This window comes from Macaca thibetana, chromosome 13 (assembly GCF_024542745.1).
Source record: "Macaca thibetana thibetana isolate TM-01 chromosome 13, ASM2454274v1, whole genome shotgun sequence".
NCBI classification, from domain to species: Eukaryota; Metazoa; Chordata; class Mammalia; order Primates; family Cercopithecidae; genus Macaca; species Macaca thibetana.
The window spans coordinates 106,429,656-106,500,944 of NC_065590.1; the positions used below are offsets into that span (position 1 = coordinate 106,429,656).

At 46.3% G+C, this 71,289-nt stretch overlaps 2 protein-coding genes and 1 long non-coding RNA gene across 7 annotated transcripts; 2 read left to right on the forward strand and 1 right to left on the reverse strand.

Moving 5' to 3' along the window:
* Positions 1–4,918: 4,918 nt before the first annotated feature.
* On the reverse strand, positions 4,919–33,791 carry LOC126933461 (uncharacterized). 4 transcript variants are annotated; one of them, XR_007718594.1, is made up of 8 exons: positions 33,509–33,600; positions 28,522–28,676; positions 26,033–27,920; positions 21,829–21,997; positions 18,244–18,366; positions 8,771–8,917; positions 7,158–8,414; positions 4,919–6,603 (listed from the first exon to the last, which is right to left on the reverse strand). XR_007718594.1 is itself a non-coding variant. In XM_050753222.1 (2 exons), the coding sequence occupies exon 2, from the start codon at positions 30,600–30,602 to the stop codon at positions 29,700–29,702; it is 903 nt and encodes a 300-aa protein (XP_050609179.1). In that variant the 5' UTR covers positions 30,603–30,883; positions 33,509–33,791; the 3' UTR covers positions 28,695–29,699. The 4 variants fall into 4 exon arrangements, 1 of the variants encoding a protein (XP_050609179.1); XR_007718593.1 differs by having other exon boundaries at positions 7,158–8,917; XR_007718595.1 differs by lacking the exon at positions 26,033–27,920 and having other exon boundaries at positions 7,158–8,917.
* TMEM18 (transmembrane protein 18) lies at positions 33,582–41,132 on the forward strand. 2 transcript variants are annotated; one of them, XM_050753223.1, is made up of 5 exons: positions 33,582–33,693; positions 35,297–35,417; positions 38,043–38,097; positions 40,501–40,594; positions 40,677–41,132. In XM_050753223.1, exons 1-5 carry the CDS (start codon positions 33,637–33,639, stop codon positions 40,770–40,772), a joined length of 423 nt encoding a protein of 140 aa, XP_050609180.1. In that variant the 5' UTR covers positions 33,582–33,636; the 3' UTR covers positions 40,773–41,132. The 2 variants fall into 2 exon arrangements, with proteins under 2 accessions (XP_050609180.1, XP_050609181.1); XM_050753224.1 differs by lacking the exon at positions 33,582–33,693 and adding an exon at positions 34,267–34,402.
* A 3,118-nt stretch (positions 41,133–44,250) lies between these two features.
* Positions 44,251–47,643, forward strand: LOC126933472 (uncharacterized). The gene is made up of 2 exons (XR_007718613.1): positions 44,251–45,351; positions 47,219–47,643. It is a non-coding gene; the product is annotated as an uncharacterized LOC126933472 (long non-coding RNA).
* Positions 47,644–71,289: the final 23,646 nt, after the last annotated feature.

Here is a 71,289-nt window from a genome sequence, read left to right on the forward strand (position 1 = left end):
TTCCCACAATATATCCCTGAGTCTACTGCTGGTAATGAATCAGTATTCTGGTAAGTCTCCAAACTTCGAAATCATAGAATAGACCAAGATTTAGGATTGCAAATAAGTTTTTCCATTGCATTTTGAAAAAAAGAAAGCTCACTTTCAAGGATTGCCTAGAAGGCCTTTGTGACAGAGCCACTGTTTAATCCCCAGCCTCTTCTCGATGACCAGCGCCTGCTGCCCCTCCACCACCCAATGCACCCACCTCAGCAGCTGCTTCAGCGTCCTGGCATGTGTCTTCTTGGGATGGTCTGCCCCTTCCACCCTCTATCCCACACCTGTCACCTCTTCGTCTGTAGAAGGAGTTATTTCAGGCCCCACCTAGAACAATGTTCTGTAGGAACCCCTTCCACCCCCAAGGCCTCCCGTCCTCCTCCCCTCATCCCCGGGGCTTGCTGACCTCTGTGTAGCTGTCCCATCCCTGTGACTGTGGCTGTTCTGTGGGGGTCCAGTCACGAAGTCAGCCTCGCTGGCCCCGCACACCATGGCCCTTCAGAGAGCCTCCCACAGAGGAGATTTGTCTCTAAAAAGATGCGGAGAGCTCCTCCTGAAACTGCTTCTGAGCTGCCTCTAAGGAACCATGTGATCTTGATCAAAGGGCTCCCTTGGCCTCTAGAAAGGAGGGGTGTGGAACGAGGAGGCCTAAATCCCCTTCCCCGTGTCATGGTTTCCAAGAAGGATGAACAAGCTCCCTCCACACCCCAACCCTGCCACGTGTGCCCCGCACCGTACCTTGGTGTCACCACATTTGAAAGAGCGTAGATCTGCCTGCAAACGCACAGGCTTCTGCTGACGCTGCCCTAAAAGTGATCACAGCGGCAGTCCCCACACGATCCGCCGGCCCCAGCTTTCACAGCTTCAGCACTTGACCACTTCACGGGGAATCCCATTAAGCTGTTGCTACATGATAGACACCCAATGTATTTTTACCAAATGAGTCAATTTGAATAATCTAGACTTGAGGTTAAATGAAAGCACAGAAAGGGTCAAGAATTATTAAAAGGACAGTTAACAAATGTTATAGAAATTCACCGTTCAAGGAACGAGGGGTGGGAGAAAAGGTGCATAATCCTTGCAAGCCTTTTTAGTACTGAAAGACAAGAAAGCTAAAGTGAAGTGGTCCTCCACCATCTAGTGGCCGGGCTCGGTAACAGGGAAACTCCGCTCAGTCCCCACAGCAAGGTGATTCTCAGGGAAATCATCGGGTTCCTGAATCCCACGAGTAATCAGTGAGGGCTAGGTTATTTTTCTAATTATTGATTATTACAATAGTAACAAAAACTAGTTAATAGAGAATAAATCTAAGTAAGTTGAAAAGATACAAACGATTAAAATTATGTATTTCTTAATCGTGTTTTGAAATAAAAGCTAAAATAAAATCACATGACCATTGTTCCCTATGGATTAATAGTTTATAATATATTTTACTCGGCTCACAAATGTGCCAACCAAGACCCACGAAGGCCAGAAGCTTTGCCTGAAGCCACACAGGAGCTTAAGGAACTCACACGGGGTCAAGTAAAAAAGCAGTGGTGCTGGGATTCAAAGCCAGAATTACACAACTCACACCACCAACTCAGGCGTTTGATGTAATAAGAGACAAGGTTACATTGAGTTTATTTATTATGCTTCATATGCTTCCAGCTGCATCTGAAAGGTGAGGGTGTATGGGATGGAAGCACATCTGGTGGGTGGACATGAGGACCACAGCAGCTGCATCTGGAAGATGAGTGTGCCTGAGATGGAAGATCTGGTGAGTGGACATGAGCATCCCGGGTATACTGAGTAAACTCAGCCAAGGATGCATTGCAGGAGGTGAGGAAGCTGACTGTGGTTTGGATGTCGTTTGCTGTCTCCACCAAATTCCATGTGAAACGTGATCCTCAGTGTGTTGGTGTTTGGAGGTGGCGCCTAGTGGGAGGTGTTTACATCCTGGTGGGAGGTGTTCACGTCCTGGGACTGAATCCCTCTTTGTGAGGTAGTGAGTGTGGTTTCACTCTCAGAGACTGGACTGGACTGGCTCCCGCTGGAGCTGTTGCAATAAGGTGAAGTTTCTTCTGCTGCTTGGTCCTCTCCGCATCTGTTCACTTCTCTGACCTTCTCCACCAGGTTACCCAGCTCAGAAGCCCTCGCAGGGAGCAAAGACCAGGCCCTTGAACTTCTCAACCTACAGAACAGTGAGCTAAATATATATTTTTTCTTATAAATTACCCAGTCTCAGGTAATTCTCTTAGCCACTCAACAGGGACAAGGCTGTGTGGGAGATGGAACACACCTGACGGGCCTGCCTCTGTGACAGAGTGAGGCTTGGGCAGCTCGGGCTACCTGCACAACCGTGCAACCAGGGTCCCTTGAGCATGCAGGCAGGCCCTGGGGATGAAGTGTTAAAAGAGACCAACGACCTGTCTTTGGCCTTGAACAATTTCGCACCCTGGGTCTCATTTCTTCTCTACAAATTCCCCTGGTACTGTGTTCATTTACTGCCTGTGCCATGCTCCTCCAATCATTAAACCACTACCTAGCTGGTTTCCCCTAGGCAATCTGGGGTTTATTCTCAGCTTTGCAGAATCATTGATGTCCGCCAATGCTTCTGGTTCTCCTTCTTCTGGGCACCTGTTAAAACTGCACTCTTCTGCCCCCTTGAGGTTGTACAAGGGCGTGTGACTTGCCTTAGTGAAAAGTGAACTCTGTCATGGCTGGGAAGAAACCAGCAAGAGTGGAGTTCTTTGTCTCATCAAGACACCAGACACGTTCTAGACCTTTGCAGTCCAGTATGGGAGAAACCAGCCACATGTGGCTATTTAACTTTAAATTAATTAAAATGAAATAGAATTAAACATTCTGTTTCTCGGTTGTATTTGTCACAGGTCAAACGCTCAGAGCCATATGTGGCTCGAGGCTGCCATGTTGCACAGTGCAAATCCACAGAGCGTTTCATCCAACGGTATTGCATTCCACAGCCCGCTGCCCTGAGGAGGGAAATGCACAGAGCCTCCTCCTGACCCACAGCGCACATGTGGTAAGAGACAGAGCAAATTTATTTTTAAAGGCACTAACATTTTGGAGATTTTGTCAGTAACACAATCTATTTTATCCTGTGTGTTGCAAGTTTCTTCCAAATTGCTAAAGAATAAATGAGTAGCTCAAAGCCATACAAAAAAGATAACATTGGTAAAGTAATCATATTGGTAAATATAAAAGCCAGCATTGGCCGGGCACAGTGGCTCACGCCTGTAATCCCAGCACTTTGGGAGGCCGAGGCAGGTGGATCTCGAGGTCAGGAGTTCAAGACCAGCCTGGCCAAGATGGTGAAACCCCGTCTCTACTAAAAATACAAAAAAATAGCTGGGATTGGTGGCAGGCGCCTGGAATCCCAGCTACTTGGGAGGCTGAGGCAGGAGAATCGCTTAAACTCGGAGGGTGGAGGTTGCAATGAGCCGAGATCACACCACTGCACTCCAGCCTGGGCGAGAGAGTAAGACTCAGGTCTCAAAAAAAAAAAAAAAAAAAAAAAAAAAAAGGCCAGCATCATTGTATTTTTGTTTGTAACTCCCTCTTTTCTTTCCTACATAACTTGAAAAGCATAGATGAGAGTTTTAGAGACTAGAGAAGCAGCTGTACATTCTGGACCCCTGGTGATACAGGTGCCCAGAGTGTGGAGATGAACTAGACGTGGCTCCGTCGAAACCCAAAGCCATGCAATGCTTTGTAAAAATGTTTCTCTGGAATTAGGTTTTAGAATATAAAGCAAGAATTATCTGGGGCCAGCACCATTTACACATGTACCTCTTTCCGCCATGATCTTGTCTGTCCAGCTATTACTAAAACCGGGGAGGGGATACACCACACAAGGGCATCCTTTGTGACAGTAACATCAGGGTGTAGAGCTGTGTAGGAGCAGAGTCTATCTGCTTCTGAAGCTATGTTGGATCAATTCAAAATAGATTGCTGTAAGATTAGAATGTTAATTCTAATGTCAAAGGTAAACATAAAGAAAATAACTAAAAAGTGTATACAGACGGGAAATTAGTCAAGGATCAAAGGAGTAGAGTATGTCAATCAAATACAAAAATAAGGCTGTATAAGGGGAATCATGAACAACAAAGAAGACATGAAAACAAATAGAAAAATGGCAGAAGATCCTTCTTGTCGTCAATTACTTTAAACATAGAAGCATCAAACTCACTGGCTAAGGTACAAACTTGGCAAAATTTTTAAAATGACCTAATAATCACAAGATTTTCTTTAGAGCCAAAGGAATAGGTAGGGTGAGGGGGATGGCGGAGAAGCCGTCCTGCAGAAGATACCGGGAAAGAGCTGGGGGGCAACACCAGGACCTGAAAAACAGACTTTAAGTCAAAAAGGGTCACAAGAGATGAAGAATAATTGATAAAACGGCTTATTGATCTAGAAGATAGAAAAATTAAAAGCAAATATACATCAAACAGAAAACCCCAGACTATATGAAGAAAACATTGACAGAATGGAAAGGAGAGCTCATAAAAATGTCAATGTTCACTTCAGTAATGACAAGAACAATATTCAGAGGAGTGGTAATGACCTAGACGCCGCCCGCAGAAAACTCCACCCACCAGCTGCAGAACCGACATTCATCTCAAGTGCACACGGAACATTCTCCAGCATAGAACAGATGTTAGTCTGTGAGACAAGCCTCGACAAATGTGAAAAGACTGAATTCATACAGAGCCTTTTCTCTGATCACCAATAGAATGAAGAAATTTACAAACATATAAAAATTAAGCAACACACTCCTCAGCAACTAATTTGTAAAAGAAAAAAAATTGCAAGGGAAATTAGAAAGTACTTTGAGATAAATGCAAACAAAACCAAGGTTTACTAAAACTTATGATCTGAAAAGAAAGCAACCTTCAAAGGGAGATTTATAGGTAAAAAGGCCTAAAGTTAAAAAAAATAAAAGATCTCAGTTGGTAGCCTAACCTTACTAGCAAAAGAAGAGCAAACTAAACCCAAAGTTACCAGAGGTGTGGAGATGCTGAAGGTTACAATGGTGATCATCATAGTAGATGAGAGAAAAAAAATAGAATCAATAAAACCAAACACTACATTTTTTTGAATAAACAAAACTGTCAAACCCTTAACTCATTGACTAAAAAAGGAGAGATGGTGTAAATAGCCAAATTCAGAAATAAAAGTGGGTACATTACTACAACCCTTACAGATGTTGAAAGGATCATAAGAGAATGCTGGAAACAGTTGTATGCCAACAAATTAGGTGACCTTGGGAAATGGAAAGAGTCCTGGGGACAGAAATTACCAAGCCCCACTCAAGAAGAAATAAAAATCTGAACAGACCTATAAAGAGTAAACAAATTGATTCAGTCTTCAAAAATTCCTCAATAAGCAAAAGGCCAGGACCAGATGGCTTTATTGGCTAGTTCTAGAAATCATTGAAATAATACCAATCCTCAAAACAAAGTACTCTCCTTCCAAAATACACCCAAGGAGAGAACACTTCCTAACCCATCTTGTGAAGCCATCATTACACTAACACCAAAGCAAGACAAGACACAACAGGAAAAGAAAACTGCCAACCAGTGTCTCTTAATGTAAATACTCGTAAACTCTACAACAACAAAGGCAGCAATCCAAGTTCAACAACATGTTAAAGGGATTATACACCCTGCACAAGTGTGATAGATGCCAGAAATGCAAGTGAGGTTCAGCCTCAGAAAATCGATGAATGTAACACATTACATTAAAAAAAGAAGAAAATAATAATCTTGATGTAGAAAAAACATTTGACAAAATTCAATATTATAAAAACACTCAGCTAACCACGGAAGGAGGTCTCTCTTCCTTGGCCCAAAAATATCCTTTTGGGGCTGTGAAAATGTAGATACAACCACTCCGGACACAAGCTGATAGTTGCTAAAGCTGGAGTTAGACACATAGGAGTTTACTATGCTTCTGTCTACTCTCATGTTCTTGAAATTTTTTGTCATAAATGCTTACATCATCACGTGTAAAAGATATATTACTTTGACTACTTTCATCAGAATTACAGGTCTTTATATTCTCAGTACACCTAAGTCATCACAGGATAAATTTGCCTTCCATTTTATGTCAGGTCATTCAGCAAAATGTACATTAAGTGCCAGTCCTTGGGCTAATGCATAAGCAATGTGTGAGAACACTGTCTTAGTGAATTTGAGCTTCTCTAAGAAAATTCCATAAACGAGATGGCCTGTTCTCCCAGTTCTGGAGGCCGGAGGTTCGAGATCGAGACGGTGGTGCATCTGCTGTCGGGTGAGGGCCGCTTTCTGGTTTCCAGACAGTGCCTTTTTCCTGTGTCCTCACATAGCAGAAGAGACGGGGTACTCTCTGGGTCCCTTTCATAAGGGCACTAATCTTATCATGATGATTCATGAGGCTCCACCTGCAAAACCTAATCACCTCCCAAATGTCCCACACCTCCCAATACCATCACTTTGACCATTAGGTTTCCAACTGTGGATTTAGGGGACACATTCGGTCTATGGCAGGTACACATGGAGATGATTCTTGAATTTGAGCTTCAATCTATTAGGGTAGGAAAAAAAGCAATGAAAATATGATATAAATATACTTCACACACACACACCCACACACACACACACAAATTTTCATACCCAGTAAGACAGCTAATGTTTAAAAACATACAGACAAAACATAAAATAACAAGCATTTGTTGGGTTGTGGAGGAATCAGGACAATTAAGCATTCATGGTAGAAACACAATACAGTGCAGTCACTAAGGGAACTGTGTGAAGAGGAATATAATATAGTTGGTCACTGTGGGGAACTGTATGGAGAGGAATATAATATAGTGTGTTCACTATGGAGAACTGTATGGAGAGGAATATAACATAGCACGGTCACTGTAGGGAAATGTATGGAGAGGAATATAATATAGTGTGGTCACTGTGATAACTGTATGGAGAGGAATATAATATAGTGTGGTCACTATGGAGTACTGTATGGAGAGGAATATAATATAGTGTGGTCACTGGGGAGAACTGTGTGAAGACTCCTCAAAAATAGCAGAAGAGACTAAAAACTAAACAGAATTACCTCAAAAAACTAAACAGAATTACCATATGACCAGCGATTCCACTTCTGGGTATATTCTAACAAACAGAAATGAAAAACGAAGACTGGGATTCAGATAGGAGGGATCCGTGCACCACTGCTCCTGGCAGCACCACGCAGAATAGTGGAAACCTGGAATCAACCCAGAAGCCATTGCTGGATGAACGAGTAAACACGGTGTGGGGCACACAGATGGTGAAATGTTATCCAGCCTTAAAAAGCAGGGCAATGCTGGCACCTGCTTCCACATGGCTTCAACCCAAAAACATGGAAAACATTATGCCAAGTCACAAAAAGACAAACGCTGCAGGATTTCACGTCTGCGAGGAATCTACAGCAGTGAAGTTTCCAGAGACTGAAGGTAAAGCGAGGGCTTCCGGGCTGCGGGGCGGCAGGGGGCGCTGTCGTTTAACGGGTGCGGCGTTTCCGGGGGAGAAGGTGGACCGTTCTGGAGATGGAAGAGGTGTCCGCGGCACCACAGCGTGAATGTGCTTATTGTCACTGAACAGTGCACTTCAAAATTGTTAAAATGGGCAATGTGTGTATTTTACACGACAGTGTGTATAAAAATGCAGCATGGAATCTGCTGATGGTAAAGGAATGCTCAGGGCTGACAGGAAGGACGAACAGGAAGACGCCTCAGAACAGACACTGCCACTCATGTGAGACGACACAGTAGCAGGCCCAGCGCCGTCTGGAAGAAAGACCGAGCCAGGAAGGGAGGAAAGAGGATTTCCGTCCAGAGCCGCGACACACAGCCCCGTATCTCTCCAGCGGGGCTCAGCCACAGGCTGCGCCAGGCCAAAGCTGCTGTCTCCATTCCAGGTTTTGCTCAGGGGACATGGCCCCGTCTGGTACTGTGGGTTCCCTGCACCGTCTCCCCTCAAACCCCCGCCCGAGGCTCATCACCTCGACTTGGCTTTCGGCACTGTGCTAGGCGCTGCTTGTGCTAAGAAAACCCCGTTCTGGCATCTGAAACTGTGGTCGTTCCCACCCGTGATTTGCAGTTAGACGCTGACTGGCCTCTCCCCATCACCCAGGAGGAGGCTTGGAGATTCCTGCCTGCCCCGGAAGCCACGAGCAGCTCCCAGGCAGGACTCGGAACTCAGTCCAGGCTTTTCCTTCATGGACTCGTTTGCGTGTGAGACGCGTGTGTGCACCCACTCAGGGCTCACAGTGTGCACCCACCCACTCAGGGTCATACGGGCTCTGCGTAGGGGATCCAGAGGAGGAAGATCTTCCCCGGAGGACTCTCATTGTTCCTACAAGATAACAGAAGCCCATAAGCTGCAAAAATGAGATTCAAAGCCAGGTCAGAATGAGTTTAACTGATGTCCTTTCCACCACTAGTTTTCAAGAACTGAGCATTCTGTGATCTATGAATGAACAGCTTGTAATACAGGCACGTAAATATTTGGGCCTGTTGAAGGGACGCGCACCTTAAGCATATTTATCTATGCATACACATATCTTTAACTGGATGATTAATGCTCTAGTTATCTGGCATGAAATAGCCTTAGATTTTATGTTTTCATCAGCATTTTAGAAACTTTATGTTGTATTTATCATTAGAAATCATGATGCCAAACTATCCTTATGAAATGAACATTGTACTTACTATTTGTCAAATTGCTTCAGCAACACTGAAGATGTAATTATTGGAATCACATATTGGAAAAAAATACGTGATTGCAAAGAGACAGGACAAAGGGAGGTAGCTGAAGGCAGAAAGGTCACTGCGATTTTCTCAAGTCTTGCCGATAGACTGAAAATGGAGGAAAAGAACACATTTCATTCTGGCTAGTATCAGCCGACATCCTGATGTCAGGAGAAACACGCTTTTAAGTCTGATGCTATTTAGCTTTTCAGCAGGCAAACTCCTTCAAAAGCATTCGAAGGTTCAGCACACATGTTGAATTTTAGATACCTCTCAAAACTGTCTGAAAAATAAATCTGTTTTTCTATGATAAGATTCAGCTGGTGATTTGTTAAACAATGTTTCAGGGGCTGAATTCCTGCCACATTAAACATGATGTTTCCCTTGTTATCTAGAATGTCTTTAAGAAATTCCACTATCAGTTTATAAATTTCTCAGCTAGCCCATTGAAAGAGCCAGAGAAATTAAATGATCCTTCACTCTGTTGAGAAAAGAAAACCTATGGGTATGATTGAGTTCAGAAAGTACCTATCTCCTCAAATTTTCTTCTAAATATGTTTTGAAAAAGTAAAAATGTAGTAGCATGAAAGAGCTAATGTAAAAATAATGGTAAAATGTAAGAAAATTTATATTTTCTGCATGGAAAAATAACTGATTTTAATTGTTGACAGTGACGACGGAAGAACAAGACAAAAATTATCCTGGTAGTGAATTAGAAATCAGTAGATAGGAGCTGTACATTCTAGACATGGCCAAGTGATCAGGAGACCGGAGCTGGACAGGAGGCTTCCACAGCAATGGGAGTGACTTTTAGGGGTGCATTTCGGCGGAGCAGAGCAAGCAGAAGTCACCACAGTGACCCCAGGAGAGGGAGGGGAGAAGATTACATCCGTGGGATGAAGCCTGCAGAGCCCAACTTTCTGAACAAGGGGAAATACATTCTGCCATTGTCATGATGGGAAAAATCAATTAACTCATGATTTATTATCCACTTATTTATTTAGTTATTCAGCAACTGTGTTGAATGCCTGCTACGTCCCAGTGATACAATATTGGCCAAGTCAGAATAAGTCCAACAATAACAGCATTTACAGTCCTGTAAAGACAGAATTAAACAAAAAAAACAAATGAACAAGTTATAAATACTGTAACTGCATGCTGTGAAGTGCTAAGGTTTGCACAGTGTGGTGGACAGTGGCCCTGGCATTGAGAGGGGCTCATGGAGACTCACCCAAGTCTGTGGGTTGAGGGTGGGGACCAAGAGCTGAGTGGCTGTGAGACCACTGGGTGCATACACTGCCTCTGGGCTGCACAGCAGAGGTCTGGTTGAAGATACAAATTTGTGCACCAAGGTGGTAATTGAAGAGAAGGGCCTGGATGAGGTTATCAGAGAAGAAAGTCCCAGGAGGAAAAAGGTACTAGAGGGAGTGCTGAGAAGTTCCAGTTCTGACCAAGTAAGCCCTGTGTGCTGGGTAAGCAAACAGAGGGCCTGGAAGGCGGAAGAAGGCCTGGGAAGTAAATACCACAAAACCAGGAGTAGAGAAGGAGGAGCCTTCATCGGAAGGCTGAGTGCCCCTGCATGGTGGAGTCAGCTGAGTGTCATAACTGCATGATGACCGTAGAGGCCTCAAGACCTTAGAGAAGATTCAGGAGTGAAGTGATAAAGGCAGAAGCAAGAAGCCAGGAAATTCCCCAAACAGATTTACATTTCACTGCTCACCTCCTCCCATTGTCACCCGCAGATCTTCAGATGGGCCTCCTGCATGCTCTCTGCGGTCACTGCACTCTCTTGGGTTGGTTCTCACTCTATATCAAGTCAGGTGGAATCCTTGCTTGGTTTCAGGGAAATACAGCTCTTTTCTGTAAGTGTTTATTCTCTCAACCTCAAACCACAGGGAATAATTACTGCAATTTCACTTTAATGCCACCTCATACCAAAAGCTTCCTCTGTGTGTATGACTATTGGTTGGGTATCCACCTAGTAGTAGAAACTCTAGGTGATATGTGTATGTTGGGATTCAAGAGAGAATGGCAGAGTTTCACAGAGAAGTGACCCAGCTGACGCTCTCAGCAGCAGGCTTTGATAGTGCAAGCTGCTCACACCCTCACCTGCACTTCGTGTGGTCAACAATATTAATAGAGCATTTCTGGTGGAATGTAATTTTGTTTCATATTGTTTCAATTGTCCTTCTCCTAACGGTCAATGGGATTGAACAACTTCATTTATTCATTGGTTATTTGGAGACATCCTTTGGTGAGTTGCCTGTTCATGCTTTTTGCCCTTTTATTGACACTTTTCTTTCTTAATTTATAAATATTATTGTTATTATTACTGTAATGATTCCCTTGATAGTCATGGGTATTGCAAATGTTTTCTTTTCATTGGTGACTTTTTAAACAAACAAACTTAGTGGGGTCTTTGATCAATACAAATTCCTTTTTCTTTATAGCCAAAGCTTTTTAATCCATTTAAGATTTTTCCCTCCTATTCTAATAACATAGGAGAGTATATTTCATTATCTTCTGGTAGTGCGATAGTTTTACATCTCACATTTAGATCTACAATCCATCTATATTTTATTTATTTCACTGTGTACTTCCATTTGATCCAGCACCACTCACCCAAAAGCCTTTCCTTTTTCGTTGCACAGTGCCAGCTTTTTAAATTTATTTTATTTTATTTTATTTTATTTTTCCATAGGTTGTTGGGGTACACATGGTATTTGGTTATGTAAGTAAGTTTTTTAGTGGTGGTTTGTGAGATTTTGGTGCGCCCATAACCTGAGCAGTAGGCACTGCACTCTATTTGTAGTCTTTTATCCCTCATCCCCTTCCCATTCTTTCCCCCCAGGTCTCCAAAGTTCATTGTATCATTCTTATGCCTTTGAGACCTCATAGCTTAGTTCCCACATATCAATGAAAACATATGATGTTTAGTTTTCCATTCCTGAGTTACTTCACTTACAATAATAGTCTTTGATCTCATCCAGGTTGCTGCAGATCCCATTAATTCTTTCCTTTTTATGGCTGAATAGTATTCCATCATATATATATACTGCAGTTCCTTTATCCACTCATTGATTGATGGCCATTTGGGTTGGTTCCAAGATTTTCCAATTGCAAATTGTGCTGCTATAAAATGTGTATGCAAGTATATTTTTGATATAATGACTTCTTTTCGTCTGGGTAGACACCCAGTAATGGGATCGCTGGATCAAATGGTAGTTCTACTTTTAGTTATTTAAGGAATCTCCACACTGTTTACCATAGTGGCTGTACTATTTTACATTCCCATCAGCAGTGTAGAGGTGTTTCCTAATCACCACATCCATGCCAATATCTACTGTGTTTTAATTTTTTGATTATGTCCATTCTTGCAGGAGTAAGGTGGTATCGCATTGTAGTTTTAATTTGCATTTCCCTGATCATTAGTGATGTTGAGCATTTTTTCATATGTTTGTTGGCCATTTGTACATCTTCCTTTGAGAATTGTCTATTCATTTCCTCAGTCCACTTTTGTGTTTTTCAGAATTTCAGAAATGACTCATTTATGTATTTATTTTTTATTTTACGTTAAGTTCTGGTATACATGTACAGAATGTGCATATTTGTTAGATAGGTATACATGTGCCATGGTGGTTTGCTGCACCTATCAACCTGTCATCTAGGTTTTAAGCCCTGTATACATTAGGCCCTGTCTTAATGCTCTCCCTCCCCTTGCCTCCCACCCAATGACAGACCCTGGTGTGTGATGTTTCCCTCCCTGTGTCCATGTGTTCTCACTGTTCAACTCACACTTATGAGTAAGAACATGCAGTGTTTGGTTTTCTGTTCCTGTGTTAGTTTGCTGATGGTAATGGCTTCCAGATTCGTCTATGTCCCTGCAAAGGACATAAACTCATCCTTTTTTATGGCTGCATAGTATTCCATGGTGTATATGTATCACATTTTCTTTATCCAGTCTATCATTGATGGACATTTGGGTTGGTTCCAAGTCTTTGCTATTGTGGATAGTGCTGCAGTAAACATATGTGTGCATGTGTCTTTATATTAGAATGATTTATAATCCTTTGGGTATATACTCAGTAACGAGATTGCTGGGTCAAGTGGTATTTCTGGTTCTAGATCCTTGAGGAATCGCCACACTGTCTTCCACAATGGTTGAACTAATTCACACTCCCACCAACAGTGTAAAAGCATTCCTATTTCTCCACATTCTTGCCAGCATCTGTTGATTCCTATCTTTTTAATGATTGTAATGATCACCATTCTAACTGATGTAAGGTGGTATCTCATTGTGGTTTTGATTTGGATTTCTCTAATAGCCCCCTTTTTTTTTTGAGACAGAGTCTTGCTCTGTCGCCCAGGCTACTGGAGTACAGTGGTGCGATCTCAGCTCACTGCAACTTCCACCTCCCGGGTTCAAGTGATTCTCCTGTCTCAGCCTCCCAAGTAGCTGGGACTACAGGCACACACCACCACGCCTGGATAATTTTTTTGTATTTTTAGTAGAGACAGGGTTTCACCATGTTGGCCAGGCTGGTCTCAAACTCCTGAACTCAAATGATCCACCTGCCTTGGCCTCCCAAAGTGCTAGGATTACAGGCATGAGCTACTGCACCCAGCCAATAGCCCACTTTTTGATGGAATTGTTTGTTGTTTTCTTACTGATTTCTTTGAGTTCGTTGTAGATTCTGGATATTAGTCCTTTGTCAGATGTATAGATTGTGAAGATTCCACTCTGTGGGCTGTCTGTTGACTCTGCTGACTGTTCCTTTTGCTGTGCAAGAGCTCTTTAGTTAAATCCCAACTATTTATCTTTGTTTTTATTGCATTTACTTTTGGGTTCTTGGTCATTAAATCCTTGCCTAAGCCAGTGTCTAGAAGGGGTTTTCCAATGTTATCTTCTAGAATTTTTATAGTTTCAGGTCTTGTATTTAGTTTCAGGTAATTATATTTCCCTACTTTATGATTTTGTTTTCTTTGACAAAGATCAGTTGGCTGTGAGTATGTGGGTTTATTTCTGGGTTCTTTATTCTGTTCGATTGGTCTGTGTGCCTATTTTTATACCAGTACCATGTTGTTTTGGTGACTATGGCCTTATAGTATAGTTTGAAATCAGGTAGTGTGATGCCTCCAGATTTGTTCTTTTTGCTTAGTCTTGCTTTGGCTACGTGGGCTCTTTTTGGTACCAAATGAATTTTAAAATTGTTTTTTCTAATTCTGTGAAGAATGATGTTGGTATTTTGATGGGGATTGCATTGAATCTGTAGATTGCTTTTGGCAGTATGGTCAAAGACCTCTACAAGGAAAACTACAAAACACTGCTGAAAGAAATCATAAATGACACAAATTGAAATACATCACATTCTCATGGATGGATAGAATAAATATTGTGAAATGGCCAGCTTTGTTTTAGATGAAGTTTACCTGTGTGCTTTCTTTTCTCCTGACTCTTCATCGATCTGTTTTTAATCCCTTTCACTAGTGCCACACTGTCATATGAACTTACTTTTCCAATAAATCTTGATATTGGGCAATGTATATTCTTATCTTTGCTCTTCCTCAAAATTTTTTGCTATTCTTGTTTCTTTCTGTTTCTACATAAATCTTATATTAGCATGTCTGTCATCAACACACAAATAAAAATAGCCAACTGGAATATAAGGAGAATTTTTACTCTCACAATATTACTTCCTCTAATTTGAGAAAATGGTATGTTCTTTCATTTGTTTAGGTCGTCACCCACTTCTCTCAATAATCTTTTTATAATTTTGGTATAGAGGTGTTACACATATTTAGATTGTTTTCTAGATATTTGATAACTTTTGATACTATGGTAAATAGCATGATTAAAAATTTCTTATATTAAGTGCTAGAAAATAAAATAATTTTTGTATAGTGACATTGTATTCAGCAAGCCTAACTCACCTAAATTATTAAATTTGATAATTTATAGAAAATTACTTTTATAACCATGTGTTATCTGTAAATGAAGATACATGTATTTCTTTACTTAAAACATTTTACCATGTATTTATATGCCTTATTTCACTGACAAGAAACTCCTATAAAATGTTGACTAAAATTGTTAATAATAAATATCTTTTTCTTATTCATGATCTGAAGATAGAAGTTTTTAATATATTAATATTGGATCTAAGATTTGTTTTGGGCTCCAGTGATACCATTTTTCAGAGAAAGAAGGTAATTTTTATAGCAAATTTTTACAAGGTATTTAAAAATAATTAATAAATATTGAATTTTATCAAAAATGTTTTTATCATTTACCTAATTTTTATTTTATTTTCTTAATATATAAAAATATGTTAATATAAACTCAGTTTTTATATTTATCTATTTTATATATCAAGGAACCCATTTTACTTATATTTGTTTGTCATATTTGAATCCACATTTAAGATATAAATTGTCCAGTAATCCATATTGTCAGATTTGTGAATCAAGGTAATACTGGTATCATAAAACCCATTGCAATGAATTCTATATTTTTCATTTTACCATGAAGAATTGATATAGTCTTGGTTTTGCTGAGAATTCTCAGTTTGCTGAGAATGATGGTTTCCAGCTTCATCCATGTCTCTGCAAAGGACATGAACTCATCCTTTTTTATGGTTGCATTGTATTCCATGGTGTATATGTGCCACTTTTTCTTTATCTAGAAATATGATTTGAGCCAGCAATCCCATTACTGAGTATATACTCAAAGGTTTATAAGTCATTCTACTATAAAGACACATGCACACATATGTTTATCGCAGCACTATTCACAATAGCAAAGATTTGGAACCAACCCAAGTGCCCATCAATGATAGTCTTGGTTATTTATTTAGTAAAAGTTTGGAAGAATTTATCAATGAAGCCATCTGACACATGAGTCTACATTGCAGTAAGGTTTTAATAACAGCTTCTGTGTCTTTAAGAGCTAGGTATCTATTCAAATTTTCTATTTATTCTTGTATAATTTTGATGTGTGATGTCTGCGTAGGAAATTGTTTTATTCAAATGTAAATATATTGACATAAACTCATTCATCGTTTCCTCTTATGGTAGTTTCTATTTTGTTTGCTGGTGACCACTTTATATTCCTCATATTGGCAATTAAGGAATACAATGGAAAGAAGTACATATCTTATACTTTACTTAAGAAGAAGTCTCTAGGGAATCCCCAAGACAATATGAGACAAAAACAAAAGCACAAGAGAAATATGAAGCATCTGGCATATATAGTTAGAAAACAAACACAATCCAGATCCTAGCCAGATTAACATAGAATCTCACAGTAAAGATGTTTTTGCCTCAGTTTCTATTATCTGATAGTTATATCTGGCTTTTGACAAAATAAAATACTATGTGATAAGCTAGAAAGTAAGAAAAAATAGTCTAAAGAGACAAACATGAAAATGAACTCAGATATTGCATGGATTTTAGAAGTATTAGAGTATTTAAAGTAACTGAATAATATGTTAAAAGCTGTCATAGCAAAAGAGGGCAATACTCAAAATTAGTTGGACAATGTAATCAAAGAGATAAAAATGCTAAGAAAGAATGAAAAAGAAAGGCTATAAATCAGAACACTCTAATAGGAAATAATGAATGTTGTTGATGGGCTCATCAGTGGAATGGATTCTGCCAAGAGTCAGTGACTTAAAAATATGTCAATAGGAACTTCACAATAAAAATGACTGAAAATTTTACAACAATAGGAATTCGAGAACTGTAGAAAAATTTCAAAAGGTATATGTAACATATGCACAGGGGATGGAAAAAGATAATCCATACTAATACTAATCAGAATAATACTGGACTAGAGAAATTAGCTTAGGACAAAGGTGACTTCAGAACAAGAAAAAATGTTCAGAGATCGGGGCATTACATGATACGTGGTTCACTTCTTCAGTAAAGCATAGCAACAGTAAACGTGGACATACCTAATAACAGAGCATCAAATTATGTGAATCAACACTCAACAGGACTGAAAAGATAGACGAATATACTACTACAGCTGGAAAATTCAACACCTCCAGTTCAGTAATCAAGAGATATGGCAGGCAGAAAATCAATAAGGACATAGTTGAACAGAACTTGAACAGAACCATCAGCTTGCTCTAATTGCTGTTTATAAAATACTCCATGCAGCAATAGTAGAATACACATTGTCCCACTCACGGAACATTAACCAAGATGGCGACATGCTGGACTGTAAAGCACACCTTAAAAATATCAGAGAATACACAGCATATAAAGTATGTTCCCAGATCACACTGTAATTGACTGCAAATCAGTAGCAGAACAATAGATGGAAAGAAAAAACCCGAATATTTAGAGATTAAACAGTACACACTTAAATACACATGAGTCAAAGACCTTTCAAGAGAAATTTTAAAATATTTTGAGCTAGATAAAACTGAAAATACAACTTATCAAAATTTGAGGGATATAGTGAAAGCAGTACTTAACAGGGAAATTTATGGCATTAAGTGCACATCATAAAAAAGGAAACATATAAAATTAATAATCTAAGCTTCCACCTTAGGAAGAAGAAAAGAAGAAAGGCCAGAATGATCATCTGGACATGGATTAGGAGTGGAGAAACCAGTGTGCACCCATGTGAACCTCAACATAGATTCCATAAAGAAATATTTATAGAAATATGTATGTACATGTGTAGATTCCTGCTCTGTCACTCACTAGGGCAATGACATCCCAATTTCAAAGATAATATGAAATACCCAGGTCTTTGCTTCAATTGCTAATCTCCAGTAAAAGGAACCAGGGCTTCCCAGAGAAATTGTGGATTCTAGGAGTAGAACAGGAAATAGACAAGGTAAGCTGGGGGCACTTTGGAGTGCTAGAAAATTAATAACTGCTGAAAAAATAAAAATGAACAGCCACATTGCCGGGGCATGTCAGGGCCACAGGAGCCAAAGGAAAGATCTGGCATGCAACTGAAACTGGAATGATTAAACAATAATGACAACAAAAAGCAGCATTGGTTCATAATCCAATTTATAAAATAAATATGAGTTTATAGTGATATGAACAAATGGGTAAATATGTAAATATTTAACAGACAAATCTCCCTTGCAGAGGAATTCCAAATAAGGTGGCAGTCTCCATGCTCTTAAAGGAGGAGAGTGTAACTCCCATTGCATAAGTGAAGGCCATGCATAGTGAATTTGCTTCAGTGAGTCTGGAAAGTGGGACAAGGGAGTAACTTTCCTGTGGAGAAACCTGGCAGAGGCCACGACCGCCAAGTGAGGTGGGTGCTACAGTGATGAGTCATTGACCAAAGGTGCCTTGACAGAGTGTAATAAAGATAGCACTTTACTTCTATGGTCTTCTTCCCCAAATTCCATAATCCCAATCGGATCATCAGAAAAACCCCAACTGAGAGAAATTCTACAGCATACCTGACCATTACTCTTCAAAACTATCCCAATCATTGAAAACAAGGAAAATCTGAGAAACTGCCAGCGGATAGGGGTCTAGGGAGATGTGACAACTGCATACACAGTGGCATCCCGGATGGGGTCCTGGAACAGAAAAATAACATCAGGTTAGCAACTAAGGCATCCCGAATAGGCTTTGGACATTATTAGTCAATGATTATTATGACGCAAACATATGATCATTATGTCAAGATAGGGAACACATCTCCCATCTTGTCAAATAATTTATTGAGCATATTTATCAATTGTTGTTAAGTCTGTCTGATAGCCTTGTTTGATTTCTGATCTCCTGATGTTTGATTTTTATTGATATTAAATGTCCTGATTGTGCGGAGTCAGTGCAGTCTCTGTGTGTGCTTGGTGACATCTGAGTGAATGTCACACGCTTGTGTAAATGATAGCAGAGAGAATGGGGGGTCCATATGATACCATCTTTCCCCAAAGTGGAGCCATTTGACACTGGCTGGTGGCCCAGCTAGAGGCAGATGACGCCTGCTCACCAAGGACCGAGGTCACCCAGCTGTGTCTTAGCCTCTCTTTGAGGGAACCCTTCTTTCTCACTCACCCATGCTTCTAGGGGTCACATTTGGAGCTCCAGCTTCAGCCCCTTGAGATTTAAAGTCAGTTTCTGTTCCTCAGACTCGTCCCCTCTTCCCTCCAGGGCCAGCGTTCACTACATCCCTGGCCACATCAGCCCTCAGGGATTTGGTCTTTATGGGGAAAGACAGGAAGAGTATTTTAAGACATTTAAAGTAGAAAATATTTTTGGCCTTGGGGAAAAATGTTAAGGGTCTGAGAAAGAAAAATAGCCTAATTAGATTCCTGGTGACATTGACTTCCCAAAAATGGCAAATGTTGCGTGGAGAAGGAGAGAGATCTTCCCCGTGAGCCAGCAGGACAGTCATGAGGGCAATGCCTTGGAGGCATGTGAGAATTGGGTAAATTCAGTGGCACACACTAGTGATTTGAACAACAGTTTATGGCTCTCTCCCCTCTCTCTTTATTTTTTCTTTACAGTTTTATTCCCTCTGGTTCATATTATCCTTTTTTTCTAAAACTAATGTGATTTTTGAAACAACAGATGTGATAAACCAACATTAAATTACGTTCCCAAATTTAAGAAAAGGTTTAGGAGAAAGTAGTTTCATAATCAATGTTTGATAAGCACAATTATTTTTTAACATGTAAGACTTTACCAACTTAAATCTAGACAGTACATTAAAGTTTAAAAGTCCAGTTTGTAGGGGTGTATCAATAGTTAAATTAATAATTTTAAAATTTCGTTATTTCTGGCATAATATTCTATTTTTATTTTCACTTATAAAACATACTATACGTTTGTATGCAAAATGTAAGGTGCCAATACCTTTGTTGAGTTTTGAAAACATTTATTAATTAAGGAACATCAACATATAAAATTATCTTCTAAATAAACTTTATGTTGATCAATAATTTCTGGATCAAATTAGCTTTAAGCAAACAAGAGAAATATGTACAGCTGTCACAGTATAATAAAATAAAAAATGATCATTTCATGGATTTGAGTCAACTGGACATTTTCTGCATAGTTTATAATGTACAGAAGCTGGAAGATGCATGTCTGATACATTTCCTGGGAATAAATGTATCATCTCTGAAACTCTTATGGCTCCAATAAGGAACTCCTCATGGTTGCTTTGGAAATTCCACTTAAGATGAAGACAGTGTTTTCTTTCCTCCAATGTGATCAGCAGTGCTGGTAATCAATACATAATTACCAGGCTTCTCATGCCTGTTTCTAACAGACTAACACTTTTCTAGGAAATGCTAAGCAACTTGAATCTCACTCCTGGAACACAAGCCCCAGCCATATGGATAACAAACATTTATCCTGTTTATATGGGAAGTCATAGGAACCCATGGTTTCCTAACCAGGACATCAAGGTCTTTGGAGGAATCTTGCAGCCTGTTCCTGGCAGCTTTCTCTCCCCTCCTTCCTAGGCCAACCCTAACCCTAACCCTAACCCTAACGAGGACCCAGGTTTTTAAACAGCTAGAGTCTCCGTGTTTCTTCTGATTATGGTAGAAAATAAAGCCAAAAAAAATAAGCCTTTATAAAAACAGCATGGGTGTTTTTGTGATAGATTTCTAAGGGGTAAAAAAGGCAACTACGTTAGAAATGTGAGCCTGGCAAGAGGGAAAAGCTGGCATTAAGGACCTGCCAAAATTCTAAATTCACTTTCTTTTCTATGCCAGAGTGAATTTAAAATAGATATATAAATGTCTGTTTCATTTATATTCTTTAGTGAAAGCCAAATACATAAGCAAAATAAAATTTAAAATACTACTATTGAATAAAGAATTTGAATACCCCTATAAAGTAAGACATAATAGAAGCTTGGACCCTCCCTTAAAGTAAATGGAGGAGGCTGCAGAGAGAAGGCTCTCTCACCAAATTGCAGGAGAAAAGCATAGCCCTCCAGCAGGAAATGGAAGATGGTGATTTCAGGACATTTGTCAGCTAAAGTTTTCACAAAACAGCTTTATGCAGCCTTTTGAATAAATGCTGTGCATGGTTGTGTGAAGGAGATATTATTAGGAGGGGCTGAACTCTTAAAATGATGAAATTGAGTTTACTGTAAAGTTGTAGAGGTGAAGGAAATAAAAATAAGCTTCTATAAGTTATATGGGAAACAGAACTTCAAAATCAAGAGAAAGAGAAGTTTTAACTCCCTTACGTCTATTTGTTTAGGCTCTCTAGTGGAGGTCGGTATTAGCACACACTACGTTAAACATCTTGCACAGAAAAACAAAGTCAGCATATTCTGTCAGCCAATGGAAGAGAGTGGAGTAAACCAGTGATTACTTAACACACATGCTTTAAAACAGCAAACTATTGACGCAATGTGGAGTATATTTATGGTCTGTTACATTTTACGAAATGGTTTAATTTGATTTATTTTTAAAATACTTGTCATTTTAGCAATCTTCTGATAAGATGGTACATTTAAAAGCTCAGAACAAAACACACATGGAATGATTACCTTCTCTAGGAGCAATGAAACCCAGCCTTTCTGGTTTATTTCTTTCTTTTCACTAATGAAATCATTACAATTTTGTTAGGTCTAATTAAAAGACCAAGAAGGCATTTGGACGGAAAAAAAGGTATCAAGTTTTGTGTATTTTTGATGTGTTTTCTACAGCCAGGACCAAGTCCTTGAAAACAAACTTCAACAAAGCAGCATAATTTCATAATGAAGAAAAGAAAGAACCCCGTAAATACCTAATTCCAGACTTTCCTTTGTCATAAAGTCAGTGACCTTCATGCATACAATTTCACATACAAATTCCCATTTCTTATTTATAATCCCTTTCTATTTACTGAGGAGGTCATCTCCTGATGTGGTTGAAAATACGTTACTCTGTAACTATGATTTTTCTCATGATAAAAGTGAGATGCAGGACAAGTCAGCTATTATTATGGGATATATGTGGATGTGCTGGGATGGAGTCCTCCACAAAAAATCACGGGGGCAGAGCACGCTCTTAAGTCTCGGAGCTTCTTACCTGAGAATGTTGATTCTGAGTCACTACAGTGGCTTCCAGGAGTTGCCAACTTTTAAAAAATTGTGTTCCACTATTCCAAATCTGGTCTCCTTCTTTGTTGAGAAAGATGGAAGGCAGACGGCAAGCATGACGTGGGGGCTTCTGTAGGGGCTCTTGCTGTGGGGTAATCCTTGATAAAAGAAAAACTTCAGCCAAATTAAATTTAAAAGACTTTGAGCAATGAATGAATTGTGAACCAGACTGCCTTCTGAGCCAGAGTAGGTTCAGAGGTTCCAGCACAACCATTCGGTGGAAGAAGATTTATGGACATTGAAGAGAAAGTGACCTACAGAAAATGGAAGGGAGGGACAGAAACAGCTGGATTGGTTATAGCTCAGCATTTGCCTTATCTGTCTTATTTGAACACAGTTCGAACAGTTGACTACATTTGATTGGCCGAAACTCAGTGGCTGGCACAAGTGTAGGCTACAGTCTACGTACACCTCTCCTTGTTATGTTCATGATGTGCAGAAAAACCTTTAGGCTGAACTTAAAATCTCTAAGGAGGCAGCTTTAGGCTAAACTTGATTTAACACCCTCAAGATACCTGATTCTTTTGCAGATTTGAGTCAGGATGGCTTCAGCCTAAGGAAGAGCTTGCTGGGCTCCTCCTAAGTGTGAGAGGTTGGAGGAGCCACCACCTGGGGTGAGTGTGGGAGGTTGGAGGAGCCGCTGCCTGGGGTGCACAGTGTGTAGCTGCCCTGCTGAATCTTCTTGGATACTGTTATGGGATTTGGGGGGGTGTCGTTTTTCTGGCTGGAAATCCACTCTGTGGCTGGTGGGGCCTTTGCCTGAGTTTTGCTCTGGCCTGCTGAGCTCTTTTTGCCCGCTTGGCCTGGCAGGCTGCACTTGGCTCACACTACCAGCCTCGGTAGTTGAGAGGGCAATATTGCCCACCTGTGACTCTGGGTGGCATTTTCCCGCCAGCCAGTGCTGCAGGCCCCAAAGGCTGTGGTGTCAGGAGGGCCATGGCACAGGGGCTGTGTGGGGAGGTTCTGAACCATGGAACGTGGGCAGAAGTGGTGTAGCCAGTACTAGGCCAGGACCTTTCCACTTTCTGCACCATCTCCCAGCCCTCTTCCTCCTATAGAGACAGCCGTGGAAACCTCGGGAGGCTTGGCAGACCCAGACTGGATGTGTCCTGAGCCAAAAAAGGCATGACGCCACTGAGACCCTGGTCTGTCTCTATTTCCACAGCCAATATAAATTACCCTCAGCAAGACAACACCAGAGAGAAACGCTTCCACCACGCACAGAAATGGTTCCGGGGGCTAGAGATTGAGACAGTCCCCAGCCACTGTGCAGTTCTTCAGTACTTCAGGGCCCACAGAACAAAGGGGCTAATAGGAGGCCCAGGAGTTACTGCTGCCCCGAGGAAAGAGAGGATTATCTCCTGTGCCCAGAGGCCCCGTGGAAGTGGTCCTAACTTGCCATGTGCAGGATAAAAGCCAGGAGAGGCCCACACAAGCCCCAGGCAGGAGGGACTCCCAATGGAGCAGCCACTGAGGATGGAGAGTCCGAGAGCTGCGGGGCTGATGGGGGCCCAGGGGCAGTGCGGAGCTGCATGTGGGTTCCAGCTGCGGCCACACGACCTGTGTCAGGGTCCAAACCCTGCATCTCAGAAGGCTACAGTGATTGGAGATGAGGCCTTTATAAGGGTATATGCTTCCATTCCAAATGGGATAAATTGGCCAGAATGAAGGGGCTACAGGCCCCCATGCAAGTCCATAATCCAGCAGGGCAGTCATTAAATCTTAAAGCTCCAAAATAGTCTCCTTTGATTCCATGTCTCACATTGAGGGCATGCTGATGCAAGAGGTTGGCTTCCAAGGCCTTGAGTAGCTCCACCTCATGGCTTTGCAGGGTTCAGCCCCCACAGCTTCTCTCATGGGCTGGTATTGAGTGCCTCCAGTGGTTACAGGTACACAGTGCAAGCTGTCAGTGGATCTACCATTCTGGGGTCTGGAGGATGGTGGCCCTCTTTTCACAGCTCCACTAGGCAGGGACTCTTTGTGGGGGCTCCAAACCGACATTTCCCTTCTGCACTGACCTAGCAGAGCTTCTCCATGAGGGCCCCACCCCTGCAGAAAACCTTCTGCCTGGACATCCAGGTGTTTCCATTCATCCTCTCAAATCTAGGAGTAGGTTCCTAAGCCTCAGTTTTTGCTTTCTGCAAACCAGCAGGTCCTACACCATGTGGAAGATGCCAAGGCTTGGGCTTGCACCCTCTGAAGCCATGTCGCAAGTTGTACCTTGGCTCCTTTTAGTCATGGCTACAGCTGGAGTGGCTGGGATGCAGGGCACCCTGTCCTGAGGCTGCAGAGAGCATCTGTGCCCTGGGCTTGGCCCACAAAAACACTTTTTCCTGCCAGGTCTCTGGGCTTGTGATGGGAGGGACCGCTGTAAAGGTCTCCAACAGGTCCTGGAGACATTTTCCCCAATGTTTTGACTGTTAACTTTTGGTTTCTCATTACATATGCAAATTTCTGAACGTGGCAGCTTGAAATTCACCCCAGAAAATGGGTTTTTCTTTTCCTACCACATAGTGTCAGGCTGCAAATTTTTCAAATGCTCTGCTTCCCTTTTAAACATAAGCTCCAATTTTAGATGATCTCTTTGTGATGCATATGACTATATGCATTAGAAACATCCAAGTCACATCTTGGACACTTTGCTGCTTAGAAATCTCTTCTGCCAGATACCCTAAATCATCTCCCTCAAATTCAAAATTCCACAAATCTCTAGGGCAGCGGCAAAATGTCACCAGTCTCTTTGCTAAAGCATAGCAAGAGTGACCTTTATTCCAGTTCTGTGTAAGTTCCTTATCTCCATCTGAGATCACCTCAGCCTGGACTTCATTGTCCATATCACTATGAGCATTTTGGTCAAAACCATTCAACAAGTCTCTAGGAAGTTCCAAACTTTCCCACATCTACCTGCCTTTTCCTGAGCCCTCCAAACTGTTGCAACCTCTCCCTGTAACCCAGTTCCAAAGCTGCTTCAACATTTTCGGGTATCTGTATAACAGTACCCCACTTCTGGTACCAATTTTCTGTATTAGTTTGTTTTCACCCTTTTATATAAAAAACTACCTGAGACTGGGTAATTTATAAAGAAAATAGGTTTAATTGATTCATAGTTCTGCATGGCTAGGGAGACCTCAGGAAACTTACAATCATGGTGGAAGGTGAAGGGGAAGCATGGTATGTCTTACTTACATGGCAGCGAGAGAGAGAGAGAGTAAGGTGGGAAGTGTCACACTTTTAAACCATCAGAACTCATGAGAGCTCACGAGACCAGCATGGAGGAAAGCCTCCCCCATGATCCCATCACCTCCTACCAGGCTTCTTCCCTGACATGTGGGGATTACAATTTGACATGAGATTTGGGTGAGAACACAAAGTCAAACCATATCACCACCCAAAAAATAAAGGAAGCAATACTGTGTTTTCCATCATCATTACATCAACATGTGCAGAAAATATTTGTAAATAAACAGTGTTGGTCTCATGCACTAAAAAGAAGAGATAAAAAGAGGACCCCCTGAGAACAGCAGGATAAACACCTTTATCCTTAGAGGAGGCAACATTCCAGTCCTAATGGTTGGTCCTTATTAAGCATGTGCCATGTGTCTGGCACAGAGCTGGGCATTTAAGACATTTCATCCCAAATCCTTAAAACCACCCATTAAAAAGTATTATTGTCCTCATTCTCACACAGGGAAGCTGAGGCTTTGATAATCAAAACTAGTATTCTAAGGTCATTCCAAGTGAGAGAACTCATATTCACATAAAATCTTCCCTGATCTAAGGTCCATTTTCTTCTTGATATTCCACACGCTTATAAAATTTGAGAGAAGAAAATGGAAAGAGAACCAAGTTCTGTCTGTGCTCAGTGGTACCCTTGGTGGTGTTGTGGGCCAACTTGTGTCCCCAAATTTATATGTCAGGGTCCAAACCCTGCATCTCGGAAGGCTACAGTGATTGGAGATGAGGCCTTTATAAGGAACGTGAGTTAAATGAGTATATAAGGGTTGGCCTTGATCCTACGTGACTGGTGTCCTTACAAGATCAGAACACAGACACACACAGGGGGCTGACCCTGTGAGGACATGGGGAGGAGACATGTCTGCAAGCCGAGGAGAAAGGCCTCTGAAAGAACCAACCTGTCAATGTCTTAATATTAGACTGCTGGCCTCCAGAACTGTAAAGAAGTCAGTTTCTGCTGTTTAAGCTGCCCAGGCTGTAGTGTCTCATGATAGTGGCCCAGGAAGTCACACAGTAGTGTAGAATGTCAGTCGGAGAACCACAGCAATTCCTACAGAAGGACCACTTCACATGAAGATTAGCATAAACTTCCCTGAATTCCAACATCATTACAAGACACATCAGCCTAAACTCATCAACATATGTCAAGATGTGAATTTGAACCGAAGAGAAATGTACACTGGGCAGGTTAAATCCTGTCAGCTTCATTCTCTGTGTGTGTGCAAATTTCTGAACACTAATTTTTATGTCAGAGAAACTGCCCTAACAATCAATGAACTCCAAAGGCTGATCTGCATATTAAAGGCTCAGGAATAATCCCCTGCTGATTTTGGCTTCTCATCTCAAACCGGCATTTCATACTTCTACCATCCATCCTGGGGACTTCTGTCTCTCTGTGATGCCAAGAGAACAGCAGGTACCCCTAAGTGAACACAGGGTAAACCATAGCCAGCAGGGTAGCCTGGGCCTATTAATTCAGTAAGAATGAGCTATAATTGCTTTAAGTGGAACTGGAAATGTCACTGCCATTTAACAACTGCATTTAAAATTATGCTTGAGTGAGCTATAGTGCATTACAAACAAGTAGGATGGTAAACCCCAGTAATCATTGTCCAGAGCCTGGGACACCCACAAGTCTTCCCTACCTGCCCTGAATTGTCAGAGAAAATAAAAGTGGCTGCCTTGAAGGTAGCCAGAGGCCTCAAGGTCATAGGAGAGCAGAGATTTGCCCCTGCTGGCTCTCTGAGAGGGTTGCCATAGAAACAGGAGGAAAGATGAGTCCAGCCTGTATAGGCTGGGCACAGCCAGATGGCCAGGCATAGAACAGACACAGGCAGGAAGTTGCAAACCTTGCCTTCATGTCCCTAGTGTGAGCCATTTTCAGTGATCAGAAAAGTTGCTTTGGAGTCCTTGATGTTTCTAACCCATTGTATTAGTCCATTCCCATGCTGCTATAAAGAACTGCTCAAGACGTGGTTATTTATAAAGAAAAGAGCTTTAATTGACTCACAGTTCCTCAGGAACGGGGAGGCCACAGGAAACTTACAATCATGGCAGAAGGGGAAGCAAACACGTCCTTCTTTACATGGCGGCAGCAAGGAGAAGTGTCCAGCAAAAGTGGGAAAAGCCCCTTATAAAGCCATCAGATCTCATGAGAACTCACTATCAGGAGAACAGCATGAGGGTAACTGGCCCCATGATTAAATTACCACCTATGGTGTCCCTCCCATGACACATGGGGATTATGGGAGCTACAATTCGAGATTTGGGTAGGGACACAGACAAACCATTTCACTGATTAAGGAGGGTTAGAATAAAAATGCTATGAACAAACATCCTGGAATTTCTGGAGGCATTAATTCAGAGGTTGAAAGGCCATATTTGGGCAAAACCCTCAGATATTGCCTCCTCAGTGTGTTACTTTTGGAGAGAAATGATTATTTCCTAATATACAAAAGAATTTTCTAATTAGAGGAAAAGGGAGGGATAGCTTTTTTTGGGTAGGGAGGGGCACGTCAGGGAAGAATGCATCTGAGTGGTGGTGAAAATCATACCAGCTTTGGAATTGGCCAAGTCAGACACCAAACCACGCTTCCAGCGCTCATGAGCTATTATGTCCTCTCAGGCAAAGGATGCTACTTCTGAGCCTCAGTTTCCTCATGTGAGTAGAATAACCTCTCCCATAGGGCAGCATAGAAGCATTTAGGGAATGTGTCCATCTCTGGGTATCTGTTTCCCATGGTGGCCAAGTCAGCCCGTCTAATGTCACTCTCCTGCAGGGGAAATCTATAGACAAAGAACAAATATAAAATTAACTCCCTAAAGGCAGTGAATGGGGATGAAAAGCATGGATTATGGAAGGGGAGTGTGATGTGTGGAAGAAACAAAGGGAAAGAGGGTTTTTATGGTTTTTAGCTTAGGGGTGAGTCTGACGCCATGCAATGCAGAGTTGCCAAAACACTAACAGAAAACCCTTGGTCTTTCCCTCCTGAAGAAACTGGGAACATGCCTGCTAAAAATTGAGAAGGAAGGGGAGAATCAGAGACAGAGAACCCCAAATTCTGTGTATAACTTCTGCCCAGAACTCAGTTGACATCTGAACCTTGAATGTGTGACGCAAACTCCACGAAACACAAGGATAAAAGAACCAAACGGAGAATTCAGCTGCGGTTCAACAGGCATAGTTTGCAGTTCGTCAAACCAACTTAATGGCCCCATCACACACACACACACACACAAATGGAAAAAATAACGGAGCCTAGACTCTCCACGACATGACATTTGCAATGCCCAACAAGTCATGCTAAATGATCCACAATTGCAGAACCAGGGAAGTGCAGCCCACTCTAGCGAACAGACACACTCAGAATCAGAACAATCCCCTTACTGTGCTCAGAGGTGGAGCTTCCTGCTGTATCCCTGCTCAGTGATGGGAATTAGGGCCTGCACCCACCGCCAGGATGAATCCAGCCTTGCCGCGATTTTACAGCTGCAGCGAAGGACAGTTCTGCAATCGTGGGAAGTCTAATGTTCAGTCTTCATCTAATAAAGGAAAAAAAAGAATGAGAGAAAAAAAATGAAGAAATCATGCTAAAATTTAACAATATAAATTCACACAATCAAGAAATTTATCAAACACAAGCAACATGAATACAAAGAAAACTAATTCTAGGCACATCGTAGTAAAACTGCTGAAACCAAGATAAAGACAATATTCTGAAAACAGAAAAATGACACAATATCCGTGGGAAAATGAGGATTAGAAACATCACTGCTTTTCTACAACAAACTATGGCAGACAGAAGGCTGTGGAATATCTCTCACGTGCTGAAAGAAAAGAAAGAAAAACAGTATTCAATGACAATTCACAGCACAACTATCTTTTTAAATGAAGACAAAACAAGATCATTTTTCATATGAAGCCGATTCATCCCCCACAGAACTGAACTGCATGGGATGCTAACTTCAGTCTGAGAGGAAATGATACCACCTAAGAATGTTCAGAAAGGAATGAGAGCTTTGGAAATGATAAATTAAGCATTACTGTCAAATGCTTTATTGTAAACCTCATTGTATAAACTGATAGAGCAACCAGATTACACCTTAAGGTCAAACTGGTGCAGCCCAGAGGCACAGAGGGAGGAACCAGGAACCCCCACAGAAGCCGCCGGGGGTCCTGGACCCAGAGGCACAAAGGGAGGAACCAGGAACCAGGAACCCGCATAGAAGCCCCCTGGGGTCCTGGACCCAACCCGTGAGGTCGGTGTCCTGCAGGCTGTTGCTGAGCTTGGCAAGTTCAATGGGGATAAATGGAGAACACAGTGGTGGAGATCAGGGCACTTCTATGGCCTGATTCGCATCCAAGACTCCGAAACTGAAGGCGCCCAGAGTCCGGCTCTCAGGGATCTCAGGGATCTATATTATTGACCATGATGTCTTCAGGAATGAAACCTCCGGGCTCACATAATTATTTGGGTGTGCTACAGTGTTTAAACCTTTCCTGAGATGCACCCTGCCATCCCCCAGGGTCCAACCCTCCGGGGCTTCCTGGCACTGTCTGAGCTGTCACCAGCCCAGGGGTCTGGCACCCCCCTGGCATGGGGTTATAGAGGCCAGGTCCAGGGGATCCTGCCCATGTCGGCCTGGCTGTGGCTCCTCCCAATACCAGAGCAGACATTCCCGGTCACTTGCAGTGTCCCCTGGTCCTGGACCACTAACCCCCAAGCACTTGCTATTGCAGTAGAAGGACCAAATTAGTGACCCTGGAGCTAGGACCCTGACTACCATCACCAAAACATAGACCATGCAACACTTGACTTCCACAACGTGGAAAACACAAGCCGTGGTGAACTCGTGGCGGTGCCCACCTGGCCCCGATTCCAGGGGGACATCTGCACAGATACAGGTCCTCATGGCCCTGGGCACCTGGGACGGGGGCCCTGATTCTGCAGCCTCACTGTGGAGGACAATAGCGACCCTGGCCTGCAGGGTCTCTGCATGGTGTTGGGTGCAGTCCCAGGTAGAGCCCGCGAAGCCTCCGGTGCTCCGGGCTCCTCTTCCTGGGGAAGCAGGTCCTGACTCACTGTGGGTAGTGACTGAGGGCTCAAGGGCCCAGGTGATGGCCTGGACACTTCCTGACCGACTATCAACGCTAGGGACGGGGCCTGTGTTGTGTGCCCACCTGGGCGCTGGCCTTCCTCCCAACTGCACCAGTGGACGCATGCGGGTCACGCAGCTGGTTCGCAGGACAGGCGCAGGTGCCACACCTGGTATGCAGGTGGGTAGAGGCCACATAGACCCTGGGCAGCTGACGGCGCATGTCAGCTTGACCCTGAAGGTCGTGGAATGAGCATCACAATGTGAAGCAGAACGTCGAGGGCACCACCTGCTTCTGCACTGAATGCAGGAAGGGTCCCCAGGCAGAGATCCTGTGACCCTGACCCTGAAGGGCTGCTCAGGAGCCGGCATGAAGATGGAAGAGTTGCTGACGGGAGGTGGTGGAGATACAGACACTGGGGTCTCGAGGGAGCTGCTGTGAGGGTGCCTGTGGGATATCTGTGCCCCTCAGAGTTCCCTGAGGAGGGGGTTCTTCCTAGACAGACACCCCTCCCAAGGCTGCCTCTGGGTCACAGGACACAGACCTGGTCTTGGTGCCTCTCCTTTCCTCCACAACTCCGCATTGCTCCCACAGCAATGGGCAGCTCTCCCCTGTGGTCTCTCCATCTAAACAATCAGCTGCCTGCTGGGCCCTGAGCAACACAGAGAGCAAGAGAGCTATCAAGTACTGGCTTTAATTTGTAGAATACATTACAGCTCACAAATGTATTTTACCCATTAATAAAGCTCTTGAAAACCAATTGTATGTGGATTAAATATAAGTGAATCAACTTGTGAAGCTATTTTAGAAATAAACAAAATTGGGCCAGGCGTGGTGGCTCACACCTGTAATCCCAGCACTTTGGGAGGCCAAGACAGGCAGATCACCTGAGGTCAGGAGTTCGAGACCAGCCTGGCCAACATGGTGAAACCCCGTGTCGACTAAAAATACAAAATTAGCCCGGTGTGGTGGCACATGCCTGTGATCCCAGCTACTTGAGAGGCTGAGGCAGGGAGAATCGCCTGAATCCGGGAGGCAGAGGTTGCAGTGAGCCGAGACCCTGCTATTGCACTCCAGCCTAGGCAACAAGAGCAAAGCGCAAAAAAAAGAAAAAAGGAAAAAAAAAAAGGAAAGGAAAGGGAAAGGAAAGCGAAGGAAGGGGAAGGGGAAGGGAAAAGGCAAGGCAAGGCAACGAAATAAATAAAATTGAGTCTTCTTTATTCCGATCACGGATTCATTCAGTCCTTTCTGAAAGCACAAAATTCCAGGTAAATGGAATAGAGTCCACGTCAGCATTCACATACCAACACAGACAGTAGGCCATGTTCTAGTGGCCACATTAAAATAGTAAAGAGAAAAAGATTAATTTTATTGATATACTTTATTTGGTCCAGTATGTCCAAAATATTAATTTCAACATGTAAGCAAAATAACACAATTGTTGATAATATATTTTACATTTTGGTACAAAGTCTTTGAAAGATGGTGTATGTTTGAAATTAAAGCACATCTCAGATTGGCGACATTTCACAAGCTTCACGTCTAAATGTCCGGCAGCCTACCGTTGTTCAGAACAGTGGGGCAGGAGTAATGTGGAAGATGAATGTCCTGGGACAGAGAGTGAAGCTGCTGAGGGGCAGAGTTTTAACAATTTTGGAAGCGTGGGTGCCAGGGCGCACATGTGAAAGATCTGGGAGGGGAGGCTGAGGGGAGGATGAGGAGAAAAAATCCCAGTGACCATAGATAGGCTGTGGTTAATATTAATAGCTAGAAGAGTCTGACCCAAAATTACAGAAATTACAAGAAAACAGACCCCACAAAAGAAAGGCAGGCACCAGACAGGACTGACAATGAAACTAACCCATGGAAATTAATAGAGTGATGCTTCACATAGTAACGAAATATCATCAGGGAGATACACAGTAACAGGCTGAACTGAAGAGGACAGATCTACTCCCTGTAACTGAAAGGTCCTGTTGAAAATAGCTGAACAAGCACAGGGGAGTGAAAATGGACACAGGTGAAAACTATCACACCGGCTGGTGCCTGTAATCCCAGCACTTTGGGTGGCTGAGGCGGGTGAATTACTTGAGGTGAGGAGTTCTAAACTAGCCTGGCCAACATAGTGAAACCCCGTCTCTACTAAAAGTACAAACAAAAAAAAGAAAATTAGCCAGGCGAGGTGGCGAACGCCTGTAATCCCAGCTACTCGGGAGGCTGAGGCAGGAGAATCGCTTGAACCCGGGAGGCGGAGGTTGCAGTGAGCCGAGATCGCACCATTGCACTCCAGCCTGGGCAACAGAACGAGACACCATCAAAAAAAAAAAAAAAAAAAAGCAGGAAGGCCAAAGCCGAGATTTTCGAAACTCAGCAACAACAGACGTGATGTTTTGAGAGGAAGGTTGAGAAACACAAAAGAGAGGAAGATGCACTATCCACCTAACGGATGCTCCTGGAGTTGAATATAGGAGGAATGCCGAAAAATATCAATGAAAGAAATGTTTTCCCATAAGAAGAAACCATGACCTTCTTCTACGCTGAAATGAGAGAATGCATGTTAAGTAGCATGAGCAGAAATGACCACACTGTGGAAAGATTTTAAGATCTGGGAGGGGTTAAAGCTATTAAAAAAAAAAAAAAAAAAGTCCACCACTAGAACTATTTTTACAAACGTTAAACTAGTTCAAGAGCTAACATATGCAACGAAAGCATATACACTTAATAATTCATGATGTTAAAATAATAAAATGTTTAATTTGAAAATCTCAAAGTTGGGTTATAAATGTTAAAGGGAAAAAATTCGCTGTAAGAAACTTAACTTTATATTTTTATATCTGTCGTTAAACAAGGAAATGGAGCTAAAAACACCTGGTAAATCTCCAAAGCGAAGAGAGATAACCCTAAGCTGATCCAGACCAAGAGTGCACTGCCCTGAGCATCCCAAGAGCAGACACCTTCCCAGGTCCTGCAGGGTCCGAGGAGTGGGCAATGTCCCCAGCTCCTGCGGGGTCTTGGGGCGGACACCGTCCTCACTGACCCTTCTAGGGAGTCCCGGGTGGGACAGAGGCTGGCGTGGCGGCACAGCGCCCCGATCCTTTGAAACAAGCCTTCCAAGCCCCACCCGCCTCCGCCTGCTCCTCTGATAAAGCACTAAAGACGCCCTGGGCCTCCCGGCGGAGCGAGCACAAGTCCCACCGCTCGATAGTAAGTTGTCCACAGTACAGCGAACACCTGAAACTATCGCGATATCTGGAGCTAGCAAATGCCATGAAATTACCGCGAGAAGAAGGAAGCGCAGGTTTCGTGAGAAGCGCAGATCTCACGAGAGAAGATTTGGCGCCCTCCTCCGTGGATTGTGGCCAGGCCGGGTTCGGCGGTTGCTGTGAGGGCGGGCTTCTCGGCACCATGCCGTCCCCGTTCTCCGTCACCTCTTTCCCCGTCAGCATCCCAGCCGTGCTCATGGTAACTCGCGGCCTGCGTAACCACCAGTTCGGGGGACGACGGCGGAGAGGCGTTGGGTCTGCCCCACGGAGAACCCAGCCTGTGGCCAAGAAGGCGCCCACCCTGGGCGGGGCCTGGCGGCGGAGCGCGCGCGCTGGGCGGGGTCCTGGGACCTGTGGGTGTGGCTCGGGGCGGGGCGGTGTAGCGCGCCCTGGGCGGGGTCCTGGGACCTGTGGGAAGGGGCCGGGGCCGGGCGTCTGGGCGCGAATGCTAGGCGGGGTCCTGGGCCGTTGGGCGGAACGGGGCGGGGCGGGGCCTTGGGGTGGAGCGTGCGCAGTGAGCGGGGTCCTGGGCCGTGCGGGCGGGGCTTGGGCTGGGCGCTCGTCCCGCACCGTGAGGGCGTGGCTGAGTTGTGCGGGCGGGGCGCGAGGGGCAGGGCTTTGTTCGTGTGGGAGGTGCATGCCCGCGAGTCAGCGTCTTGCGGGCGGGGCTTGGGCCATGTGGGCGGATCCTGGCAGTGTGACTGGGCGTGCGTGGTGGAGCCTGATCGTGTGGGCGTGGCACGGAGGAACCCTGCCCCTGTGTGGGCGGGGCCTGCTCTTTGCCCGGTTGGTCTGGCAGGTCCCAGGGGAGCCCGTGCCCCGAGTGGCCGCCCAGGGGTGGCATGGTCACTCGATGGGGTCTGGGCAGAAAGCCGTGCTCCCCTCACCTCCCTGCCTCTGGTCTTCTGGTTGGTGAATTGATGCGAGCAGATGCGCTTGTGTCCTTATCTCATGGCGCGGCTCTGGAGAGGCTGCTGCGGCCCCCAGTAGAGAGCAGTGACACAGGAGTCCTGGAGGGCTGTGCGGGGCTGCAGCTTGGAGGGCAGGGCTAGTCTCATGCAGGAAGGCGCTCAAGGAGGGGATGGCAAGGGTGGAGGACTGCTGGGATTGGCATCTGAGCATCAGTTGGGGACTGGGCAGCAGTGGATCTGAGCTTGGCTACTTCAGGTCCCTGAGCCAGACACTGTCCCCAGGTACAGCAGGGTCCCCGGGAGTCCAGGAGGCGGCGGAGTGCAGCACTGTCTGGAGGGTTCAGTGTATTGCAGAGAGTTTGGAGAAAATCAAGTCGTGCCCGTGGCGATGACTCAGATTCCCCGAGGCCTTCAGTGCTGACTAAGGAGCCTGAAAGGATGATTCGTGTTTTACCTTTGGGGTTGAGCCAAGTGCATCTCTTTGAGCAATCCACTTAATGTCCTTGTCGTCACCAATTATCATCACCAAGTATTGTTATAAAGGATGGTAATTCCTTTAATTATACCCAGCTTAAAAACATGATTCTGTTCCACCAACAAAAGGGGCACATCAGAGATGCCTTCAGTTCTGTATGCTTGAACTTTGAATTCCATGAATTATAGTTGCACTGAGGGGAGAATCCTGTTTGTATCCTCCTGGATCCTTCTCTCTTTCCTGTCCCCATGTTTCTCTGAGGACTGGCAGTGCTCTCCGGATACCTTGCTGAGTAGCCCCAGGAAGACTCAGGAGTGAGAGGCCCCTGCCCCCTGCCCTGGGAGAAGGCTGTGGGTGGGCTGTGAGCCCGGCCCTGTGGGGCAGGTCAGTGAGTGTCCACTGGTGTGTTCCTACAGCAGACGGACTGGACTGAGCCCTGGCTCATGGGGCTGGCTGCCTTCCATGCGCTCTGCCTGCTCCTCACCTGCTTGTCCTCCCGGAGCTACAGACTACAGATCGGGCACTTTCTGTGTCTAGGTGAGTAAAACAACACAAACTCCACAACTCAGATCACTGTGTGAAATGAAACTCTGTATGGTCTGTGTCTTCAAAATATGTACATATTTTTATAAGACCTCCCAACCCTCTGTCAGGCGCCTGCTCCTAGGGCACTCCCATTTTTCTCTTGGAAGCTATAAAGGAAAGTACTTTTTGGATGTTAGAGTTGAAAGGAATCTGTTGAGTTCCTGTTACCTACCAGGGAAGTGCTGAGCACCAGCTGCACACGGGAGAGCTGGGTTTCCGGAAGTGCTGTTGTTTACACAAGATGTGTCCTTGGTGGCAGCTCTGCTCATGCACTGCTTTGAATGGGAGGAAGATTGCAAACCAGGAAAGAGAAGTTCTGTGCATAAAATAAGGCATTGCCCAACTTGGTTTCAAGGATAAGGGCTACAGAACTTAGAGAAGTTAGGGAGTTGCACAGGATGACTGAGAAAGATTATTCAGAAAAGCTGAAATCATGGCACGGGGTGTGAAGAGTGAGTAAAATGTTAACAAGAAAAGAGAGGGAGCAGGTGACGGCCTGGGGGGGCAGCAGCCTGACATGCAGATACTGAGATGGATAGAAGGTGTGGGTCAGAGGCAAAGAAACTGCCAGCTCTGCGGATCCTAAGCACTTCTGGTGCTGAGCGTTACAAACACTTGTGGGTAGAAGAGGCGAGGAGGGCCTGGAGGTCTGGCTCAGGCTCCTCTTGACTCTGGACATTGGGGAGACACCGAAGATGTTCTTGGTAGCTAAAAATAACTAATTTTAGATAACTTTAGTTAGCTGGCTGTGTGCAAACAGGAAATCCGAAGAAGAGATGATCTTAGAAAGACTGGAGAAGTGATGAGCGTTTGCATTGCAGCGGGGGCCTGCACAAGTGAGGTGCTCAGAGCAAGCTCTGTATTGAGGGTGCCCTGAGGAGTGCTGGAGTGGACCAGGCGGACAGGGCTCCTTTGCCTCCCACAGATTCCTGGGGGACACCAGCACCAGTGCTTCATCACAGACCTGTGTTGTTATCAACAGTGACAAGTGTTGTAATGGAAAAGCCAAAAACACAGTGAAACAGGAGGAGCCGCCTGATTTAAATCACACAGTCCCCTGCGAACCCAGGGGCAAAAGGTGCATAGGCAGAAGCCAGGCACTGAGATGCTGGCAGAGGGCGGGAGCGAATGCCCCACGCAGAGGCCCTGAGGCGGGCACCTCAAAGAAAGGTGACAGCTTGTCCAGCTGAGCTCCTGGATCTGAACAGCTTTGTCAGCTAGAGAACTGCACAAGGGTTTGATATTTTCTAGGATAAGGGGAAGGATGACTGCTTTCACACCGGGGTAATACTAGACACTGTGCTGCCTGCCGTTACATTTCCTGTGATTCATTTCTCAAACCAACCTAAGAGTTGGATTTTATTTGCCCATTTTTATAAATGAAGCACACAGAGGTTCTGACTCCCTCAGCTACATAGCTTATAACTAGCACCATCAAGATTCAAGATTCAGACTCTGCTCCAGGGTGCATTTCAGGAAAACCTGGAGAGGAGCACCTGGCAGCAGCCCCTCTGCCTGCCCTCCTCCTGTGCCTACCACCCTCCCCACCCTCCCCCTGTAACCTCAGCCCTCCACACCCTCCTCCCCACACCCATGCCCGCCACCTCCTGTGTTAGCCTACCCATCTGTCTGGCTGTCCTGCTCCTCCTGCCCCTCTCTGACCTTCCTCCTCCTCCTCCCCCCCGCTCCTTCCCTTCCTCCCCCCACTCCCCTCTAGTTCTTTCCCTGTGCCTCCTTTTCCTCTGCTTTATTGAGTCCATTCCTGAAGGGAGGAAGTGGAGGGACTGCTCACCCTAACCCCTAGTTTAATCTGCTTTCTGATGTGAATCAAGAAGAATGAAAGGATTTTTACATTTTGATTTACCTTAGAAGTTAAAGCATCACATTTTTCCTAATCTGCTGAATTATATTTTATTTAATTTTATGGTAGCATGGGTCACTCTCTCATGGGTTTGAGTCCCGGCATTACCCATGAGTTAGCTGGAGACCCAGGGCCAGTCCCTAAAGTCTGTGCTCCTGGGAGCACAGAGGCCTCGCCTCGCCTCGCCCCCGCCGGCCCCTGCCCTCCCTCCTGTGCCTTTGCCTCCAGCACCCCAAAGCTGTTTGCTCCCCTCCTGTGGTCATCTCAGTCGCAGTGTCCCGAGGGCAGTCCGGGAGGTGTGAGCATGAAAAGCCCTTGGTTGTCAGCTCTGGGTCTCATGGCTGTCAGCTCCTGCTGCTGTGTGCTGTGAGGCCGATCTGTGGCTGCTGTCCCTGGGGAAATGTGTGAGGCCCAGCCATGCCTGGGTGAAGCCTGGGGCCTCGGGCAGCTCCTGCAGTGGCTCTGCAGGTGCTGACCTGAGCACGGGCTCTGACTGAGACCATAGAGCACTGGAGAACTGGAGCACTGTTGGCCTTGGTTTTCTTTATGCTAAATGGGTGAGTCCCACAAGTTGACAGTGTTAGGATGTTTACATGACCTTATGTTTAAAATTAAAGTGACATTTCTATTCATTGTTCTACTGTAAATAATGTATAACTTTATAACGAGTAATAACGGGTCATCTAAATTCTAACATGACTTGCACTTTTTTTCAGTAATCTTAGTCTACTGCGCTGAATACATCAATGAGGCGGCTGCAATGAACTGGAGGTGAGCCCATCCCTGGGCCTGTGACCCGATCCATGCAGGGGTGTCCCTGGGAACGCCCCCACAGCCGGTGGGTCTCACGGAGGAGACAGTGAATCCTAACACGGCAGCCGCGCACACCCGTGCCCATGCGTCCAGAGTTGTGGGCTCCAGCGCGACTCTGTAAATGCTTTCCCAGCGCCAGAGCGGCCCTCTCTGAGTACGGCACTGTGGGACAATGCTGGCTGAGGCTGCTGATGGCAGAGCCAGAGAAATGACTGTGGGAATTTGAGCTGCAGAATAGAAACTGCAGCGTTTTAGAGAACATGGTCTGTGCTGGCCTCAGCCGTGCCCTCCCCCTTGGACTGCAGGGTGGCTGCTCCATGGCGAGTCTGGACCTGAGTAGGGAGCTTCTGGGTGGTCTGAGGCACCTGCCTGCCTCACCCCCAGCCCCACGTCCTCATGTCGGGGGCACCGCTGGCAGCCCTGGCCCTGCATCCTCTGCCCCCTCCTCTACCCCTGGTTTCCTCCCAGGGGGACTCAGAACCCAGCACCTGCCCAGGGTGAACCACATAGCCTCTGTCAGATGAGACCCACCTGGCCTCACTGACTGTTTTGAGTGACCTGTGAGCTAAAAATGGTTTTTACATTTTAAAATATAAAACAGAAAAAAAGTAAAACTGCCAGACTCTGAGCAGGAAGTAGCTGAGACTGTGGCCTCGTGGCCCATAAGCCCTGAACGCTGATCCTGGGCCCTCACCGAAGGGTTGCTGAGCACTCCCTGCAATCCTTTGCTTAGACCCTGCCCGGGTTTCCAAACCCCCCCCTGACTGGGCCTCCTCCTGCCCTGCTCCTGCCTGCCCAGCCTTTCCCTCCAGGACAGCATTCCTGCAGCCACACGTGCTGTCTCTCTCCTCCCTCTTCCCTGCCCCCTCCTTAACCATAAGCGGCTCCCTGGGGACCCCGCCTCTCCTCCTGGACGCAGGGCCTCCACGTGGTTCAGTCCCAGGAGTGGTGCTCAGTCCCTGGTTACCCTGACCTTGTCCAGAGGCCAGCACAGTGTCCTCGTCCTCCCTGAAGCCCTCCCACACCCAGCTGCAGCCTGCAGCACCTTCCTGGCCCCTCCCTTCCCTCTGGCTGCAGCCTCCTGTCTTAGTGCTTCTCTGCGATCTCCTGGTTTCAAAAGTGCTGGGTTTCCTGCCTGTCCCACCTGTTGGACTGGGCACCAGGACGTCTAACAAACATCTCAAAATTCACACTTCAGGACAACTGCTGTGCTCCCCTCTGTTTATAGGGGCGGCTTCTCCCTCCAGCTTCTTAGACCAGAGACGTAATAGGGCATTTTTCAGCAAGCTCCGTCCCTCCACCTTTAAGGTCACCACGAGCCCAGTGTGTCCCATGCCCTTCACCCCACCCTCGCTGACCTGCTGCTGACATGCAGCAGTCCCTAAGCCATCCCGCTACTGCCCAGCCTCTTGGGTGTCTTGGGGAAGTGTGGGCCTCAGAGCCAAGCACTGCCCCTCAGAACATTCCAGAGTGTCCTCAGGTCACCTAGAGTAAACACGGAGTCCTGCAGTGATGCCCTGCGGCCACCTGCCAGCTCTGTCCCAGCCGCTCATGGCTGTGCCTACTAGTCCATGAGGCCCCCTCACCCCCGACAGGCTTCACGTTTCTCTAGAACAGCACTCGCCAAATGCTCAGACTGGCTGCCTCTTACTTTGGGGCCTCCCATGGTCTAGAGCATAAGCGCCAGCAAGGCGGGAGCCCTGTGGTCACGAGGCGCTGACCCACTGCCCACCATTACTAGCTTTGTTCACGGCATTTCCGTGCTGGCTGCTTCGAGAATCATCAACACCCACGTGCAGATCCTCTGCCCTCCCTGGCGCTGTGCCTTGTGCAGGTGGAGATCTTCCACCTTCCTCAGTCTCTTTTGCCAAAGAGGCACTGGCACTGACAGAAGAGGACTGCTGTGAGAACCAAAGGGATGGAAGGGTCCGGCACCACTCCTTCCCAGTGCAGCAGTGGAGCAGATGCAGCTGCTGTCCCTTTCTCATTACGGGGATTGTCGACGTTTACTCTGTAGGTTTTAAGGATTTCAAGTCGTCAGTGTCTTCCAGCTGAGGTCAGATGTGCCGCTGACCCAGAGGGGCTACGGGGTGGTGTCTCCCTGCTGTGGGAGGCCTCGGGGTCTTGCCCGTGCTGCTGAGTGGTGTCTCCCTGTCCTGTGACCCAGTGTGTTTTCTTCATAATGAGCATTGGGGACAGTGCAGTGGAGATGACGGCTGCTCCCAAGGGTGGGCCCAGTGAGGGGGTTGCCCCCACCTCAGTCCACATCAGCTCTCTCCAGAGTCTTAGTTAAATACACAGTGTCACTAGAACTTTTTGGCTGTATTGCCTAGTAATTTTTTGTTTTTGTTTTTTAAACAGATTATTTTCAAAGTACCAGTATTTCGACTCCAGGGGGATGTTCATTTCTATAGTGTTTTCAGCCCCGCTGCTGGTGAATGCCATGATCATTGTGGTATGTAGATGACACATGCAGTTGTCGTTCTTCCTGTGTCTGTTGTTCAAATCTAAACAGTGTTTCAAACAATTGTGTTTAGATTATGTGGGTATGGAAGACTCTGAATGTGATGACTGACCTGAAGAATGTACAAGAGAGAAGAAAGGAGAAGAAAAGGAGAAGGAAAGAAGACTGAGGGGCAGCAGCTGCTTGGAGTTTGCGTCCTTCCCGTCCACCCTGGCTGCTCCCAGTGCTACAGTGCACATGGGTGGGCATCCTTCCAGCTGACTCCGTGGTTTGAAAAACTGTTGTTTTATTTAAATATCCACAGTGGTAGGCACACACTGAAGTCGGCTTTTCAGCCAGCACTGAATGTATCCATCAGGACATGCGTCTTCAGGCGCCTGATCTTTGTAGTCAGGCTGTGGGAATGGTCTGCAGAGCTTCATAACTGGGAGTTTGATTTGAAGAAGTCCATGTCATGTGTAACTAGTACTAATTATAAATATAAAATACACAATATAAAATACGAAATTCAAAAATAAACAGTGCTACCCTGTGCATGGGCGCCGTGCCCGCCTCCTCGTGCTGTGTTTTCTAGCGCGTGCCGCGACTCGCAGTCCTGTGCGTGGGCGCCGTGCCCGCCTCCTCGTGCTGTGTTTTCTAGCGCGTACCGCGGCTGGCAGTCCTGTGCGTGGGCGCCGTGCCCGCCTCCTCGTGCTGTGTTTTCTAGCGCGGGCCGCGGCTGGCAGTCCTGTGCGTGGGCGCCGTGCCCGCCTCCTCGTGCTGTGTTTTCTAGCGCGCGCCGCGGCTCGCAGTCCTGTGCGTGGGCGCCGTGCCCGCCTCGTCGTGCTGTGTTTTCTAGCGCGCGCCGCGGCTCGCAGTCCTGTGCGTGGGCGCCCTGCCCGCCTCCTCGTGCTGTGTTTTCTAGCGCGCGCCGCGGCTCGCAGTCCTGTGCGTGGGCGCCGTGCCCGCCTCCTCGTGCTGTGTTTTCTAGCGCGCGCCGCGGCTCGCAGTCCTGTGCGTGGGCGCCGTGCCCCGCCTCCTCGTGCTGTGTTTTCTAGCGCGCGCCGCGGCTCGCAGTCCTGTGCGTGGGCGCCGTGCCCACCTCCTCGTGCTGTGTTTTCTAGCGCGCGCCGCGGCTCGCAGTCCTGTGCGTGGGCGCCGTGCCCGCCTCCTCGTGCTGTGTTTTCTAGCGCGCGCCGCGGCTCGCAGTCCTGTGCGTGGGCGCCGTGCCCGCCTCCTCCTGCTGTGTTTTCTAGCGCGCGCCGCGGCTCGCAGTCCTGTGCGTGGGCGCCGTGCCCGCCGCCTCCTGCTGTGTTTTCTAGCGCGCGCCGCGGCTCGCAGTCCTGTGCGTGGGCGCCGTGCCCGCCTCCTCGTGCTGTGTTTTCTAGCGCGCGCCGCGGCTCGCAGTCCTGTGCGTGGGCGCCGTGCCCGCCTCCTCGTGCTGTGTTTTCTAGCGCGTGCCGCGGCTCGCAGTCCTGTGCGTGGGCGCCGTGCCCGCCTCCTCCTGCTGTGTTTTCTAGCGCGTGCCATGGTTCGCAGTGAGGGTGTTTTCACCTTGCAGGAAATGGGGCAAAATTTGGAGACGGTTGTCATTGGAGGAGGTGGTGGTGCTGGCTTCTCCTGTGGATCCCAGGGGTGATGCAGAAAATCCTGTGTGCCTGGGTCAGCTGCACCACAGACAATGACTTGACATGAAATGTCAGCAGCGGTGGGGCGGAGAGACCTTGGAAGGAAGCTCTTGGAAAATACGTTGTATCTCAGTTTGATGAACCAGTTCTCAAGAGGCTAGGCCCTCTCTAACAAAGTTATGGGCTGCTTTACTGAAAACAGAATGGAAGCCCTGAAGTCAGCACTCCATGGAGAAGCGTGTCTTTTCTAATGTCCTGGTGTTCTGTTGATTTAGGTGCCTGAGAACACAATGCTCCCAGTTCTGTTAGGACAGGCATACTGTCACTTTGCAATATGCACTTTGTAAAATAGCTCCTGCCCAGTGGCTCTTGGTTCCTAACAAATCTGGACCTGTGGTTTAAGAATGAAAGGTGGTTGGAGACCTAGATACTTAAAAATAGGTGTTCAATAAGGGAATACTCACTGTGCATTGTATCTGATAGCATACCTAATTGTGCATTTCTGAAAGTTACTGATTCAAAATGTAATTGGCACAGTTATCTTTGAGTAGACAAGCCTGGGAAGAGAATGTTGAGGTGTGGAGGTGACCAGCCAAGTTCGTGCCCCTCTCAGGCCTTTGTGGCTGAGAGGTGGGACAGAAAGATGATTAAGGTGATGTGTCCTCCCCGCCGGCATTGTCCAGGGCCACTGTGTAGATATTTGACTTTGCTGACAGAAAAGAAACTAGGGAGTTTCTAGAGACTATGCATTTTTAGTATAACATTTTCACCCTCTGATACGGTTTGGCTCTTGTGTGCCCATCCAAATCTCATCTCAAATTGTAATCCCCATGTGTCAGGGGAGGGACCGGATGGGAGGTGATTGCATCATGGGAGTGGTTTCCCCCATGCTGTTCTCATGATAGAGAGGGAGTTCTCACAAGATCTGATGGTTTTAAACATGGCAGGTTCCCCTGCTGTCACTGTCTCTCCTGCCGCCTTGTGAAGAAGGTGCTTGCTTCTCCCTCTGCCATGACTGTAAGTTTCCTGAGGCCTCCCCAGCCATGTGGAACTGAATCGGTTAAACCTCTTCTTTATAAATTACCAGGTCTCAGGTAGTATCTTTATAGCAGTGTGAGAACAGACTAATACACCATCTGTATGTTATTTGGACTTCATACGGGGCCATGTGATTGGATCTCAGTTTGCCTGCGATAAAGTAGTATAACAGTATTGCTCGCTTTGCATGAATTTGATGCTGATGACATGTCAGTGTGAAACCATGACCTGTGTTCTTTGGTTTTCACTCAGTTTATGTGTGTGTGTCTGTGTTTTGGAACAGTTATATTTTGTTTTTATGAAAACAACCTTCATTTTATTTTTAACTGTGTAGTAAGTTTCTATTCAGTGCCTTAAAGTGCATTGTTAACAATTGTCTTGATATGTTGTCCTCATGTTAGGGAAAGGCGTAGAAGCCAAAATGATCAGCAGTTGAGTAATTTATGAAAGCACAGGTGCAAGCCCACTTTAAAGCCCTGGGGGTTGCACAGAGCACACTGAGTTCAGGCTCCATAAACGTGGCTTACTCACTGGAGGGCTTCATCTGTTTAAGTAGAACAAATGTTTTTACTGATAAAGTACAGGAAAGGAGGTTTGTGATAAAAATATATTTTTCACATTCCAAACCTGTGACACCTTACGTTTATCGATTGCTATGCAATAAAATATATCTTTAATAATATGTAGTATGCTTTCTTCCCCCCGCTAAAAAAAATGGTATTTATTTTGCTTCTTACTGTAACTGGAAACAGGAGCACCTGGAACTTAGCTCCACCTTTGTCTGGCAGGTCCCTTTGCTGCAGCGTCTGGTGCTGAGTTTCAACAAACAAATGCAATTGGGTCATTGCCAGTAGAAGAAAGTCCCCTTGCACAGATACTGCGTATCAAATCAGAAAGCAATATGCAGCCTGAATGGCTAGCTTCTGTGAGAAATAAAGTACAAGGAAATGTTAACATGTTCTCTCCCTTTACAAAATAATAAATGTTAAAAAGTGGGGGTGGGGGCCGGGGGTGAAATGCAGGGTAAGGAGCTACAGTGATGCTGAGTGGGATGCTTAAAGACAGACGAGAATTGCCATCAGAGATGTACCGGTCAGGTCCAAGCATCTTTTCTCTGGAAAAGAACTTCAGGCTTCCTTGTCTGGACTTCGGTGGAGCACCCTTCTTCTTTGACCACGTTAACCAGAACACGTTTTCAGTGCAGCCTTCCCCTCTACTGAAGCCATGAGAACCAGTGACTAGCCATGCTAATAGACATCCTCATCTAAAGAGTAAAGAAGTTATCTGCGTCATAGGTTTTATCTACACCCTCTCATGCTGAAAGAATGGTTATTACAAAATGCATTCTGATTTCAAGAATGTGAAGAAAGTCACGGATCCCCAGGACCACCCCGTGTCCTGGAGGGACTCCCAGACTCAGAGCAGCTCTCACAGTCAGGGCTATGGTTACCCCTGTGAAAAGCTACAGATTAAGATCGGCACAGGGAATGGAGCCCAGGAGAGACCAGGCACAGGTTCCCTGGCATCCTCTCCAGTGGCCCCCACGGCTGCACACAATCCTCCCAGCAGCCGTGGGACCACACGCAGGACCTGGGTCCAAGAGGGAAGCCTCCTGGACCTGTGTGCCGCGTTTGTGGGTGTGTAGGCGTGGAGCCCTGGGTTGTCGTCCCAACAAGGAGCCACATAGGGACAGGAAGTTACTGAGCATCTATGTCATCTGAGTGGTGCCAGGGCAGTGCTTGCTGGAAGATCATGGCACAGCAGCGGGGACCCTTTCACAGCTGACGGGCACTTGCATTTGAGGCAAATGAGAGGAAGAGGGAACCCTGCAGGGATCGGGGTCTGCCAGGCAGGGAAACAGCCACTGGACAGGCCCTCAGCTGGGACCCTGTGGCCTGTTCAGGACAGAAGGACACCCGGCAAGCCCAGCAGGACATGAGTGCAGAGAGATGGTGGCAGGGCACCACACAGGCCCCAGCCCTGCAGAGGCTCCAGCTCCTGAGCAGCATGGGCATCGTCCAGGGTCCACCCAGGAGACAGGCCAGGAACGCCTGTGCTTTCAGCTCGTGGCTCCGGCTGCCATGTGGAGAATGGACACGGAAGGTAGGAGGCACTGACAGGCTGGGCCAGAGGGAGGTGGAGGGGGTGGTCAGGGCTCTGTGTCCATGATCTCGCCCTTGGTGAGGAGACAAGGCATGGAGCTTCCCTGAGCCCCTCGTCTGCGGAGGGAAGAAGATTGCTGTTTGTTTCCCTTTGGGGATCAGGGAAGGGAGGGCTGGCAGGGAGGGGATCCTGTGCTTGGTAGGAGGCAGGTGAGCCTGAGAGGTCGTCCACACCAGCAAGTCGTGACCTGGGGAGGACGGGGCTGTACTCCACATGCAGGGTTCTCGGAGGCAGGAAGGGAGCGAGCCAGGGCAGAGAAGAGGACCCAGGGGGTGGCGCTGCCCAGTCCCGGGACGGTGCAAAGATGTCTCCAAGCCCTGGTCACTGCATGGGGACAGCAGGATGGGGCGGCAAGACCCAGGCAGGCTGTGGGTGCCACACCTTGGTGGCAGCTTGTTCCGAGTGGGGATGGAACAATTGATAGCAAGCATCTTCATCGGCCCGGTCAGCTTTCTAGCTCCTCTTCCTCTGATGTTCCAGTTTCACAGCAGCCTGTACAGTTAGATTTTTCCTCACTTTGGGGGAAGCTGCAGCTATTATAGTCTCCGAATCATGTTGTCATTAGAAATTGCACAACACCTATGACAGGGTGGGCACTGACTGGCACAGACCCTGGCACAGGCCCTGAAAGGAACTCGAGGACAGAGAAGGACCTCCCTGCAGCCTTCAGGCAGCCAAGCTGAGGCCTAAGGCCAAGCATGTGGCCATAGGGTCTGCTCTGTAAGCCTCAGGGCCACCGCCTTTTGTTCCAGTCCTGGGCCAAAACAGCCTTCAACAGCTCCTGCTCCATCTGAGTGAGCTGGATGTCAGCCTCTGTGGGTCCTGTTGTGTGTGGGGTTGATGCTCCATCTCAGTGAGCTGAGCTTCTGCATCTCTGGGTTCTGTTGTACGTGGGGTTAATGCTTCATCTGACTGAGCTGGGCATCTGCATATCTGGGTTTTGTTGTGGGTGGGGTTAATAATCCATCTGAGTGAGTGGGGCATCTGCCTCCATGAGTTCTGTTGTATGTGGGGGTGATGCTCCATCTGACTGAGCTGGGCGTCTGCATCTCTGGGTTTATGGATCCCTAAGCCCAGCTCACTCACAGCCTGGCCCTCCATGTGCTGCTCATTCCTCTGCCTCACCCATGTTTGGTTATATCTTATATAACATTGGATGTCTTTGTAACAGGAGAAAATTGTTAAATGTCAATTCATTGCCCCTTTTTTTCTGTAAATCTATCTTCTATAAAGTAATGTAGTCCCTTTTATCATGATGCTATTTCACTATATAACATTATTTTCAGTGCCTGCATAGTAAACAAATTGTAGGGGTATAGGCTAAATTTACTTAACCAGTTACTGATATTAGAGATGCAGCATTTTTCTAATTGTTTTCCTGACATCAGCAACACAGAAATCTCCAACCTCACATGCCTGCATTTCCACTATTGACTTGGAATAAATTCTTACAAGTGAAGTTTAATCAACATATATGACTTTTATGTGACAGTTGGTAAATGTTGCTAAATCAAGTTTCAGAAAGCATATGCCAATACTGGTTGTATATATTTCCTGAAATCCTTGTCTGCACTAAGTAACAACATAAAAAAGAAACTTTTCTGAGTAATAGGTGAAAGCTTTATCTGTTTTAACTTGCACTTCTGTGGTTACCTGTGAGGTTTAACACTTTTCAAATGATTTTTTTAGTAAATAATCTGTTCATATACTACTTTTTTTTTTTTTTTAACTAGTCTGTAGTTTGGCTTTGGCTTGTGTTGAAAAGGTTTTAGAAAGTCGAAAAGTTTTTTGCTTTATGTATCATCAGGAACTATGAAGAGCTGAGGTTCTACCTCTTCCCAAGCTGACAAGTGACCCTCAGAGAAGAACCATGAAGACCCCGCAACAGTGAAGTCAGTTTAAACGAGTTACAACGACAAACACACTGCACTATCCTTATGATTTTACCTGTTACTTAGCTCACACTGATGAGTGGCTGGTGTTTAAATGCTTTCCAAGTTCATTTCATTTATTACACAAATGCCTGTGAAATACCCAGACAGCATCACTGCCTCTTCTCTAGCCTCCAAACTGAATATCCTTTTGCTGAAGCATCCAGGTAAAAAAGGGGGACCTTAGAAACTGTGGATTTGAAGCCAGAAGCCATGGTTTTCCTAGGAATGGATTTACTTGCTAAGAAATGTGACACCTTTATAAATAAAGTTACTCGTGTTGGCTTTTTTGCTCTTTAAATTCTTCTCTGTAAGTTACTGATGTGACGAATCAAATAATAAATTTCAGACAGCTTATGTATTGACAACACAAGAAAGTCCATCCAAGAATCTCTCAAAGCATACCTGGCACATATTAGAAGCATGTAAGTCCTGAAAAGTACTGAGTGGACATTTGTGGGGCCTTGTCTCCCCTGCCACTGTCCTTTGTAACTGATGACCTCGGGTTGGGCTGGGATGGGTTTGCGTCTGCCACCAACCCTAGGCCGCACACGGGGCTCGTGGGTGAGTCAGAGGCTTCCCCGCTGGAATCACGGTCCTGAGCAGAACCAGAAACCACAAGCAGCGCGGAGCCTAGAAGTGCAGGCGCGGCCGGAAGCAGTGGACACTAGGGGTGCAGGCGTGGCCGGAAGCAGTGGAGACTAGGAGTGCAGGCGCGGCCGGAAGCAGCGCGGAGCCTAGGAGTGCAGGTGCGGCCTGGGTGGATGCGGGTTTCCTGGCTGCTTCAAAGGCACCCAGCACTTTCTCATTTCCCTCCCGAGTCTTCACCATCGTCCTGCAGGTTTACAACCCCCCTCCTACAGGGCTTCACCTTTATGTCGACAGCACATTGAAATATGTGTGCAATTAGTGGGTCTTCCAGGGTAAGAGCTGCAAGCTGGTGTGGAATTCTGCACATTAATACATGGTCATTGTAAAAAATTTGTTCACGAGAACTCTTGAGAGGCACTGACGTGTCTGACGATGGATTCTGCGTGAAGACGCTTCTTGTGATGACCACGGAACATGATCAATTTTTTAAGAGCCTCGGTTCTAACTGGACGTGGTGATGATGGCCTTGAATTTCAGTTTCCCTTCAGGAAAGGTATATAGGCGTACTCGACATCGTTATTTATAAGATCACTGTAAGGAACAAAAGATATGCGTTAGATTCCCTAAACTGCACGTCTGTTAACGGCTTTGGTGGGGCTGGCGGCGCGGTGCTGCTGACCTGATCCCCAGAATGACGTGGAGCATACAGAATGCGTCCTTGCTGCTCACTCCGGGACCGGAAAAGAGAAAAGGAAATGTGACACGTAGCTGCCGCGTGAAAGAGAAGCCCGGCCCGACGTGGGGCCAGAGTCGTGGATCCTGCCCAGGTCGGTCTCCTGAGCTATGACAGGGGAACATCAGGGTCTGGGGCAGCTCACCTCCTTTGGCTCCAGTTCATTCCGCGTTCTGTCTGAGGAAGGCGTCTTTCCCCACTAACCCTCCAGAGGGCACCACAGCACCGTGCCAAAGGCCCCTGTTTGGCTGCTCGGGGAAAATTTCTGTCACTTATTCAGAAAGAGAAGTCTAATATTTTTGATCGAGGAATGTCGCCCAGAGCTAAAGGGAATGAGCCGGGAAGCACAGTGCTTCGGTTTCCTGTGTTCATTTCAACGAGGTTAACCACATCCCAAACCAGTTGTAAAATCAGTTTTTACTGTCCAGAAACAAACCTAAACACATGCACATGTGAACACACACAGACACATGTGCACACATGTGAACACACAGAGACATGCTCACATGTCACACCACAACGTGCACAGGGCAGGTTTACATGTGCACTCTCAGGTGGGCACGTATGCTCACACATGCACATGCCCACACGATACATGCAGCAGTGTACTCTCACGTGTGCACACACCTGCACACATGTAGGTGCCTGGAGACATCGCTGATTTCATTTTTCCGTTACATTAGAAATCACCCATGCTGCACCTCCACCCACAGAAATGATGATGTGAGTTAAGAAGTGCATTCCATGTTTAAGTGGTTCTAGTTTCAGGAATGCTTCTTTTTTTTGTTTTTCTATGAGACAGAATCTTACTCTGTTGCCCTGGCTGCAGTGCAGTGGCACGATCTCGGTTCACTACAACCTCCACCTCCTGGGTTTTAGCGATTCTACTGCCTCAGCCTCCCAAGGAACTGGGATTACAGGCACCTGCCGTCACACTCAACTAATTTTTTAGTATTTTTAGTAGAGTCTGGGTTCCACCATGTGTGCCAGGCTGGTCTTGAACTCCTGACCTCAGGTGATCCACCCATCTTGGCCTCCCAAAGTGCTGGGATTACAAGCATAAGCCCCCGTGCCCGGCCCACGAATGCTTTTTAAAGAAGACCTATCCAGTGAAGTAACAGGATGAGAATGGAGGGACTGAGAGGCTGCTCTGTGGGGGCTCTGCTGTAATCAGGATGAGCCTCACAAAATGCTGCAGGTTGTAGGAGTTCACAGCCTCTGGCTGCTGGACACTGGGAGGCTCAGACACACGAGGAGAAAGGATGAAGAGCCCCACACTGGCCCTTGATGCGCTGCTGGCCTCAGGAATTACTTTCAAGTAAAGAGTAGAAGTCGTAAGCTGAAGGGGCATGCCCTCCTTCGCCTGACCTTATTTATCTGTGGGCTCAGAAGACTCTGGCGGCTGGAAACGTCCACGGGAAACGGGGGCGAGGCTGCTACTCTACACCCAAGGCTGACCTGCACCATCCCGGGCCCAGCCTCGGCAGCTCCAGGTGCACAGCAGGGAGTAGGAGCACTTCAGGGAGCGGGTGCACAGCAGCTCCGTCCTTAGATAGGAGCTCCGACTCGGCGGGGGTCTCAGGAGCCAGGGAGACCGGCTCCTCATTCCCTGGCTCTCAATGGAGGCCCAGCCGGTGTCCCTGCGGCTTCTGCCTTACATCCCGGGCCGCTTCCCGCTCAGCGCCTTCCACCGCTGCCTGCCTGTCCCTGCCGGCCTGGCTGAGGAGCGGGTGGGCTCCGCCTCCCATCGCCAGCATTTCCTCCCTTCAGCACAAAGACCAAGACTTGTCTTTGAAAAGTGACTGCAGCACGCGGGGAACTGCCGCTCAGCAGCTCTTCTCCGGGCACCACAGGGCCTTCTGGGATTTACAACGTTTCTCCCCCAAAATAAATAAAGAGATAACATGAAAAATAAAATGCTGACCAGTAAATGACTCTATGAGGGCAACCATTGTCTATACTCAAAAAACTTCATGCTGTTTCTATAGTATTACATTTTAAATGGATAGACAATTTTTTTTTAATCAGTTTTAGGTTTACAGAAAATTGAATGGAGTTCCAATACTCCACCCAGCCCCAATTTCTCCTGTAATTCACTTCTTGACTTACTGCCCTGCGTTTGCTAAAATCAGCAAACGTACACGGACACTCATCGTCCCCCTGCGTAACCCGTCGCTTTCATCAGGCCTCCGTCTTGGTGGTGTACTTCCCGTGGGTTTGGACAAACGTGCGATGCTGCATATCCACCATCATAACATCACACGGAGGAGCACCACTGCCCTAAAAGTCCTCCCTGCTCCACCTGCTCCCTCCCTCCTCCCAACCCCTCCTAACCACTGACCTTTTTCCCGTCTCCATAGTTTGACCATTTCCAGAATGTCATAGAGTTGGAGTCATGCAGAGGCGGCCTATTCAGATTGGCAGCTCTTACCCAGAAACATGCATTTAAGGTTCCTCCGTGTCTTTCCATTGCTCCGTTTTTTTGTTTTTTGTTTTGGTTTTTTTTTTGTTGTTTTTTGACATTGAAGTATGTTCTCTTGTCTGGATGAATCATAGTTTATTTATCTACTCACTGAAGTTATTTATCCACAATTTTTATCCAGTCGCCTCCTGAAGGTTATTTTGGTTAATTCCAGGTTTGGGCAATTACGGGTAAAGCTACTATAAACGCTTATATGTGGGTTTCGTGTGGACATAAATGTTCAGTTCATTTTGGTAAATGCCAAAACATGTAATTGCTGGATTGTCTGTTTAGTTTTGTAAGGAACTGCCAGACTGTATTCTTTCTTTCTTCCTTCCTTCCTTCCCTCCCTCCCTCCTTTCCTTCCTTCCTTCCTTCCTTCCTTCCTTCCTTCCTTCCTTCCTTCCTTCCTTCCTTCCTTCCTTCCTTCCTTCCTTCTTTCCTTCCTTCCCTCCTTTCTTTTTTTTTCCTTGACTATTCTTGGCAAAGCAGAACACATCAAAACCATGCATGCAGCCCATCAGGCCTCACAGACGTAGGAGACGTGCAGTGTGATAGCAGATCCACTTCAGGCCACATGTGCTGTGAGCATATTTGAGAAAGGCTGGAAGACAGCAGGGCCAACATGGTTTTGGAGCATTTGGGTTTGAGGACCTGGGAAAATGGTGAAGCTGTGGGAATCACAGGAAAGTCAGGAGGGGTTGGCATGAGCTGTGTGAGAGGAAAAGGGAATGAGTGAGGAACCTGGAAAGAAAATTGCAGGGTCTGGGGAACGGTTGGGGTGGGTTCTGTCTGCAGAACTGCAGTTAAGAACGAGCGTGGTTCACACACGACCACTGACTCCCCCACCTCCCTCAACCTCTGGGGAAAACCTGGAGGACAATGCTATGGAATAAGAAAAAACAGGCTGGCCCTGAGATGAGACCACATTTTGGTCTGTTAGACAGTGGAAAAAAAAAAAAAAAAAGTAAAAAGGAGAGAGGGAGAGGGAGAGACAGAGAAAGACTGAAAGAAAGGAAAAGAAAGAAAGAGACAAAGAAATAAGAAAAGAAAGAGAGAGAGAAAGAAAAAAGAAAGAAAGAAAGAAAGAAAAGAAACAAAAACCCAAGGTCACCCCCTGCAGGACCCTAAGCTGGGCTCAGCCGGAGTACTGGTTCCACACATTTCTCCTCTGAACACGTTACAACATGGTGAATGATTTTATTTCCAAGGTTAATTTTCAAGTTTACATTCCAAATTATATTTCACATTCTGTAGATGTCAGTATTGTTCTAGTTTCTCCAATTTTCTGATGTCGATGAAAACTATCCGGAAAGGTGGCAAAGGCCCCGTCTGCGGGTCTGAGGCTGACCGCAGGTGGGGAGAGGAGATGCCTGTGGGGACACAGCCTGTGATCTGTGCAGGGCTCCCAGAAGTGCAGAGAGAAGGTGACCTAATGACTTGCTAGAAACTGAAGAGGAATTGAGAAAAGGAATCCCAATACATGGAGACTGCATCCCACGGTTCTAGGAAATGCAGGGTGCAGAGGTTTGCTGTTGAGTTATCATCCCTGGGTACACAGCCACAGGTCCTGGAGCTGCCACATGCGCCGGATGTGGCACAGGCTTCCAGGGTGCACAGGGGAGTTGATTAATAAACAAAACTACAGAGATAAAGGGTGATTTGGGTGTTTTTCCAAGATTTGGTTTGCTAATAAATAAATAAATAAATAAATAAAAATAAGGTAAAGTTCGATTTGATTGTTTTTGTTACAATAACTGCACTAAGGAATAATGATAACTAGCAATTCAAAGCTTGTATCTCAATTGAAATGTAGATGATAACCCACACTGCCATTTCTGAAAAAATAATATGTTTCCATTATAAAACATGGAGGTTTAGCAAGAATAACTAGTGCTTTAAGTTAATAATAATTTCGTGGACGTTTACAGAGATCTATACACTAATGATTCATTTTATCTAACTAGTTCCAGTCTGTTTGTTGAGAACACTTCTGTTTCTAAAAATATTCCTGTAGTTGGTTTCTGGAAGAGCCCGTGGAAGGCGCCTGCATCCCCAAGGCAGCTCCCAGTGCTGTCGATGTGGCCCCTGGCACGTGGCCACCCAGTCGCAATCTCTCTTGTGGGCCATCGGATCTAAGTTATGCAAATGTAGGTGTTTACCCAGGAAGGTTTTCAGCAAGGCCCGTAGAGAACCAGAGGCCAGCCGGGAGGTGACCCAGATCCTCCCTGCAGCATCAGCCATGTGGTCCATATAGGAGGCTGTTGAGAAATACAGAGAAAGGAAGATGAAAACTGTGAGTTTATGAAACTTCTCTTGATAAAGTGAGAAGATGCAGTATATATTGAATGTAATTACAATAGAACAAGAAGAATTAGAGAGAGACTATATTTGCAAAAAAATGAGTGAACAATTTGATTACAAAAGCACGCTGTCTATCAAGCAGAATAAATACAAAACAAAGCTGCATCTGGACATACTACGGTAAAACTGAGAATAACTAGACTAAAGGTAAAATATGTAAGACAGAGAGAAAACTTTGGCACTGTCTAATAAGAATGACAATTCGGTTGACTGCAGACCTCCAAAAGCGATACTAAAAGTTAAGAGAAGTTTGAAATAATTCCTTAAAATGCTGATAGAAAATAATTGTCAGCCTAGCTGTGTGTGCCCTGTAAAATTATATTTCATGAATAAGAACAAATTTAAAACATTTTCAGCTGAAGAAAATTGGGAGGGATTACTACACACAGACTCCCTGAAGAAACTACTAAGAGATGTCCTCCTTCTTTTACCAGATGATAGTAAAAGAAGTAAGAAGTTATGGAAGAAAATGAATTGGTTATTTGTTTAAATCTAAAACACATTACAGAAAATTATGATGATTGTGACATTAATGATATTATAATAATAACATGCATTTGAGAGAGAGAAAGATAAAGTACTGGACAGCAGTAACTGATAATTCAGGAGAACATAATTGAACACAATTTAAGTGTTCAAGCTCTTTTTACTTTTTGGGAGAAGACTACAGATATTGCTATGGGCTGGATCATGTGCTTTTCTCTCGGAATTTGTATGTCCATTCCTAGCCCCCAGTGGGACTGTATTTGGAAGTGGCTCCAATAAGGAGATCATCAGGGTGAAGGAGGTCACCAGGCGGGCTATGGTCCCATCAGGCTGGTGTCCTGATAAGAGGAGACACCACTGAGCTCTCGACTTACAAGAACACAAGGAGAAACCCTCACAGGAAACAAATCGGCTGTCCCCTCCCCGCCCTGATCTTCAGTGCCCAGCCTCCACAACTGTGAAAAAATAAATTTCTGGTGTTTAAGCCACTCAGTTTGTGGTGTTTGTTAGAGCAGTCTGAGTTAAGACAGATACTAATTAACTTCATGCCTTGTTAAGTAACTATTAAAGAATATGAATGTAGTATATAACCATAAATCTATAGAGAGAAGAAAACAGAAAAAGAAAACAATCCAAAATAAGATGAAAAAGAAAAAAATCTTAAAAAATAAATAGATATATCATAAAATGTTTTAAATAAAATTTAAAAATAAAAACATACACACAAAACCAAGTTCATTATTTAAGTTGATTGTGGCAAACTTGATTCTCAAACTAGACAAGAGAAGCACAAGAAAGAAAGAACACATAGTAACTTCTATAAATGCAGATGGAAAACTTGCCTATGTTAAGAAAATGAACCCAGCTGTGTATTGAAGAGAAAATGCAACACAACTCAGTTTACAGTTGTGAAGAGTTCAATGGCTTCGGAAAAAACATTTGATAAAATTCAAAGCTCATGAACTAAAAATCAAAATGAACTAATCGAGAAAAACTATTGACAAAGTAGAAAAAAAGGAAAACTTCTGTAACTTAATAAAGGCTATCTAAACAATTAAGTAATCACAGCACTTCATCCCCAGTGTGGAAAATCTAGAACACTTCCTGTTACAGACACTTAAGGCCCTCAGGTGCCTCTCACTTCCCTGCACTAAGGACTCATGCATTGGGTTTTGTTATGGCTGCACCCCACGCTTGGTACCAAATCTCTTTTACTTACTAGTACCTTGTGATGAACAACCTCAAGCCTCAGCTGATGAAAACAGCAGCAGTCACAGTGTTGCTCACAGATCTGTAACTTGGGCAGAGATCCCAGGAGACAGCTTGCCTTTGCTTCATACACCTCAGCGTGGGGGCAGCAGGAAGATTCACTTTCCACATGCACTGGCCCTCATGACTGGCTGGTTGGTGCTAATCAGCAACAAGGGCTGTGGGTTGGGGCCATGGCAGGACAGACCAGACAGGACTCCTCATGGCCTCTTGGGCTGCCTCACAACATGGTGGCTGGTTCCAAGAACAAATATCTCAAGACAACAAGGTGCATCACTTTTTCATCCCAAGTCATCCCACTCACAGGGGAAGTCACAAAGACTGCCTGGGACCCAGGACAGGGACACAGTACTCCATATTCTGGTAGGTGGGTCAAAGTCAGAGTCCCACTCTGAGGGAGCAACTGTGATGAGGGCTGGTCTTGTGTTGTCTTTGGAAAATGCAATCAGCCACCCTTGCTTTTTTCTGTGTGATTAATTATGTGGTTTTCTCTTGGGGGAGGAGAGTCCAGGTGTATTTTAATAGTTTGACAATATTCTACTTGCCATAGACAACACGGTGTTCATTTTTTCTTAGGCTTTATAACTTCAGTGTGTAATACATATGTTCTTCTGTGAGACTCAAATATTTCACTTAGAAAATTCCATCATCTGACAACCTCCTTTGCCTGTGCAGAGCTCTGGTGCATTTTCCGTCGCTCTTAGGTCCTCAGAATAAAACCCGACGCCTGCACCACACGTGTAACAGCCTTTGTGATGTGGCCTCCACAGAGAGTCTCATTTTCAGGATGGTGACTTACTCAGGGTGCTGCACCTGCACAGATCCTGCAGAACAAGTGTCTTTCCTCCTAGTGGCCCCAGCTGGCTTCCGCCTCTGCTCAGAACGTGCCTCTGGCTGAGGCTTATGTTGATCTGCTTCTGCACGGCCATCACCTCCTCAGAGGGGATTTCCTGGGCCCCCATCTAAAGTGTCACCCACTCATCTCCACTCAGAAGCCCCACTTTATATTATGTTACAGAATTTTTATCTAAACTCATTCTTCTCCCTGATGAACTCGCTCACACTTCCTTAAATGCACACTGGAAGGTGGGCGTCCTGAGGGCAGAGTCTGTCCTCTCTGTGCCCCAGTGCTGGGAGCCATGTTTACATGAGAAACCTCCCAGGAAGTGGTTTTTAGTGAACCATTTCATCAAAACAACCCTGTAAGGTAAATGGTATTATCTCTATATTTTAGATGAAAAAAGAGATTTCCGGAAAAATAAAAAATTCTGCAGTCCACAGCGATGTTGGGATGGGATCTGGAGCCATCGTGGCCCAAAGCTGGAGTCCTTTTCTCCTTCCTGACTCAGTGCTGGCAATCTCTGATGTCAGACGGGCGAGCACCGAAGACAGAAAACAGCGTCCTACACTCAGGGGCAAGGAGAGTTTGAGGAACACACGAGATCTGGAAGCCCATGCTGTTGCCTCCTCACTAGGAGGCCATGGTGGTCTTGGGAGGTGACCATGCTCTACTCTGTGTGCCAGTTGAGCGGGAAGTGAACAGAGAAGCAATGTTGGGTCACATTCTCTGTGTAGAGCATTTCTCCTTCTCATCATATGTTTACTTTATATATTTGGAGGGGACGAGTGGAGATGTCTTGCATGCATGGATTGTGCGGTGGTGCAGTAGCGAGCATGGTACCCCACAAGCAATTTTCCATCCCTCAGCTACTCCCTGCCTCCCACCTTCTCCAGTGTCTGTGCGTCCGCTCTGCACGTCCACGTGTGTTCCCACCTTCTCTGGTGCCTGTGCGTCCGCTCTGCACGTCCACATGTGTAAAGAACTTGACACTGCGACCTAGTCAGGAGACAGTGGCAGGTGTGCGAGGCATGAAGCCAGGGGGAGCCGGGGCTGCAGCACAGCAGATAAATAATAAATTTGTGCTGGAAAAGGGTGCTTGGGAGGAGAATCTAAGAACCTCAGGGAGAAACATGGTTTGGGTATGAGAAGGAATTTGCCCCACATTAAGAAGTAGATAGAGGCAAATGTTTTGCAAACCCTGGGAAATGGATGGGACTCCCCAGGCCCCAGGTCAGCCATACTTCCCACACTGGACCCCATGAGGACAGCCTCACCTCACTGTCAGGGTCTCCACCTCCAGTGGGTCAGCTCCCTGGCACCCAAATATGTGAGGCTACTACATACCAGGCGCTGTGGCTGGTGTTTCAGGAAGCTGTCAAGGTCATATAGATATGAAGTCCACAAGCTGGGAGCAGAGACTGGGTCCGGTGATAAAAGTTGCACCTCCCTTCTGTGGCTCCCCACCCCCAGCGGAGAGTCCAGGTAGAAGTGAACCAAGCACCTGGACAATGTGGAATGTACGGTTTAGGAGCTGAAGGAATGCATGAACACTTGCATTATCTCGGCCATGTGGAAGACCTGACAGAGCCACTGATTTACAGCAATCTTACTGTGGCCTGCCCCCAGTCTGTGAGAAAACGATGCATTCATACAAGATTGTATTTAAGGTTCAATATGTTTTTAATTTTTCAGAAGACACCACTTGGGGGTAGGCCCAGATTGGAGAAGCAGGAGGTTTAGGAGCTGATGAAATGGAAGGTATGGACATGGGAGGACACTGTGGAAAGACAGCTGAGCCTGCAGGTCTCATTCTAGGCACCTCAGGTCGGTTCTGTGGCCGTGCTGGGCTCCTGGGTCAAGGTGGACAGCCAAGCAGCTGTTTCTCTCTGCTCCTTCCAAGACCCCATTAAAATTATAGTAATAAAATGGAAAGATGGAGACCAGCAGTCAAATGAGGAGGACAGGGGTCATGAACTTGAGCCCAACGCAGGAAGCTTGAAGAGCATGGAAGCCACAGAGAGAGTCTCCCTCCCTGCAAAGGAACAGCGATTAGGTGAACGGCAACTTCTCACCAGCGACAGAGACAGGAAGCCTCCAGCTGCTCAGAAACCATGTCCATCAATTCAACTCTTGAGAATAAAGGTTGAATAAGGACATTCTCAGAAGAAAAGAAGAAATCTTATGAAAATAAAAACATTATCATAGAGTAAGATAAACAAAAGAAACAAAAGTTGTAAGAATTTGAAAGAAAGAAGAAAAAAAGTGTTCTTAATCACAGATGATATTTTCTACAGGGAAATCCCAAAACAAGATACAGATAGATGATAAATACTAACAAGAGAGTGGGGGAAGATCACTCGATATAAGATCAATGTATATCAATTTTGTTTTTATAACAAAATAAATAGCTAGAAATGCATTTTATAAAAGATGTCTTTTATAATATCAACCAAAATTATAAGTGTCCGAGAAACCAATCTAAAATATGTGCAAGATTTTTATGAATAAAATTATAAAATTATTTTAAAAGATGTAAACATGGCTTAATGGAAACATACACCATATTGACAGGTAAGAAAAGCCAATGTCACACATATGGGATTCCCGGATTGGTCTGCAGAGTCAAGCCCAGCCCAGCGTGGCCCAAAAGTGACCCTGAGTGTGCAGTGCAAAGGCCCTGGATCCGCCCAGAGACTCCTGAGGACAGGAGCAGCCTGTGCTCTGACGGACACCATGGCCGGTCAGGGATTTTTGGCAATTCCTGCACTGTGGTCTGGAAAAAATGAAGGGAAGCAGTCGTAGGTGGCCCCACAGGCCCAGGTGTGGCCCAGACGGGTGCAGGCTGCAGTGGGAAGGACGGGCTGCAGCCGCGGGACCAGGCCTTCACCAGGCACTGCAACAGCCCCTGGTTCCCGGGCTGAGTGTGCCTCGGACCTCACAGCTCAGCAGCCGTTAATTCCCACGGCTCACGGACTTGCTGAAACCCTAAACCTTCTACAGGAAAAAGGAGAGAACATCTTTCTGACTTTGGTGGAAGGAGAAGTGTTCTAAACATGATCTAAAAATCCATTAACAATATAGGGAAAATGGACAAAGTTGACTACATTAAAAATATGAGTTTATCTTTTCAAAGTTCTATTGTTCCACACCATTGTAGGAAGATGATAGTAAACAAGAATATATAATTTCAAATAGCTGGAAGGATACTGAGGTGTTCCCTACACAAAGACGTGGTCAGTGTTTGCGTGGCTATGCTAATTACCCTGACTTGAGTGGCACACAGTGTGCATCAAAGCATCACTGTCTACGCTGTAAAGATGCACAAGAATCATGTGCCAGTTACAACAAAATCTACATCTTCAAGGCGTTTAAAAAGATAGAAACTGGTTGAAGGTTGGCAGCACACAGATTAATGATTAGCAAAGACACTTATGTCCAGAGTATACGGAGAATTTCTAAGAATCCACAAATAACTGAAAAACCAGGCAGGGGACTGCAGAACCATGCAGAGCCCATGCATGAGGAAGACGGAATAAGACTCTGGATGAAAATGGACTCACACGCTCTAATCAGCAGCCCCTTGCTTGTTATTTAGTTCAACTCCTTATTTTCTGTAAATGCCAAAGGCAGGGTCCTTTGCTGGGAGCAGGTGTGAAGGGAGAGGGACAGAAATGATGGTGGCTCCGAGATGCACTACAGCCATCTCCATGGGGCCAAGCAGGACCGTCTGCTTCACATCAGACCGCGCCTCCAAGGTGATGGAGCCATTGTAAGATTACATCTGCTGCAGCCACAAGGAATAAGAGAACCCAGGTCTCAATCTTTCTACCTCATTCGCCTCTAAACGCAGGGACGTGTGGGGGTCCCATCACAGCCTCTGAAGAGCAATCTCCTGTGCAGTTCCTCACTCAAAAACAAAACCGAGCCGAGCTGCAAGTTCACTCTGCCAGGCCCTCTTAGACACAGATCCGTGCGGAGTGGCCTGAGTCGTCATGTGGTACTAATTTAGGTTATTGCAGCTCCATAATTGACCCTCACTTTACCAACAGTCAGTCTGACAACACCCCACCCCACTGAGTTGCTAAAATATTTTAGAATCCATTCCAGAAAATTGCTTTTCCAGATTTCTGAGTAGCAACTGCTATTGATTTGATTGCACTCACCGCGTACACAGAATGTTTAGAATTCTTCATACGTTTCCCATTATTTAGTGTCACCCAAACCAGATAACAGAGGCTTCAAGCAGAAGAGATTCGGTACTAAGCGATGTTTGCAGATGGTCCTCAGTCCATTCCACGACCAGTCTCAGGAGACACAGATCTGTGGGACTTGCCGTCCGGGAGCCGTCATCATCCTAAGCTCAGCGAGGTCTTGGTCACCCTCCTCGCCAGCCCCTCACAGTGCCATGTGTGTGGCCAAACCCAAGCTGCTGGGTCAGGCCTTCGGCCGCAGCCCTGGCCTTACCCGGCTGGTTGTTTGCATGGCCGGCTTGTAGACAGTCATAAATAAAGTTCTGAGCTTTCCCCTCAGGGGACAGAGAGCAAAGCCCACAGCCTGGGGCTGCAACAGGGATGCAGAGACACACATCCTCCCTTCCCGCGGGGCTAGCACCACCTGAACTTCCAGCACCACCAGGTGCCCAGGCCACAGTGGGACAGAACTGGTCCCTGTCATGGGATGTCAAGGCTGCAGCAGGACAGAGCTGGTCCCCATCGGGAGACATCGAGGCCACAGTGGGACAGATCTGGTCCCTGTTGTGGGACGTTGAGGCTGCAGCGGGAAAGAGCTGGTCCCCGTCTTGGGATATCGAGATCACAGTGGGACAGAGCTGGTCCCGGTTGGGAGACATCCCTGGGGCAAGCTCTGTCTCCTTTCGAGTACTGTGGGGGACAAGCAAGGAATGATGCCATCAAGATGCAGAGGCCAGCGAAGGCAGAGCATATCCTGAGCACACAGGGGTTCCAGGGCAGCTCCATCATCCCATGACCTGGGCCACCTGTGAACGCCTTCAACAGGCAAACGCGGCATCACTCAACTCCTAATTTGCTTCTGTCCCTGGGTTTTAAATCTTAAAGCCTGGCACCAAATGCCAGCCAACCACTCAAATTAAACCATGAGACCTTTCTCAGCTGCCCCGATGTGGGGGCCTTCCCAGGTGAGTCCATCTCCAGACCCCAAGTGTCTGTGGCCACCACTCTCTCTGCCCCCGCATCACCCCCACCTCTCCCATCCCTGCTGCACTCAGAAGCCAAAGACTGAAAACGCAGGGAGATGCTGCCCCCTCCTCGCTGTGCTCTGCTTTAATTCTGAGAGCAAATGCAGGGTGCAGAGGGCTGGGCATCCCACCCCAGGCCCCTGATGGCGTCCCTGCCCCCACTAGCAGGCCTGGCCGAGGGCTGGGATTTCCCCGTCACGCTTGTGTCTCTCCTACAGGACGCCACGTCCTCCCGCAATTCCATTCCCCCGACAGCCCAGGCACCCTGCGGATGTTTGTCTTGAGTGAACAAACAGACTCCCGCGTGGCTGTCGGGAGGGCCAGGCCAGGCAGCAGAGAGGGACTCACACCGGAGTGTGTGGGAGAGAACTCTTCACCTTCAGATCCTGGCACCACCACAGGGGAGCAGAGCCTTAGGTCAGGATGGGAGTGGCAGGACTCAGCCTCCAGGCAAGACATCTGCAGCCATCCACGCCCATGCTCCGGCTGATAGGGCCAGGGTGAAGCCAGCACTGGGGGCCAGGCCCGCCGGGCGCTCAGCCACCTCCTGCTCACCCCTGGCTGCTGACTTGTCCTGAGGTCAGGGCTGCACTGACACCCTCGCCCTTGTGTTTGGATTTTTGGAGGATTTGCCTCTGAGAGAGCTGCATTTCAGCCCCATGCAGATACCTGCTGCCTGCAGGGACCTGGACACGCATGCACTGCCACTCCCAGAGCCTCTACGGCGCGGATACAAGAGTCCCCTGGTCCGTGCTGACCCCGTGTCTATGGGTCCCTTGATCCCGTGTCTGTGAGTCCCCTGGACGCATTGACCCTGTGGCTGTGGGTCAGCTCTTGCTTTTCTCCTCTTTCTTCCTTCACCCTAAGGGTCAGAGCCTCAGGACACTCACTATCCAACTGGTCTGTGATTATTATTTTTAAAAAAACATCTTGCACTTTGATTAGAGTTTAATTTCATTTACTATTAACCCAATTATTTCTCACTAAGCCTCAGCTGACCCCTGTGTGGGTAGCATTCACGGGCTGCCCCAGGAGGCCCTCCCTGGAGTGAGAGCTGGCCCTGGTGCCCTGATACACAGAATGGTGCCAGGGTCCACAGTTAGGCTCAGAAGAGCTGGCTCCACTGGCTGGAATTGTGGTGGGCTTCTCAGCCTGCCAGCTTTGGTGAAGGATGTGACCTGGTCAGGGGGCCTCCTGGTTGCCTCCACCACAGTCAGGAAGGGCCAAGCCCTCCAGTGACTTGTCAGTGACCTCCGTCCACTGCCCCTGCCTGAGGACTGGGCTGAGCTGGGCCTGGACCCACCCTCAGGGGCCATGGCGTGGTGGGCAAATGTGCTGCTTTGCACTGGGACATCTCAGGACAACATCTTACACAGATGCCATTACCAATCATGGCCCTAATGAGACTGAGCTCTTGTCTAAGATCCATATAGAAACCTCGGTGCCAGCGACTGACCCCGACCCAGGCCGGGAGTGGCTGACAATGCAGCCGCAGTGAGGCCGGGCGTGCCGCAGAGCCTGGGAACCTGGAAGGGCCGGTGCAGTGAGGCCGGGCGTGCAGCAGAGCCTGGGAACCTGGGAACCTGGAAGGGCCGGCGGCTGCATGGCTGCCGTGGATGGCACCAACCTTCTGTGCGTTTTGATGGTGAGTTTTGATAGGCGCCCTTATTATCTCTAGAAAGGGTCAAAAGTCTACCAACTACGAGTAATCTTGTTATTTAAAAAAGATTTTTTTGGAAGAACTCAGTTTATGAAGACACATGCATTCCACTTGCCTCAATCTGGCTTCTGCTTCAAAACTATTAAAATTTCGCTCTCAAAGTCACTTTCAGCAGACACCTCATTGGCCCCCTGCACACCCCACATCCTAAAAACCCTTGTTCCTGGCCTGCACCCTTGTTCCTGACCTGCTCTCTTCCCCTCCTCCCCATAGGGTGCTCCACGCTCCTTTGGTGACTGTCAAAACAAACCTGATTATTCTGTAATAACAAACGGCCCCAGCTCTCAGTGGCATAAAACACAAAATGGTTGTTTTGCTCATGCCAGGTGTGCCTGCAGGTTCCCAGGTTCCTCCAGCATCAGCCATCCCAGCCCCATCCCAGACCTGCAGGGGGACTCCCCGCAGCCATCGCCCCCCCTCCCCCCCACCGCATGTGCTGGGGCTCATGGTCAATGGCACGGGCTGGGCTGGAGTATGTGGCTCACTCAGCCTCCTTCAGAGCCTCCACCTGGCCACGAACAGTAGAAAGAGGTGTTTTGACTTTGACAATCCCTCTCCTCTCTCCTCTCTCCTCCTCCTCCTCTCTCCTCTCTCCTCTCCTCCTCTCCTCCTCCTCCTCTCTCTCCTCCTCTCCTCCTCTCCTCCTCTCCTCCTCTCCTCCTCTCCTCCTCTCCTCCTCTCCTCCTCTCCTCTCCTCTTCTCTTTTCTTTTCTTTTATTGGACAGAGTTTCACTTCCACCACCCAGGCTGGAGTGCAGTGGTACGATCTCGGCTCACTGCAATCTCTGCCTCCTGGGCTGAAGCAATCCTCCCACCTCAGCCTCCCGAGTAGCTGGGACCACAGGCAGGCCCCACCACACCCGGCTATTTTTCTTTTTCTGTATTTTTTATAGAGACAAGGTTTCACCACATTGCCCAGGCTGCTCTCAAACTCCTGAGCCTAGGCCTTAACAATCTACAGCTTTATCTTGTCTCTGCACTTTCTTTTATGAATTTTGCAAAATATTTCATCTCCGTGAGTCTCTCAGTTTCTCAGTTGAATATAGGGGTGTCTAATCCCCCCTCACAATGCTCTGTGATAACGAGGCAGAATCATGGAAAACACACCTGCGTTTGGGGTTTGGCATGTTGGCATCACTTAACAAATAGTAGCCCGTGTTAGCAGGATCTTGACTATCCGTTTAATGTATCTAGCCTGATGGTAATTTCCATCAAGGTAGGAACCAGATCACACAAAAAGTAATAAAAGAAGGATTGATATAATCGCTATTTCAAGATCTAGGGCTGCATCATGATTTCTGTGTCCTCCCAGGGCATGTAGAATAGTGTCCAGTAAATAGTTATTAGAGAATTAAAGAAACCTCTGGTTTTTATCTCAGGTAGTTCTGTTGAAACACGGCATCTGCAGGGTGATATGCTGCAAAAAATAAGAGCTTTTCACTGAACCACAGCCTCAAAAGGGTCTTCTACCAAACAAAGTGACATGAACACTGGAAAAAAATGATTTTCTTTCTTCCAAGACAGATGTGGCTGGCACAAAGCCCATGTTTTGGGAATACAAAATGACAATGGTATTGATTGCCGTAACAAGCGTGTGGTTTCTGAGAGCTGAAGATGGAAACTGAAGGGATGTGTTACTTCAATTGCCTGCAGGTGTGCTGTACTTAATTCATTAAAGATGCATTTCAGAGTCGTTTTGAAAAGATTACCTCATTGATGTGGGCCAGGGTTGCCAGGAATCATGAGCTGCACTGGACTAAACCCACTTCTCAGTGAAACTCCAAACACCACCTTCGAGGTTGTGCAGGTTTCCCCAAAACACTTGGGTGGACTGGAATTTTGAGTGAGGACATCTGTTAGCTAATCAGTGACCAACTATTTTGCTAAAACACCTTTGCCCTCAACTGTGTTTAGATTCTCTCTTTTTTTTCCTTGTTGTCAAATTCTTATTAGGAAAAAAATACCACCATTATAGTTAGCAAAGTTGCATGTATAAATACATAAGCATTTTATTCTATTTGGCTCTACATTTCATATACAAAGTCTAGTCTAAATACTTAAATTTGAAATATCGTTTGGGATTTATAAGGGAGAAGGATACAGACAACCTGGAGAACTTCCCTTTTTCTAAACTTACCTCTTCAAAAGACAAATGTGAGCATCTCCAGGCTGCAGAGAGAAAGTAAGTGTTCTATGGGATGAGAGAGCTGCCTCCTTGAAACATTTCAGATGGGATTACCTCCCACGCTTATGGGCTATGCTCAAATCTGTTCTACAAACAGAAGTATCTTCAAGTCAGGTTGAAACACAAGTGCAGTTGAGATTGGAAGCTCTTCAGATTGTCACCGCTGTTGATGTCACGGCATGAACGCGCTTCCGTGATGTTCACAGCCTCCCTACCTAGAAGCCTCCTTAGCTTCCTGAGACACGATTTTCTCATTGTAAAAACTCCTGGTTCCACCCCCTTCTCTGTCTCATAAGGAGTCTCTGATAGAATGATCCTCATGCCTTAGCAGGTAAATGAGGCCGCTGCTGCAGGACGCCAGCCCCAGGTGTCACCACTGTAACACAGCCAGTGATTCCCGCTGGGTGGGTGGCTGTGGGACCCTGCCCCAGGCTCCATCTGTCCAGCCCGTGCATCTTCCAGGGTTCATTCACACTTATCCTGGAGGTGAAAACAGAGCGAGAAAGGGGAGGATCTTTGGGAACTTTTAAGCAGGTGACAGGAAGTGTCACCTGTCATCTCTGCCTACATCTCCTGAGCCAGTGCTAGCAGGAGACCTCACCTCTGGGAAGGGGCTGGGAAGTGTCCCCAGTGAGCAAGTGTGGGCAACAGAGAGAATGTGGGTGTGGGGGAGCCCTAAGCCTTCTCTGCCAAACATACCACGATAGTAATCACGACTTCATAAAACTGACCCTGCTTTAGACATTCACGGTGAAATACGCACCACATGTGCAAACACTTGTCGGGTGAGCAAGTTGTTTTTTCTCTTAGAAAAATCATATTTGTAAAAAACATACATTACTATGTTCCAAAAACTCCCAGTTGTAATTATCTTTAAAACTACAAGGATCCTGATGTGATGCAAATTCAGTTTGTTTGGATGCATTTATCTGTGCATCCGTTTAACCTCTATCCCTTCATTCACACTGTGATTGCATACTGCACCCTCTATCCCTTCATTCACTCTACAATCGCATACTATATCCTCCATCCCTTCATTCACACTATGATTGCATACTGTACCCTCCATCCCTTCATTCACTCTACCATTGCCTACTGTAACCTCCATCCCTTCACTCTACAATTGCCTACCGTATCCTCCATCCCTTCATTCACACTGTGATTGCATACTGCACCCTCCATCCCTTCATTCACTCTACAATCGCATACTGTAACCTCCATCCCTTCATTCACACTGTGATAGCATGCTGTACCCTCCATCCCTTCATTCACTCTACAATCTCATACTATACCCTGCATTTCATTCACTCCACAATTGCCTACTATAACCTCCATACCTTCATTCACACTATGATTGCATATTGTATCCTCCATGCCTTCATTCACTCTACCATTGCCTACTGTAACCTCCATCCCTTCACTCTACAATTGCCTACTGTGTCCTCCATCCCTTCATTCACTCTACGAGTGCATCTTGCAGAGCTGCACAGCTCTGTGCAGATATGAGCCTAAGAGGCAGACAGAGCCTGTGTCGTGTGAGCTGGGTATCTGAAGTTGCAGTCTAACAGAGAGAAAGAAAATAAAACAACCAGAATTGTATTTTCTGGGAAAGAAAGAGCTGGTATGACAAACTCAGAGGAAAGACGCCTGCTGGGTAAAAATCCCTCTGAGCCTTTAAGCAGGTGACAGGAAGTATCACCTGTCATCTCCGCCTACATCTCCTGAGCCAATGATCCCACCAATTTCATCATTGAAACTGCAGCGATGCTATCAGCACATTTTTGGTAAATATGCTGATATAACAGAAATGCCAAATAACAGAAATAACATAACAGAAATGCCATAACAGAAATGCCAATCATGTTTTAATTGTTGATAACAAGAGAACCAAGATGTGGTGACCCAACCTCCCCAGATGAAACCCAACCAGTCCACTGAGTTCAAACTAGTCCCACTTCTAGGTATCCACTCCTGTTCTCTGAAATCAGATTTGAAAGTGACACATACAAACTCACTTTATAGAAACCACACATAGAAGTAAACTCCACCGTCATGCTATGATGAAAGGTGACATGTGGGCTTCAATGTCTCCCAGGGGTGCTGTATAAATCCGGTTACTCAGCGCCTGGCCTTGCTATCAGGACATGCCTCAGAGCCGGGGGCTCAAGCACACTTGATGGGGCAGCTTACGTTAGCCTAAGTGTGTGATCCCCACCTCCAGGCAGAGCTGACACAGAGGACTCAGATGCGGGAGGGACACCCTGTAGGCAGCGGCCCACAGGTGAGGGCCCACAGCCCAGAGCTGGGGAAGCCTGGAGCCCTTCCCACCCCATGGTAGCCCCCTTTGGCCACCTCTGTGTTTACCTCCTGCCTGTCCTCAACATTCCTGGCAATGCTGAGGCCCTTTCCCATCGTCTCTCCTCTTCTGGGTCCTTTCCTCCTCAGGTCAGTCCCCTTCGTGTTCATTTTTACCTGGATACAAAGTGGAAGGTCGAGGGAAACTGGATTCTCGAATGGTGGGGCTGAGTGGGGTGGCTCCACCTCACCCTTTTTAAGGCTGTCTCTGCTCTACTGATTCCTGTTCCTTAAAACCTTCGATGACACACGCCTTGTTTTAAAGCATCATCTGTGATTCCCAAATCTTCACCATGGGACTTGGTGTCCACGCAAGACTGGCAGAAGGGGAAGAACAGACTTAGTCCAGATAAAGGGAAGAGAGCAAGTTGGCAGGATCATTCCTGCAGATGAAATGCGGAATCTGCTAGCCCCAGAGCTCAGGGGCTCAGGGCTGCCTCTGCGTCTCAGGGCCTGTTCACAGGGCCCTGCGTGCTCTTTTTCTCAAAAAGAGTTCTGCAAACTGTGTGAGTTCTATCTCCCAAAATTCTGTATCTGCCTCTGCAAAGTGGAATCTAAGAATCATAGAAGTTGAGCTCTGGAATTTGACATTTCAAGTTCCATGATTTCATTGTTATGATAACCTCTACATTATTAGTTTGAAAGGCTCGTCTTTTGCAGTGAGAATTAGTAGCAATGAGAATTAGTAGTTGATAGAATTCATGAAAGACACTGTTAGTCTTGTGGACGCCAGTTCTCAAGGTGAATACCCTGGGCACCATCGCGGAAGTGGGGGCTCCGGGGACCCAGGCGTCACTCGCTGCTGACTTCATTCTGTGCTGCCCCAAGGACGTGGTCAGGCCGAGAAGCCAGGCAGATTTCAGAGTCCTGAAACACGTCTGGGGTCAGAAGACCCAGGCGCCAGCCCCAGCTCCACCAGCCAGGTGCACATGGCTCATCCCACTTCCTCAGGAAAAATGAACAGCCAGACCCACTGAGCTGGGGCAGAAATGGATCACAGAGCACGGCAGCCACGGAAGGCCTCACGCACCCCGGCTCTCACTTTCTCTGCTCTTTCTTACGCCCCAGAAAGCGATTTTCCATTTCAGGGTCGACCCCTTCCTGGTTAGGGGAAAACTTTGAAAAAGTCGCGGAGGCCCGACGCCGTGGCTCACGGCTGTAATCCCAGCACTTTGGGAGGCCGAGGCAGGCAGATCATGAGGTCAGGAGATCAAGACCATCCTGGCTAACACGGTGAAACCCCATCTCCACTAAAAATACAAAAAAAAAAAAAAATTAGCTGGGCAAGGTGGCGGGCGCCTGTAGTCCCAGCTACTCTGGAGGCTGAGGCAGGAGAATGGCATAAACCCGGGAGGCGGAGCTTGCAGTGAGCTGAGATTGCGCCACTGCACTCCAGCCTGGGCAACAGAGCGAGACTCCATCTCAAAAAAAAAAAAAAAGAAAAAGAAAAAGAAAAAAGAAAAAGAAAAAAGAAAAAGAAAAAGTCGAGGAGACCAGACCCTGAGACAAGGACTGTTTATGATGTGCGGCCCACAGTGGAACCTGCTCGTGATGTCCATTTACAGGTACTCATGTGGTGTGTATCACGGAGCTGAATTGCCATCACTTGGATGCAGCACAGAAGGTCAAACTGGAGACTTCTGAGTTTATCACACGTGGAGCACAGTAAAGGCGGGTGGGAACTGAGGTTCTAACACGGCACAATCTCTTTAAATTCCTCATGTTAGAATTCATTTCTGGCAAGTCCTGGGTGAATTAGTCATCGCACCTGAAGAAGTATGAAGAAGTGCCTGTTTACATCGAGAGGAGGTTGGCTGTCCTCTTAGCTCAGGGTGCGCTGTGGGGCCCTGTGGGGATGCTGCTTGGCAGTGGTGCCTCCCCTGCACCTTCCCGCCAAGTTCAGGTGTCTCCTTCAAACCCAACCAGAGCCCCCAACATCCCCAACTGGCCTTTAAGGTCTTCCCAGTGAGATTTCCTTCTTTCTTTTCTTCATGTTCCTCACAGGCGCTCTTAAACCTCCTTCCATTTCTCCTCACAACCTTCATCAGGTGGGGGGTAGTGTTTCACGTCCAGCCTTCACAGAGAGTCATGTGCTCAAAAGAGATAACAAAACCTGTTTCTTTCCTTGCAGTGCTTTGCAGTAATAGGCCTTCCATCCAAATGCATTGCACCGAACTAAATTTGCAACGATGGTCTGCAACTCCCTAGGAACTCTGAAAAGCATGCATGCAGTTTTCAGAATTCCTGAGGCTCAACTCTTTCCTGAATTTTTCCTGTTCCTACTACCCGTTGGTTAAGTTCCCTGCCTATGTTCCCTGACACCACCGTGCAAACCCTTGTAATGTAGTAGTGGAGAAGGCTCATCAGCCTACTTGATGCTGTTTTCAGTGCAGATGCTGTCCTGGGAGAAGTCACAGCAGCTGTCTCCCTGTTGAGTCTCCTGTGCTTGGTGCAGATCCAGATTCAATGAAAGGGAGTGTCAGGGAACAAAAGATCCATGGTCTAGTCTGGCTGTGTATGTGTGTGTGTGTGTGAATGTGTGTGTACATGGGTGTGTGCACATGTGCATGCATGTATAAATGTATACAAGTGTGTATGTGTGTGTATGTGTGTATATATGTGTGTTCATGTGGGAGTGTGTATGGGTGTATGTGCACACATGCATTTATGTATAAATGTGTACGAGTATATTTGTGTGCATGTGTGTATATATGTGTTTGTGTGGGTGCATATGTGTTTATATGGGTGTGTGTGCACATGTGTATGCATAAATGTGTACAAATGTGTGTGTGCATGTGTGGGTATACATGCGTGTTTATATGGTGTGTGCACACATGCATGTATGTATAAAAGTGTACAAGTGTGTATGTGTGTGCAAGTGTGTATACACACATGTTCATGCGGGTGTGTATGTGTGAATATGGGTGTGTGTGCACATGTGCATGTGTGTATAAATGTGTATAAGCATCTGTGTACATGTGTGTATATATCTGTGTATATGGGTGTGTGTGCACATGTGTATGCCTGTATAAATGTGTACAAGTGTGTACATGTGTTCATGCCTGTATATATGTGTTCGTGTGTGTATTGGTGTCTGTGAGCCTGTGTGCATATGTGTATATATGTGGTGTGTGGGTGTGCCTATGTCTATGTATATGTGAAATTTTCTTTGGGTAGTTTTTGGAAGCACAACTTTAAGCTACCAATCTCTAAAATGTGCATAGACTCAGCCATAGAAACATAGCACATTAATATAGCAGCAGGCATTAAAACTTAATTTTAAAAGCTATTTGATTAGCTTAAGCTCTTTGAGCTAATTGCAATCCGAGATTTTTTTGAGACTTAGCTTGGGTGCTAAGATAAAATCATGTATTGAAAGTTTGTTTTACATGCTGACTAAATTAAAGACACCTGGAATTCTAGGAAATTGGTGACATTAATGTTCAGATGCATTTTCTTTGTCAAAATTAACTTGTCTCTCTCATCCTGTGAGGTCTGGGGTTCACTGTTGTGATGAGGCCCAGCGACCAGCACCTCTAAATGTAGAGTAATTTATTAGAATTTAAGAACCTCATCCAAAAATGTCTTTGAACCACCTAGTTCCAGTCATGCGATCTGGGGTTTGGTCAGTTACCCTCATTTACATCTCCTCTGGGGTGTTTAACACAAAGAACTGAGATGCCCTCATGGTGCAGGTTAATGTGACTGTGCCTCACAGTTTTGTTTG

Coding starts and splice junctions, on each gene's coding strand:
- LOC126933461 (XM_050753222.1), bottom strand. CDS start 30,602: ATGCCGGCTCCTGAGCAGCCCTTCAGGGTCAGGGTCACAGGATCTCTG.
- TMEM18 (XM_050753224.1), top strand. CDS start 34,337: ATGGTCACTCGATGGGGTCTGGGCAGAAAGCCGTGCTCCCCTCACCTC. Junction 35,418..38,042: donor CGGGCACTTTCTGTGTCTAG/GTGAGTAAAACA, acceptor ACTTTTTTTCAG/TAATCTTAGTCTACTGCGCT. Junction 38,098..40,500: donor GCGGCTGCAATGAACTGGAG/GTGAGCCCATCC, acceptor TTTTTTAAACAG/ATTATTTTCAAAGTACCAGT.